The sequence below is a fragment of the Cololabis saira genome, chromosome 22, assembly GCF_033807715.1.
Source record: "Cololabis saira isolate AMF1-May2022 chromosome 22, fColSai1.1, whole genome shotgun sequence".
Taxonomy (NCBI): domain Eukaryota; kingdom Metazoa; phylum Chordata; class Actinopteri; order Beloniformes; family Belonidae; genus Cololabis; species Cololabis saira.
In genome coordinates, this window is record NC_084608.1 from 34,822,098 (window position 1) to 34,894,186 (window position 72,089).

The following is a 72,089-nucleotide window of genomic DNA, read 5'->3' on the forward strand; positions in this document are numbered from 1 at the left end:
TTATCAACCTCGTTTCAATTACAAATGTATTTGTATGGAATGTAGATTTACCATGTTTGTTTTAGAATGAACATTTGACACAAATAAAAGAATTAAGAAAAAAACCCAAACCTGCTGTGAGAAGCAACACAAAACCACAGTTTCACGGTTAAATGAGTCTCTTTTTTCTCTTTTTTAAGGGTCTTCCTCGAGGTGACAGTTCCGGTTTTATTATAATAAAGTTATAGTATAATATAGTTTATTTTTATAGTATATATTATGTAATAAACCGAGTTCTATGGTGTTTTTTCAATAAAGGATTGCAACAGTTCGCCCTCTAGCGGTTATACAAGGTAACTGCAGTCAGTGTAAAGTTAGAAGGTTTAAATGACAAAAGTACTTCCTGTTATTCCTTTCAAAATAAATCCACAATAAACAGTTAAAAAGTCAAAACGAGTTTGTTTCGAGGAGAAATTAGTGCAAGAACAATCTTCATCCGTTTTCTGTCATTAATTAATGTAATTACAGTCGGTAATTTATGAATAGTTCTGTAATTAAAATGAATTACAGACGATAATGTCGTTAAATAGAAGAAAACGGTAGTTTCTAGTGTCACCACCAGAGGGCGGTCTGTTCTCATCATCGCAACAACAGTCATCAAACTTTCTGCAGAAGAATAAAAAAAAAACTACGGATTTACTTTATTTTTTAGCACGTTAACCAAAAACAGCAGACCAAAGTGCAAAACTGCAATAAAAGACAATATTGACAAGACACAAGATATGAAACATAAAACAGATCATGAAACCTAAAATAGAGAAGAATCGAGGACGGACATGTTTTATTTAAATAAATCTTTATTAACAAGGATTACAATATCCAGTATAAATATCTCAGCGTCCAGTGAACAGTAAACAGGTGGAACAGAGAACAGAAGAGCCAGGGGTTACAGTGGATTATATACAAACTTTGGAGAGGCTGCAAATATTCACAGTCTTAATCGCCTTTTGATTAGAACAATCAATAAGTGATTTAAAATACATTTACATTTCCTTCTGAAACACAACAAAACAAGGGTTTTTGTAAATGAATTTACTTTTATGTATAAACATTTTTGCCAAAATTAAAAATAGATTTATTAAAAAGTAACATGTTTCTTCTTCTCTAGGACATAACAGGAAACCAAACACAACATTTTCCCAAAACAAAGAAAAATCTTGGGTGAGATGATCAATAATAATCTACCGAGTTCTGCCCAAAATGTTTTAGTGTAAGAACAAAACCAAAACATGTAAAACAGTTTCTGGATAAACGTCACAAAATGAGCAGTTTGTATTAATGTTGTTTTTATTTCTGCATATAATGATTGGCCGGGTAAAACTTATGGATCATTTTGAAGGAAACTCCTTAACCTTGTTAACAATTAAAGATTTATGAGGGAGCATCCACACTTTCTTCCTGTTAATATTTTTAATAAATTGATTCCAATAAGCAGTAACATAATGTCTCTTTGGAATAGAGCTCGTATTTTCCTGTTAGTATTTCAGGTTTTAATGAGAAACAGATTTTTCCTGTGGAGAGTTAATTGAACTGGGGAGAGAAACGTTTGTAAAAAGACTTACTCATAAATCAGAGTTCAATTCCTTATATCCTTGATCTGGACAAAGGATTGTTATTGTTGATTACCTATGGGTGGATTTGTCCTTTGTTGTCTTTTTAACAGAAATGTGTTCATTTTTTATAAAAAATACAACCTTTTATGAACTTTAAAATGTATCCATCCTGAAACTAAGAGACACCGTTGTTTTTTTCTGGTTTTCTTTTCATCACTAGATATGTATGACGGCCAGCTGGCCTGATGTTGCCTTTTCTAGTTCTAAGATGTTTGGATATCTGGATACATGAACTTTGTATTTTATTTTACAGCAGGTGTTTTGAATTGATGTTTTTCTTTTCTATACCATGTAAACCCTGGGGAGGCTGAAAATGGGGCGTCTTCTGTTTCCACGTTTAGTCTGAAGAGCAAAATGTGCTGGAAACGTCACGTGTGATGTGCTAAATAAATCTGCACTGGGAGCAAAAGTGTGCGTCTCCTCTCTGGTTTTTTCCTGGATCTCTGCTCTGAGACCAGAACCTGTTCAGATATTGGATGTTACACCTATTTTACCCTTTCAACAAACATCCACAATGTCACATTTTTCCATAAACTATTCCAGTTTAGTGTTAGAGGGCGAGGGCTGCCCTGGAGGCATCTATCAATTATATTATCTAAGGTTAAATTACAATAATAATAACATTCTATTTTCTATCCAGTCAAGTAGACGATCATGTTCTGGTTTAGAATTGTATCCATAAATGTTAGCAGTAATAAAGTAATAATGTTATTAAGTGTAACTAGCAGTAAAGTGTAATGACATGGCTGTCCCAGTCTGCATGCAGGAATCTCCAGTAAAGACATTTTTATCTGTGCTGGTTCCAGCAGACGCTCAGAACTGGGAGAAAACCACATGTCATTACCCGTTGTGACCTCCAAACATTTACATCTGCAGATAAGGAATGAGATTCCTGAAAGAAACAAAGATCTGTTGGAAGTTGTTTGGAAAATAAAAACAAGGCTTTACGCTTACAATTCTGTCTTAAGGCTGTGATTTAAATTAATTTGGATTATATTTAAAATCTTTAAAACTAATAACTGAAACAAAAGCACAAAAAATGTATGAAGTGTTAAGACATTTTCCCACTGATTTAGAAGACTGATATCCTTACTTACCCCTTGTATGATGGACTTTGCTGTATTATTTTACTTAAATGTCATGTATTTAATGTATTTATTATTGTTTGTACCTTATTTTCATATTATATTACTGTATAATAGTCATGGGACATTCAATCTCTACACACTTTATTCTCAGGTTTACATACTATATTATATTTATGATAGAGCTTACATCTGGTATTAAACAGGTTATTTTTGTAAAAATGATATATATTTATTTATACAAATTAGTGTATAGTATAAAAAGTAAATACAGACATATAATTTATGTTTAGTTGTGGAAAGGGGGTGGGATTAAATACATTTATACTTCCTCCCACTCCTTTTCGAACATGTAACTGAAATATGTGTTTTGATGTGTTTTTTTTCTTTATGTGGTGGAATGTCCACCTGTATTTGTTTTCTTATCTTTTCTTCTTCTTTTTTTATACATGTTGAAATAAATAAAAACGAACGAACATACAGTGTCCAATCTACTGTTCCCTTTATCAACCTCGTTTCAATTACAAATGTATTTGTATGGAATGTAGATTTACCATGTTTGTTTTAGAATGAACCTTTGACACAAATAAAAGAATTAAGAAAAAAACCCAAACCTGCTGTGAGAAGCAACACAAAACCACAGTTTCACGGTTAAAGGAGTCTCTTTTTTCTCTTTTTTAAGGGTTTTCCTCGAGGTGACAGTTCCGGTTATAGTATAATAAAGTTATAGTATAATATAGTTTATTTTTATAGTATATATTATGTAATAAACCGAGTTCTATGGTGTTTTTTCAATAAAGGATTGCAAAAGTTCGCCCTCTAGCGGTTATACAAGGTAACTGCAGTCAGTGTAAAGTTAGAAGGTTTAAATGACAATAGTACTTCCTGTTATTCCTTTCAAAATAAATCCACAATAAACAGTTAAAAAGTCAAAACGAGTTTCTTTCCAGGAGAAATTAGTGCAAAAACAATCTTCATCTGTCTTCTGTCATTGTTCCGGTTTTTTCAAATCCCCCCGGACAGGGTGTAGGGAGAGTGGACGAGGAATAACTCAGCTTTTTCTCTTTTCTTTGTTTTTATTTTCTTGAAATTAATGTACTGCTTCTGTGGCAACAAGACGTACATTTGGGTTGTAGCAGCAGGTTATAAACCTGTGAAAAAGAAATGAAATCCAAGTACAACGTAGTTAATTACCTCAAACATAATCATATAATCATTAACAACAAAAAGCAATAACCATCGTCATCATCTGTCATAATTAAATACAATTAAATGGGGATTTACAAATACAAAATAAATTGCTTTGCACTTTTGCAAGTAAACACAAAAAGTTAATCTTATCTTTAAGTTTTGAGCCGCGATGTTCATTTATAACTTAAAACGGCGTGCTCCGCCACACCCACAAACAAACGCACACACATCTCCAGGTGCCGACAGCGCGACAGCGCAGCGGCGCATCATCAGCACAGCAACCATGTCACACACAAGTGATCGCAGCCGCGAGATGCGGATCCAGCACAGCAAGTATAAACAAACCCGTCACATTAATAAACGGAGCTCTTACCAGTACCGCATCACTCTCCCGACAATTTTACGTCACCGCACGGATCGCTTCCGCTTATGGCGCAACCGGCGGCACACAGCTGATTAATAATGACATCACACCGTGGACCACCCACCTTACACCCCGCTCCTCCCACTGTGGTTTATTGGAAGTGATTTCTAACTTAACAGTCATTAATTAATGTAATTACAGTCGGTAATTTATGAATAGTTCTGTAATTGAAATGAATTACAGACGAAAATGTCGTTAAGTGGAAGAAAACGGTAGTTTCTAGTGTCACCACCAGAGGGCGGTCTGTTCTCATCATCGCAACAACAGTCATCAAACTTTCTGCAGAAGAATAAAAAAAAAAACTACGGATTTACTTTATTTTTTAGCACTTTAAACAAAAACAGCAGACCAAAGTGCAAAACTGCAATAAAAGACAATATTGACAAGACACAAGATATGAAACATAAAACAGATCATGAAACCTAAAATAGAGAAGAATCGAGGACCGGACATGTTTAACATACCGGCTGTGATTTAAATTAATTTGGATTATATTTAAAATCTTTAAAACTAATAACTGAAACAAAAGCACAAAAAATGTATGAAGTGTTAAGACATTTTCCCACTGATTTAGAAGACTAATATCCTTACTTACCCCTTGTATGATGGACTTTGCTGTATTATTTTACTTAAATGTCATGTATTTAATTTATTTATTATTGTTTGTACCTTATTTTCATGTTATATTACTGTATAATTGTCATGGGACATTCAATCTACACACTTTATTCTCAGGTTTACATACTATATTATATTTATGATAGAGCTTACATCTGGTATTAAACAGGTTATTTTTGTAAAAATGATATATATTTATTTATACAAATTAGTGTATAGTATAAAAAGTAAATAAGACATATCATTTATGTTTAGTTGTGGAAAGGGGGTGGGATTAAATACATTTATACTTCCTCCCACTCCTTTTCCAACATGTAACTGAAATATGTGTTTTGATGTGTTTTTTTTCTTTATGTGGTGGAATGTCCACCTGTATTTGTTTTCTTATCTTTTCTTCTTCTTTTTTTATACATGTTGAAATAAATAAAAACTAACGAACATACAGTGTCCAATCTACTGTTCCCTTTATCAACCTCGTTTCAATTACAAATGTATTTGTATGGAATGTAGATTTACCATGTTTGTTTTAGAATGAACCTTTGACACAAATAAAAGAATTAAGAAAAAAACCCAAACCTGCTGTGAGAAGCAACACAAAACCACAGTTTCACGGTTAAAGGAGTCTCTTTTTTCTCTTTTTTAAGGGTCTTCCTCGAGGTGACAGTTCCGGTTTTATTATAATAAAGTTATAGTATAATATAGTTTATTTTTATAGTATATGTAATAAACCGAGTTCTATGGTGTTTTTTCAATAAAGGATTGCAACAGTTCGCCCTCTAGCGGTTATACAAGGTAACTGCAGTCAGTGTAAAGTTAGAAGGTTTAAATGACAAAAGTACTTCCTGTTATTCCTTTCAAAATAAATCCACAATAAACAGTTAAAAAGTCAAAACGAGTTTGTTTCGAGGAGAAATTAGTGCAAGAACAATCTTCATCCGTTTTCTGTCATTAATTAATGTAATTACAGTCGGTAATTTATGAATAGTTCTGTAATTAAAATGAATTACAGACGATAATGTCGTTAAATAGAAGAAAACGGTAGTTTCTAGTGTCACCACCAGAGGGCGGTCTGTTCTCATCATCGCAACAACAGTCATCAAACTTTCTGCAGAAGAATAAAAAAAAACTACGGATTTACTTTATTTTTTAGCACTTTAACCAAAAACAGCAGACCAAAGTGCAAAACTGCAATAAAAGACAATATTGACAAGACACAAGATATGAAACATAAAACAGATCATGAAACCTAAAATAGAGAAGAATCGAGGACCGGACATGTTTAACATACCGGCTGTGATTTAAATTAATTTGGATTATATTTAAAATCTTTAAAACTAATAACTGAAACAAAAGCACAAAAAATGTATGAAGTGTTAAGACATTTTCCCACTGATTTAGAAGACTGATATCCTTACTTACCCCTTGTATGATGGACTTTGCTTTATTATTTTACTTAAATGTTATGTATTTAATTTATTTATTATTGTTTGTACCTTATTTTCATGTTATATTACTGTATAATTGTCATGGGACATTCAATCTCTACACACTTTATTCTCAGGTTTACATACTATATTATATTTATGATAGGGCTTACATCTGGTATTAAACAGGTTATTTTTGTAAAAATGATATATATTTATTTATACAAATTAGTGTATAGTATAAAAAGTAAATAAGACATATCATTTATGTTTAGTTGTGGAAAGGGGGTGGGATTAAATACATTTATACTTCCTCCCACTCCTTTTCCAACATGTAACTGAAATATGTGTTTTGATGTGTTTTTTTTCTTTATGTGGTGGAATGTCCACCTGTATTTGTTTTCTTATCTTTTCTTCTTCTTTTTTTAATACATGTTGAAATAAATAAAAACTAACGAACATACAGTGTCCAATCTACTGTTCCCTTTATCAACCTCGTTTCAATTACAAATGTATTTGTATGGAATGTAGATTTACCATGTTTGTTTTAGAATGAACCTTTGACACAAATAAAAGAATTAAGAAAAAAACCCAAACCTGCTGTGAGAAGCAACACAAAACCACAGTTTCACGGTTAAAGGAGTCTCTTTTTTCTCTTTTTTAAGGGTCTTCCTCGAGGTGACAGTTCCGGTTATAGTATAATAAAGTTATAGTATAATATAGTTTATTATTATAGTATATATTATGTAATAAACCGAGTTCTATGGTGTTTTTTCAATAAAGGATTGCAACAGTTCGCCCTCTAGCGGTTATACAAGGTAACTGCAGTCAGTGTAAAGTTAGAAGGTTTAAATGACAAAAGTACTTCCTGTTATTCCTTTCAAAATAAATCCACAATAAACAGTTAAAAAGTCAAAACGAGTTTGTTTCGAGGAGAAATTAGTGCAAGAACAATCTTCATCCGTTTTCTGTCATTAATTAATGTAATTACAGTCGGTAATTTATGAATAGTTCTGTAATTAAAATGAATTACAGACGATAATGTCGTTAAATAGAAGAAAACGGTAGTTTCTAGTGTCACCACCAGAGGGCGGTCTGTTCTCATCATCGCAACAACAGTCATCAAACTTTCTGCAGAAGAATAAAAAAAAACTACGGATTTACTTTATTTTTTAGCACTTTAACCAAAAACAGCAGACCAAAGTGCAAAACTGCAATAAAAGACAATATTGACAAGACACAAGATATGAAACATAAAACAGATCATGAAACCTAAAATAGAGAAGAATCGAGAAACATGTTTTATTTAAATAAATCTTTATTAACAAGGATTACAAATACAGTGTAAGATTTTTTTTTTTTTTTTTATTGAACAGAATTTTAAACAAGAAAAACACACTTTATACAAAACTACTAGTAGAGGAAATATAAGAAAAAAGAACATCCAGGGGGTCTTATGAACAAGAGACATATAAACAAAAATAAGAGACAAGTAAAGTCAATACAAAGGAACTGTAAGGCATTTCAAAGCAAATAGCATCAACATTTCGGAAAGAGACTTAAAATAAGATACTTTGATATATCGGTTACTAATTTTTTTGCAGAGTTATTTGACTTAATATTTTTTAAAGAAAGAAAAAAACTTTTGAAATGATTTATAAAAAAATGGAAAGAGGGCTTCATTTTTCTCCACTTACAACAGTGTATGTGGTATTTAGCCAGTAAAAGAATGACATTAACTAAAAAGGACAGTGATTTGTCAATAGTATCTATATAAAAAATAATGTTAACGATTTCTAAATTTGGAATGTCATTCATTTTTAAAGATAGCCAATTTCTAATTTCTTGCCAAAAATTTTTTGAGACAGGACACGATAAAAACATGTGATCAAGTGATTCTTCCGATTCATTGCAAAAAACACAGGGGTCAACTTCAAATTTAAATCTACGTCTCAAAAATTCAGCGGTTGGATACATTTTGCTAATCAATTTAAAATGAGTTTCCTTGACTTTGGGGGGAATGGGCCATTTGATATAGTTTGAGTGGGCTTTTTCTAATGTAGACACACTTAAAGACTGTGAAGTGTCAGAATATAAACCTCTGTGATAGTCGTTAAATGATCTCCACTTAAAGACAGCACTTATAAACTTGTTGTTACATTTCTTATCCAATAACCCATAATCCTCAATAACTAACACGGGAAGGGCTGTCCCAATATCTCCATACATTAGAGCACTTTTAATCAAATGAATAAGTGGCAGGGGAATGGCTTTACAAACCTTCATAAATTCTGCATGACAATTTAAACCATATTTGGTCAAGAAGGAAGCAAAATCAATGACATTCCCAATATCATCTAGTAGATCAGTGACAAAAAATATCCCCTTCTCAAACCAGCTTTGTTTAAACAAAGATCTTCTATTAGATAGTATTACTCTATTGTTCCATAGAGTTGATCTATGGGGTGAAAAATTATGATTGAACAGCATTTTCCATAAATTGAGAATCTGCTTGTGGAAATTTGACAATTTAACAGAAATCTTGCCCACTTCAAAATCACATTTTAGGAGAAACTCTAATCCACCTATTTTACTAAACAAGGACCTGGGGATATGAAACCATAGAGAGTCAGGCTGAGACAGACAAGCCTTGATCCAGTTAATCCTAAATGTACCAACCATTGCCTCAAAGTCCAGCGCTTTCACACCACCTCTTTCATAATCTTTAACAAGTTGTGACCTTCTAAGATAATGGGTTTTATTCCTCCACAAAAATTGGAAAATTACAGAGTTTGCTTTTTTTATATTTTTGGAAGAAACATACAAGGAGTGGCATGGATATATCAATCTAGAGATTCCCTCTGCCTTAGACAGAATAATTCTGCCAAATATTGTAAGGTCTCTTGTTAGCCAACGGCTGAGGGATTTCTTAACATCAGTAATACGGCTGGATACATTTACATCTTCACGTCTAATAAGATTTTTTGATATGGTTATTCCTAAATATTTCACCTCAGATACGACATTAATTTGTTCTATAATGGAGTCAGGACATTCATGAATAGGGAGTAATTCACATTTTTTGATATTTAGAGACAGACCTGAAGCATTAGAGAAAAAAGAGATTTTGTTTAATATTCTTCCCACCATTGATTTGTTTTTTAAGAAAATGGATGTGTCGTCCGCAAATTGACTCAATTTAAACTCTTTGTTAAGAATGGTAATACCTTCTATTTCTGGGGATTGTTGAACTAGGATAGTTAGCAATTGAGTTGCCAAAATGAAAAGCTTTGGGGATATAGGACAGCCTTGTGGAATACCTCGCGATACCATAAACCTAGGCGTCATACCAGGATTAAGAGAAACGCAACTGCTTATATCCGTATAAAACATTTGAACAATATTACAAAAGTTTTTACCAAAGCCCAGAAAGCTTAAAGCTTCCAAAAGAAAGGGATGTTCCACGCTATCAAAAGCCTTATAAAAATCTAGAAAGAGCACTAAGCTTTCAGAATCAATATAATTACTATAATCCAACATATCAAGTATCAACCTCGTGTGATTATGTATATTTCTGCCTTTTATGAAAGCAGACTGGCATTCATCAACAAGTTTAGTTATGCCACAATCCAGGCGGCTTGAGTATACATGAGCTAACATCTTATAATCATTACACAAAAGTGTAATTGGCCTCCAATGTTCAAGTGAGAGTTTATTTTTGTTGGGCTTTGGCAATAGGGTAATGAGTCCCCGTTTCATTGTAGGGGATAAATGACCATTTGCAATACATTCTGTCAGGGCATTAAACAACATCATTCTAATATCAGTCCAAAAAAAAATAAAAAACTCAAAAGTTAACCCATCCAAACCAGGTGATTTTCCCTTTGACATCTGTTTGATCGCATTATCCAATTCTTCAATTTTTAGATCCTCTTCCATAATTTGCATAAAATCATCATCCAACTTCTTTCCATGTGTCTGGATCATTCCAAAAAATAAAGACTTGCTCTCCTCTGAAAATCTTGATGTGTATAAATTTTCATAAAAGGCTTTTATTTCTTCATTTATTGTTTCTTGACTCTCTATATTAACATCATTGATAATTAACTTTTGAATCCTTTTTTTAGTCTGTCTTTGTTTTTCCAGGCTGAAGAAGTAGGAGGAATTTTTTTCACCCTCTTCAATCCAGCGGGCTCTTGAGCGAATATACGCCCCTTTTGCTCTTTCTAAATATAAGTTATCCAATTCAACTTGAAGCTTGTTTAGTTGGAGATGCTCTTCTACAGTTAAGTTGTCATTATTTCCTAATTTATTGATTTCACTAATAATACGATGTTGTCTCTGTTTTTTAATTTGGTTGAGGTGTTTACTTAATCTAACAGCAGACTCTTTGATTTTAAACTTAAACCACTCCCACTTGCTTAAAGGTGATAAATCCAAATCAGAGATCTCTCTAACCATTATTTTCACTTCCTTACAAAACTCAGTATTTTCCAGTAAACTGTTATTAAACTTCCACACGGAGATGGCTCTCGACTCAATCCTTTGATATTGTAAACACAAGGTAACCATACAATGATCAGTCAGAGGTGATGCAGAAATTTCACAATTAGAGACGTCACTGATGAGGTTGTTGGAGATTAACCAGTAATCTAATCTTGAACACTGACCGTTTGAAGCTGAGTTGAACCATGTAAATTGTGAGGTGTACGGGTGCTTTACTCTCCAGTAATCAACTAGATTTAGCTGCGATGTAAATTCAGCTATGGTTTCATCATAATTATGACTTTGCCTTTTAGGTGGAATACGATCTAAACAAAGATCAGGTGCCAAATTGAAATCGCCCCCAATTACAATTTTCTCAGTAGAATATGAAACTTTCCATCTCTCAATCAGCCTTTTCAAAGAGGAAAAGAAACTTTTGTTCAATGTTTTTTGATTATAACCATAAACATTTATCAAAATATATGAGACATCGTTAAGTTCTATCACAACCATTAACCAATGTCCTTTTGTGTCACTCATATGGTCAATTACTGTCCCAGGAAATCTATTTAGCAGAATCATCACACCAGCTGAATGTGACGTCCCATGACTGAAAAAAACAGAGTCCCCCCACTGTTGTTTCCAAAATTTAACGTCAGTCTCTGCAGAATGAGTTTCCTGCAAAAAAACAAGATGTGTCTTTTGCTCTTTACAAAAAAGAAAAGTCGCCTTACGTTTAACACTGTTTTTTAACCCCCTGGAGTTCAAAGAAAGAAAAGATAACATTTGCCAAACTAAGGAAGTCCTTAGAAATGCGCCAGTAACCTGATGGCAGGACTGAATTAAGATTGTCCTTGTAAACATTACAACATTATGCAACTGTGCAACAAATCCCTGCAACGGCATTTAAAAAACAACAAAAAACAACAAACTGAACGTTTGATTTAAAGCTCACTTACAGCATATCTTTCAGCTTTAAGCAGATAAAGACGGACCATCATAATGTCCGTGTTCAATCAGGGTCAATCCGCCTGTTGTCAATCAGAGCGTATCCCTCCTTCAGAAATGCTCTTTTTCCTTTTTTCCGGGCTTCTTGCACCAACGGCCAGAGTTTAGCTCGAGCCACCCGGTCCTCGCTGGAGAAGTCTTCTTTGAAGCGGATGTGCATCTCACTGCAGACTCTCGCATCACGAGACTTTTTCCACACTTCATCCCGAATATTTCTCATGCCAAACTGGATGATGATTGCCCTGGGAGTGTTGTTTGATGTTGCCGGATCATTTCTTTTTCCCAGGCGATGAACGGTGTCGACAGAGTCCCGAAGTCGATCCACTGACAGCGGCACCACCCTCGTCAGGATCCCTATGACGGTTTCTCTCGTATTTTCTCCCTCTTTTTCAGTCAGCCCGGTGAGTCTCAGGTTCCACCTTCTTTTATAGCGAGCGTGCTCATCACATGCATTTCTGAGGGTTTTATTTACCTTCTGTAGATCGTCAACTTGCTTCTGCAGCACGGCAATATTCTGCTTATTCTCATTTATAGCCGCTGCGTTCATCTCAATCTTCTTTTCAATGTTCTTTAGGAGCGCGGTTTGACCATCCACCTTGCAGGTTAAAGCTTGGATTGCGTGCAGGATGGCAGCGCTGTCACTCGGTTCATCATTTTTCTTACCATTACCACGTGGTTTTTTTGGATTTGGACCCTTAATTGGAGTGTGGCTCAGGTTGATTTTACTGCTTTTAGGGCTTGAATCCCTCACCATCTCTTCAATATCGCTTTCGTCACAAACTTCATCCCGCAGGACTTGCAGGCTGTAGCCGTGGTCAGTCATACTTGCAGGTGCACACTTTACAAATCTTTAAATAGACTTCTACAAGAGCCCAAAAACAGACCCAAAGTAGATCGACTACTCAATTAAGTGGCTTATCTCACTAAAAGAAAAGTTGTTGCACTGAAAAGCTAACAATTTAAGGACAACAAAATCTTTTTAAGACGAGCCTGCTAAAGGTGCGACCGCTCAGTCCGCCATTTTTGATCATCCATCTCATTCTGCTCAGCCACATGGATGTATTATATAACTCAGCCAGCGCATAAGCCGAAAAAATCTCTGACTTCCTCCAGTGATCTGTTGCGACAACGATTTGGTATTGATACTAATAACTGTATGTTCTGTGATGGATGTGAAACTACTGATCATTTATTTTTCCATTGTATGTATTCTAAAACCCTTTGGCAGGATGTACATGACTGGCTTCACCCAAAGGTTTTTGACCTGCAGGATTTCTCACGTGAAGCTATTATTTTTGGACTTTCAATGGACAATAACATCGATGATTTCCTTATCAATAATATTATAATTCTGGGTAAATTCCACATCCACAAATCTAAGTATATGAAGGTGAAACCTCGTTTTTGCATATTCCACAACGAATTCCTCCATTTTTTTAAAGCCCTTAAACTCATGTCAAAAAGAAATGCAATACAACTTTTGAACACAATTGAAGAATATAATTTATTGGATAAGCCCTAGCCCCTTAAGTTATTTTCCTTTTTTTATTTTATTTCTTTTCCTTCTGTTCTCTCTTTATGCACCTTTTCCCTGATACAGGTTGAAAAAAAATGTTATTAGTAGTAGATTAGTAATTGGCGGTGATTACAGCTGGAGGTTCCTGTGAACAGTTTTAGAGGCTTCTCTTTTACTATTGCGGTCTATGGGAAAAAAGCTTTCTGGGCCGCATGGGATTTTTGGTTGCAGTACCGCGGTTGGCCACTGGAAAAAATCGGCGCGCCTTCTGACTGCCAGACCCGGGGGCTGCCCCGAACACAGTGCAGCGCCCTCTGCTGGTGAGAGTTGGACACTGCATCACCACGTTGTCAATAAACGAACCTTTTACTATCAAACAGACAATTTTCAACACACTCATGAGCTTTATACTTAATGCAAGTAATATTAAACATATAAATAATAATTGATTGGAATCTTTATTTCGAACATATTAAATAAAAAAGAAAAAAAATTACACAAAACATCAGAAAAGGATACAAATAAACAGTCATTAAACAAATCAAAGGGAAATAAACCTTCATGCCCGAAAAGGAGGAAGTAAAAAACTTATGAGGTCGGACGTCCTAACGCTTGTTTCTTTTTCAATTTGGCTTGAATACAAAATAAAAATAAATATAAATAAATATAACAGCAAGCTTTACATTCTCAAAAAATATACCTGTTATTACATTATAAAAATATTACAGCACTTCATTGCAATATTACACCTGAGCATTCTAAATATTATTATAATAAATGATATACAAGAGCAATTATAAATAATATACATATACAACATATATATAAATATATATATATATATTTTTTTTATTATATATATGTTTTAGAATGAACCTTTGTCACAAATAAAAGAATTGAGAAAAAAAAAACATACCTGCTGTGAGAAGCAACACAAAACCACAGTTTCACGGTTAAAGGAGTCAGTTTGGGGGACAAATGCAAGAGGTTTTAAACAAATGTTCATCAATGCATATGTTTAAATAACTGATTAAAACAATGAAATGGTTTTCTCCCAGAACGACGCGGCCTCTGGGGCTTTTCCATTTACTCGGCTCCTCTCCGCTCTTCTCTTCTCTTTTTTAAGGGTTTTCCTCGAGGTGACAGTTCCGGTTATAGTATTGTAACGAACTGTTAATGTTGCTGTCTGTTCTGTTGAGTTTAGTTGAGTGTTGTTTTTCCCAGAGCGTCAGTGAACGCCTCGGGGCTGGGGGAAGTTTGACTGTTCCGGTAGTTACGGGCTGTGTTGCTGTTGTGCTGGCTCAGTTTAGGTTTGTTTTTGATGTAGGTTACGGCCGACAGTAACCTGTAACCAACGGGGGTTTGTGGCAGTTCAGGGTCCTTCCGTTTGGCCTCTGCAATGCTCCCGCCACATTTGAGAGACTCATGGACAAGGTGCTTGCTGGTATTCCCCGCCAGGAGTGCGTTGTGTATCTGGACGACATTCTTGTTCATGGGGAGTCGTTCGAGTTAGCCCTCGGGGCCCTCAGGCGGGTGTTGGAGAGGGTGGCGGCAGCGGGATTGAAACTGCATCCCCAGAAGTGCCAGTTTATGAGACGGGAGATCTCATTCCTGGGCCACGGACTTGGGGGCGGTGGGGTCAGCACCATGGCGGACAAGGTGCAAGCTGTGAAGGACTGGCCCACCCCCAACTCCGTGCGGGATCTAAAGAGCTTCCTGGGACTGTCTTCCTATTACAGGAGATTTGTGAAGGGGTTCTCCTGCATTGCTGCGCCTCTGTTCCGGCTACTACAGAAGGGGGAGGTCTTCGTCTGGTCAGAGGAGTGCCATGTAGCATTCACCTCACTGCAGAGGGCCCTGGTGGAAGCCCCGGTTCTTGCCCCACCTGACCCTGCCTTACCTTTCATCCTTGACACGGATGCCAGCGGTGTCGGCTCGGGGGCTGTGTTGTCACAGGGGACACCTGAAGGAGAGAGAGTGGTGGCATATCACAGCAGGAAATTCAACAGTGCTGAACGTCGATACTGTGTCACCAGGCGGGAGCTGCTCGCTGTGGTCAGCGCCATCCGTCACTTCAAATATTACCTCGGGGGCCTCCATTTCACAGTCAGGACTGACCACTCGGCCTTGCAGTGGCTCATGACCTTTAAAGAGCCGGAGGGCCAGCTAGCACGCTGGATTGAAGAACTGCAGGCGTATGACTTCACCGTGGTCCACAGACCAGGCACACAGCATGGAAACGCGGACGCACTTTCTCGCCGGCCCTGCATCGTCGATGGCTGCCACTACTGCGAGAAAAGGGAGACCCGGGAGGACGGGCGGCTACAAACCGAGGTCATATGCGCAGCGGGAGGGCCAGAGGGGCTGTCGTCTGAGCGGGGACTGATAACTGTAGAAACAGCTGAGTGGGGACACAAGCAGGAGGAGGACAGCGACATCAGACCAGTGCTTACATGGGTGGCAACACAACACAGACCCTCATGGCAAGAGGTCGGCATGTGCTCTCGTGCCACTAAGGGACTCTGGTCGATGTTTGAAGCCCTGCGGCTGCATGGAGGGGTACTCCAAAGGGGGTGGAAGGAACCAGCTACAGGAGAGACACGGTGGCAGGTGGTGGTGCCAAAGTCCCTACGGGGGGTGGTGCTCCAGGCGGTGCACGGAGGTCCAGGATCCGGCCACTTCGGGGTCGGTAAGACACTCCGCCGCCTCCGTCAGGGGTTTTACTGGGGCCAACATAGACGGGACGTGGAAGATTATTGCCGCCAATGCGACAGCTGCACGGCCAAGAAGGGCCCCACGGACAGATCTCATGCTCAACTCCAGCAGTTTCCAGTGGGGGGTCCCATGGAGAGGGTGGGGATTGACATTCTTGGGCCATTTCCCCGCACAGAGAGAGGGAACCGCTACATCCTGACTGCCATGGACTATTTCACTAAGTGGCCTGAGGCGTACTGTTTGCCGAACCAGGAGGCGGTGACCATAGCGGATTCCCTGGTGGAGGGGATGTTCAGCCGGTTTGGAGCGGCTGAAGTAATTCACACGGATCAAGGCAGGAACTTTGAGTCCCGTGTGTTTGCGGCCATGTGCGAAAAACTTGGCTCCCACAAGACTCGCACCACGCCCCTCCACCCTCAGAGTGATGGACTAGTGGAGAGGTTTAACCGCACACTAGCACAGCAGTTGGCAATAGTGACAGCTAAGCATCAACAGGACTGGGATAACCATGTCCCCCTTGTGCTCATGGCATACCGGTCTGCAGTACAAGACTCCACTTCCTGCTCCCCTGCCCTCCTCATGCTAGGCAGGGAGATCCGGACTCCGGCTGAAATGATGGTGGGCAAGCCACCCGACTCCCCTGCTGATCCCCCGGGACCCGATTATGCCAGGAAACTTCAGGACCGCTTGGAGTCCGCCCATGACTTTGCCAGGGCCCAGCTGCGGAGCGCAGGGGTGAAACAAAAAAGGAACTATGACCTGCAGAGCAAGGGCCGGCATTTCGCAGCCGGGGAGTTGGTCTGGGTGTTCAACCCGCAAAGAAAAAAAGGCAGGTGCCCAAAGTTGGACAGTGACTGGTTGGGACCTTGCAGAGTCCTAGAGAGAATGGGCGAAGTCGTCTACAGAGTCCAGCTGCCACCTAGGGGAAGGAAAGTTGCTCTACATCGGGATAGGCTGGCACCCTACCGGGGGACGGCCGCCTTGTCAGAGCCGGGTCCTGGAGTAGGTGGAGCCCCTACCGTTGTGCTGACCCCATCCCAGGGGCCCCCTACAGACTTGAGTACCCCGTCCACCCTGCCCCAGAATGGACTGTTGCCCCTTGACCCTGTGCCTGCCTCAAACACTAACCTGTCTTCCGTTTTCCCTTCTCCAGGTCGGGGGCGGCCCCGTAGAAACCGCAGACCGCCTGGACATTTGAGAGACTTTGTTTGTCCCCTCGGGGACGAGGGACTTTGAGAAGGGGGGGTAATGTAACGAACTGTTAATGTTGCTGTCTGTTCTGTTGAGTTTAGTTGAGTGTTGTTTTTCCCAGAGCGTCAGTGAACGCCTCGGGGCTGGGGGAAGTTTGACTGTTCCGGTAGTTACGGGCTGTGTTGCTGTTGTGCTGGCTCAGTTTAGGTTTGTTTTTGATGTAGGTTACGGCCGACAGTAACCTGTGTAAAACCCACAATAAACCGACGTTAACTTGGCTAACGCCTCCGTGTCAGTCAATGAGGGACATTACAGTATAATAAAGTTATAGTATAATATAGTTTATTTTTATAGTATATATTATGTAATAAACCGAGTTCTATGGTGTTTTTTCGATAAAGGATTGCAACAGTTCGCCCTCTGGCGGTTGTACAAGGTAACTGCAGTCAGTGTAAAGTTAGAAGAATTAAATGGCAAAAGTACTTCCTGTTATTCCTTTCAAAATAAATCCACAATAAATAGTTAAAAAGTCAAAACGAGTCTGTTTCAAGGAGAAATTAGTGCAAAAACAATCTTCATCCGTCTTCTGTCATTAATTAATGTAATTACAGTCGGTAATTTATGAATAGTTCTGTAATTAAAATGACTTTAAACAAAAACAGCGGACCAAAGTGCAAAACTGCAATAAAAGACAATATTGACAAGACACAAGATATGAAACATAAAACAGATCATGAAACCTAAAATAGAGAAGAATCGAGGACCGGACATGTTTAACATATCGGCTGTGATTTAAATTAATTTGGATTATAATTAAAATCTTTAAAACTAATAACTGAAACAAAAGCACAAAAAATGTATGAAGTGTTAAGACATTTTCCCACTGATTTAGAAGACTGATATCCTTACTTACCCCTTGCATGATGGACTTTGCTGTATTATTTTACTTAAATGTCATGGATTTAATCTATTTATTATTGTTTGTACCTTATTTTCATATTATATTACTGTATAATTGTCATGGGACATTCAATCTCTACACACTTTATTCTCAGGTTTACATACTATATTATATTTATGATAGAGCTTACATCTGGTATTAAACAGGTAATTTTTGTAAAAATGATATATATTTATTGATACAAATTAGTGTATAGTATAAAAAGTAAATACAGACATATAATTTATGTTTAGTTGTTGAAAGGGGGTGGGATTAAATACATTTATAATTCCTCCCACTCCTTTTCGAACATGTAACGAAAGTTACGCCTGTAACTACGGTTCTATGAGTCCCGGATGACCGCCAGGCGGTGCTGTAAGCACTGGATATCTCCCCTCGCGCATGCGCATGTCGAGTACAATACCAACAATGTCACGTCACCCGTGACCCCTGCATGACCCCCGGAAGGGGTATATCTTTCGGGGTCAAGCATGGGATCGGCTCCTAGAATCTTCTCGCGAGAGCACGAGGATTCGGAGTGACCGGCAGGCCTGGCGGTCATCCGGGACTCATAGAACCGTAGTTACAGGCGTAACTTTCGTTCTATTTCGTCCCTACTGACCGCCAGGCGGTGCTGTAAGCACTGGATGACGAATACCAACAATGTCACATAGAATCCCGGTCACATACCTCACTGATCAGGGGCAGAAGGACCCGGGAGTAGAACCACGCCCAATGGTTGGGGAGTGGCGACATTGATCCGGTAAAACCTGGAGAACGTGTCCGGCGACGTCCACGAAGCTGCTGCGCAGATGTCCTCCAGAGGCACCCCCTTCAGGGCAGCCCAAGAAGCTGCGACGCTTCTGGTCGAGTGGCACCTCACCCCCACTGGTAAGGGGCGGCCACTGGCCCTGTAGGCGTGCTCGATGGTGTCCACCACCCAGTGGGACAGGCGCAGTCTAGAAATAGCGCGCCCCCTGTTAGGGCCACCATGACAGATAAAAAGCTGCTCCGACCGTCGCACAGGCGCGGTGGCAGCAACATAAGCAGTAAGGGCCCGTACGGGGCACAAAGGGCTTGGCCCACCCTCCGCAGGCTCGGGGTCGAACCGGGCAAGCTGGATAGGCCGATTAGCATGATCGCGTGGCAGGACCTTGGGCAGGAACGCCACGTTTGGCCACAACGTAACCCCTGAGCCATCCGGGTTCCACCTCAGGCAGTACCCGCTGACTGACAGGGCATGTAACTCACTGACTCGCTTTGCTGACGTCATAGCGAGGAGAAAAGCCGTCTTCATAGAAAGACACTTCAGGTCCACCTGGGCCAAGGGCTCAAAAGGTGGAGAAGAGAGGGCACCTAGTACCATAGACAGGTCCCACACCGGGGCCCTTGGGGTCCTCGGGGGGCGCAGCCTCAGAGCCCCCCTAAGAAAGAGAGAAACCAGCCGGTGGCACCCCACGGTGGCATTCTCGACCAGGGCATGTCGTGATGAAATGGCCGCCACGTACACCCGTAAGGTGGACTGAGCACGGCCATCATCCAGGAGGGACTGAAGGAACTCCAGGATCGTGGCCACAGGGCAAAGCATAGGGTCCTCTGCCCTGTCCGCACACCAGGCAGAGAATCTCCTCCACTTGCACTCATACTGGAGGCGGGTGGAGGGCGCACGAGCGTTCAAGATGGTAGCCCTGACGGGCTCAGTACAGCTTGACACTAACGGGTCGGGCCCTGCAGAGGCCAGACCCAGAGTTGAAGGCGACGGGGGTCGGGATGCCAAATCCGACCCCCCAGCTGGGACAGAAGGTCCCTCCGGTCGGGTAGGCGCCATGGCGTGCCGCAGCAGAGCCTCCGGAGTAGTGGGAACCACGGTCTCCCCGGCCAGAAGGGGGCCACCAAGAGGAGCCTGTGACCTCTCTGGAGGACCCTCTGCAACGTCGGCAGGATTAAAGGTAGTGGGGGGAACGCGTACAGGAGCCCGTCGGGCCACTCGTGCCCTAGGGCATCCTGACCCAGAGGACTGGTCTCCTCTGTCCAGGAGAACCAGAGGGGGCAGTGAGCCGAGACGCCCGAGGCAAAGAGGTCCACCACCGCTCTGCCGAAGAGGACCCAAATCATCCCCACTACCTCCGGATGAAGCCGCCACTCTCCTGGGGGAGGCTTGTGTCGGGACAGGAAGTCTGCCACCTGATTCCTGACCCCTGGCAGGTATATCGCCCGCAGGCTGAGGAGGCGAGGAGCGGCCCACGTCAGAAGGCCCCGAGACACCCGCAGCAGCCGTGCAGACCCGGTGCCCCCCTGGTGATTGATCTGGGAGACAGTGGACACATTGTCCGACCGAACCAGTACGTGCCTCCCCCATAGGTGAGGTAAAAAGTGCTCGAGTGCTCGGTGTACAGCACGGAGCTCCAGCACATTGATGTGGCGTGTGCGGTCCCGCGCAGACCACTGCCCTTGGGCAGGCCTGCCGCGCCAAACAGCACCCCACCCCGAGAGGGAGGCATCTGCGGTGACAGTCTCCCGGAAGGAGGTGATAGTGCCCAAGGGCACACCCCCCAGCAGGAATGCCCCGTCTTTCCAGGGTGCCAGGGCATGGACACACACCCGCGACACCCTGACTAGCCTGTGCCTGTGCCTTTCGGCATCCAGGCGAAGGCTGTTCAGCCACATCTGCAGGGGGCGTAGCCTCAGCAGGCCCAAAGGCACAACAGCCGAGGCGGCTGTTAATCTGCCCAAAAGCTGCAGGAACTGGAGGTAAGGCAGCCGTCTGCCCCTCCTGAATCGGGGGAGGAGCCGCAGGATGTCGCTCACACGCCGCGGTGAGAGACAGGCCCTCATGGTCACCGAGTCGAGTACCAATCCTAAGTAGGCGACTCGCTGGGAGGGAGCCAGACAGCTCTTCCCTCTGTTCACTGTGAGCCCTAGTTTGGCCACATGCAACAAAAGGAGGGCCGTGTCTGCCACCACTTGTTCTGGGGACGGCGCGCATATCAGCCAGTCGTCCAGGTACGGCAGAACCTTCATACCCTGTGCCTGCAGGGGAGCGAGGGCTGCCGCCACGCACCTGGTGAAAACTCTTGGGGACAGGAAGAGCCCGAACGGGAGCACCCTGAACTGGTAATGGCGGTCCTGATAGGCGAACCTCAGGAACCGCTGGTGCTGTGCCGCAATCGGCACGTGAAAGTAAGCGTCCTGTAGATCTACCGTCGTAAACCACTCCCCCTGACCGACCGCATGCAGAACATCTGCTGTGGTCAGCATCCGGAAGGGCAGGGCCTTCATGTACCCGTTGAGGCCTCTCAGGTCCAAGATGGGACGAAGGCCGCCGTCTTTCTTGCTGACGAGAAAGTAGGTTGAGTAGAACCCCTGGGGCTGCAGCAGGGGGTCTACCGGCACAATGGCGCCCTTGGCCAGCAGGACGGACAACTCCTGAGTCAGAGCCAGAATGTTCGCCGGGTCTCTGATGACGGTCATCTTGACCCGGCCGGAGGTAGGGGGCCGGTGTCGGAACTGCAGTACGTACCCGTGGGTTAAGGTGGAAATTACCCAGGGGTCCGACGAGCAGGCAGCCCAGTGACTGAGCTGCTGCCGGGAAAAGCAGCCGACGACCGGCCCCGTGGCCCTAGCGCCGTCTCCCCCGGCCTCTGGACGTGCCGGGGGGGCGATGGTCGAGGCCAACACCCCGACGCTGCTGGGGCGGTCCGCGCACAGGGGGGCGAAACCCCCCGGCAGGCTGTCCAACGGGCCGTTGGGAGCTGCGCTGGCTCCTGCGGGCAGGAGGCTGGGGGCGACGTCCAGGGGCGGACGAAGGGCCCCTCGGTGTACTGGAAGCGGGCGCCCTCCTGTGAAGGTGCACCAGTCGCTGCCTGGTCTCATCGGCCAGGGCGGTGCGGTTCAGAGCTTCCAGGGCAGTTGCCCCAAACAGCTCCCCCGGTTCTGCCGGTGCCTGACGAAGAACCCTACGAGCAGTCTCTGTCAGGGGTGACTGCGCCAGCCAGACATGACGGCGCGTGTGCACCAGGGTGGACATCAGCCGCCCCAGTTCCCTCGTCTGGAAGGCAAAAGCCTGTAGGGACACATCACACAAGTCCCGTGTGGAATCATCCACCTGTGCATCCTGCAGGGAGGTGGAGAGGGCCAGTAGCAGATGAGAAAGGGTGTTCCCCAGCCGGCCGATGCGCGCCGCTGTTTCATAAGCCCTACAAATATGCCCATCAGTAACCCTACACTGGGTAGAGGGGCACTTGGGATCTGGCTTCAGAGCCTCATCAGGAGCCACTATCAGTGCTGCAATGGAGGGCTCGATGGGGGGCATGTGGTGGAGACCAGCCACTGCAGCGTCCTCCATCGCCGTCAGAGCACGGTCATCAGCTGTTAGCCTGGAGAGGGCTGTGACATCTCTCCAGCATGAGTGCAGCTCCCTCAAAAAATCCGACGAAGGCGGAATGGTGAATTCCACCGGAAAAGGATTGCGCCTGTGGAAGGCGCTAGAGGCCACCTCCGCACGCGGTGCATCCAGCTGCAAGTGTGCCAGGGCAGTGCGGATAATGCTCTGCACGGAGTAACAAACCGTCCCCTCCCGAGAGCTCTGGGCAGATGAGTGCGAGGAGAACCCCGAGCGCTGTGAGGCCGGGTCCCCTGATGACACGTTGAAGTGGCTCGCCGAGGCTGCAATGGAGATTGCGTCCTCTGGCAGCGGCGGTGGCGACCCCAGAGCAAACTCTGGCACGGCAGGTTCCACCTGGCCAGTACCAGGTTGCAGATTGATGAGGAGCGCCTTCATCTGCTCCATGTCGGCAGCCAAGCGATCTACCTTCGAGGAGAGCTGGCTCGTCATCCGCCGTCGTTTGGGGGCCCCCACCACTCTCTTCGCCGATCGCTTCAGCGAAGACCCCGGCTGGGATGAGGGGAGGCTGGCCGACGGCCCCGGCTGCTCAGGGCCCAGGCATGACACGCAGAGGTCCTGGTCAACCGCAGGATCCAGGGAGGCCATGCACCCTGGGCATGAACGCTCCATCACAGGGACCGGTGGGAGAGGGAGCGGACACGCTGCCGTCACCGAGGATGTGCTGGCAGGAGAGAGGAGCGGACACGCTGCCGTCCACACGAATGTGTCGGTGGGAGCGGTCACGCTGCCGTCACCACGGATGTGCCGGTGGGAGAGGGGAGCGGACGCGCTGCAGTCACCACGTAGGTGTCGGTGGGAGAGGGGAGCGGAAACGCTGCCGTCACCACAGCGAGCACGCTGCCGTCACCACCAATATGAAGGCGGGAGAGGGGAGGGCCACGCTACCGTCAGCACGGATGTGTCAGTGGGAGAGGGGAGCGGAAACGCTGCCGTCACCACAGCGAGCACGCTGCCGTCACCACCGATATGCAGGTGGGAGAGGGGAGCAACCACGCTACCGTCAATACGGGTGTGTCAGTGGGAGAGGGGAGCGGAAATGCTGCCGTCACCACAGCGAGCACGCTGCCGTCACCACCGATATGCAGGTGGGAGAGGGGAGCAGCCACGCTACCGTCAACACGGCTATGAGAAAAGGCAAAAAAGGCGTCTTTACTCAAAAAGAAGAGAACAATCCTCTCTTGTTTCTTTTCCTTTTTTTTTTTTTCAAGAAAAAAATAAAAAATAACTGCAAGGAAAAATAACAATATCACATCAGTAAGTGGGAGAGGGAGCAAATGCTGCCGTCACCCTGAACGAGCCGGTGGGAGAGGGAGCGGAAACGCTGCCGTCACCACGGCCGCAAAACAGGCAAAAAGGCGCTGTTCTTTTCCTTTCTTATATTATTTTTTTTAAAGAAAAAATAATCTGCAAGGAAAAAAAAATAATGTTGTCACTTTAATAAAGTGGGAGAGGGAGCGAAACGCTGCCGTCACCACAAGTGTGCCGGTGGGAGAGGGGCGTGCCCTTCACCACGGCTGTAAGAAGGACAAAAAAAGGTGTTGTTTTTTTTTTTTTTTTAGAAAAAAAAAAAAAAATCCCTTTCTGTCTTTTTTTTTTTTTTTTTTGCAGAAAAAATAACTGCACAGAATATTCAGGTGTCGGGCGCAGCCAACAGCTTACCTTCTGCCAGCTGGCCCAGGGGGGCGGGGCGGGGAGACGCCGCCGCCGCCGCAACGAACACCAATAAATACCGCGTGGCCACAGCCTCTCGGAGGACGACAGAGATCGTTACTCCTACCATTACGGCACGAAGCTGCACAGAGGCCGGCGGTTTTAGGGAGGAAAGGAAGAAGCTTTCAACCAGCCTTCTATTTCCGTCCTGTACTTCAGCGCGATGCGAGAAGAATGAGGAGCCGATCCCATGCTTGACCCCGGAAGATATACCCCTTCCGGGGGTCATGCAGGGGTCACGGGTGACGTGACATTGTTGGTATTGTACTCGACATGCGCATGCGCGAGGGGAGATATCCAGTGCTTACAGCACCGCCTGGCGGTCAGTAGGGACGAAATAGAACTGAAATATGTGTTTTGATGTGTTTTTTTTCTTTATGTGGTGGAATGTCCACCTGTATTTGTTTTCTTATCTTTTCTTCTTCTTTTTTTTTATACATATTGAAATAAATAAAAACGAACGAACATACAGTGTCCAATCTACTGTTCCCTTTATCAACCTCGTTTCAATTACAAATGTATTTGTATGGAATGTATATTTACCATGTTTGTTTTAGAATTAACCTTTGACACAAATAAAAGATTTAAGAAAAAAACCCAAACCTGCTGTGAGAAGCAACACAAAACCACAGTTTCACGGTTAAAGGAGTCTCTTTTTTCTCTTTTTTGAGGGTTTTCCTCAAGGTGACAGTTCCGGTTATAGTATAATAAAGTTATAGTATAATATAGTTTATTTTTATAGTATATATTATGTAATAAACCGAGTTCTATGGTGTTTTTTCAATAAAGGATTGCAACAGTTCGCCCTCTAGCGGTTATACAAGGTAACTGCAGTCAGTGTAAAGTTAGAAGGTTTAAATGACAAAAGTACTTCCTGTTATTCCTTTCAAAATAAATCCACGATAAACAGTTAAAAAGGCAAAACGAGTCTGTTTCGAGGAGAAATTAGTGCAAAAACAATCTTCATCTGTCTTCTGTCATTAATTAATGTAATTACAGTCGGTAATTTATGAATATTTCTGTAATTAAAATGAATTACAGACGATAATGTCGTTAAATGGAACAAAACTGTAGTTTCTACTGTCACCACCAGAGGGCGGTCGTAACACCGTAACACCAGTCATGAAACTGTAGAAAAATAAAGAAAAGCTACAAATGTTTTTTATTTTGTTGTATTTCATTTTATTTGTGTTGTTATTAATACTGCTGCCTCAGTAAGGTTGTAGATTGTATAACTGTATAAACTTTATACAAAATAGTGTTAAAAGCTATGTATTTACTTTATTTTTTAGCACTTTAAACAAAAACAGCAGACCAAAGTGCAAAACTGCAATAAAAGACAATATTGACATGACACAAGATATGAAACATAAAACAGATCATGAAACCTAAAATAGAGAAGAATCGAGGACCGGACATGTTTAACATATCGGCTGTGATTTAAATTAATTTGGATTATATTTAAAATCTTTAAAACTAATAACTGAAACAAAAGCACAAAAAATGTATGAAGTGTTAAGACATTTTCCCACTGATTTAGAAGACTGATATCCTTACTTACCCCTTGTATGATGGACTTTGCTGTATTATTTTACTTAAATGTCATGTATTTAATTTATTTATTATTGTTTGTACCTTATTTTCATATTATATTACTGTATAATAGTCATGGGACATTCAATCTCTACACACTTTATTCTCAGGTTTACATACTATATTATATTTATGATAGAGCTTACATCTGGTATTAAACAGGTTATTTTTGTAAAAATGATATATATTTATTTACACAAATTAGTGTATAGTATAAAAAGTAAATACAGACATATAATTTATGTTTAGTTGTGGAAAGGGGGTGGGATTAAATACATTTATACTTCCTCCCACTCCTTTTACAACATGTAACTGAAATATGTGTTTCGATGTGTTTTTTTTATTTATGTGGTGGAATGTCCACCTGTATTGGTTTTCTTATCTTTTCTTCTTCTTTTTTTTATACATGTTGGAATAAATAAAAACGAACAAACATACAGTGTCCAATCTACTGTTCACTTTATCAACCTCGTTTCAATTACAAATGTATTTGTATGGAATGTAGATTTACCATGTTTGTTTTAGAATGAACCTTTGACACAAATAAAAGAATTAAGAAAAAAAACCCAAACCTGCTGTGAGAAGCAACACAAAACCACAGTTTCACGGTTAAAGGAGTCTCTTTTTTCTCTTTTTTGAGGGTTTTCCTCGAGGTGACAGTTCCGGTTATAGTATAATAAAGTTATAGTATAATATAGTTTATTTTTATAGTATATATTATGTAATAAACCGAGTTCTATGGTGTTTTTTCAATAAAGGATTGCAACAGTTTGCCCTCTAGCGGTTATACAAGGTAACTGCAGTCAGTGTAAAGTTAGAAGGTTTAAATGACAAAAGTACTTCCTGTTATCCCTTTCAAAATAAATACACAATAAAGAGTTATAAAGGCAAAACGAGTCTGTTTCGAGGAGAAATTAGTGCAAAAACAATGTTAATCTGTCTTCTGTCATTAATTAATGTAATTACAGTCAGTAATCTATGAATAGTTCTGTAATTAACAAAAGTGCAAAAATGGAATAAAAGACAATATTGACAAGACACAAGATATGAAACATAAAACAGATCATGAACCTAAAATAGAGAAGAATCGAGGACCGGACATGTTTAACATACCGGCTGTGATTTAAATTAATTTGGATTATATTTCAAATCTTTAAAACTAATAACTGAAACAAAAGCACAAAAAATGTATGAAGTGTTAAGACATTTTCCCACTGATTTAGAAGACTGATATCCTTACTTACCCCTTGTATGATGGACTTTGCTGTATTATTTTACTTAAATGTCATGCATTTAATTTATTTATAATTGTTTGTACCTTATTTTCATATTATATTACTGTATAATTGTCATGGGATATTCAATCTACACACTATCCGCTCGTGTCTTTTTTTTAAGGGTTTTCCTCGAGGTGACAGTTCCGGTTAGAGTATAATAAAGTTATAGTATAATATAGTTTATTTTTATAGTATATATTATGTAATAAACCGAGTTCTATGGTGTTTTTTAAATAAAGGATTGCAACAGTTCGCCCTCTAGCGGTTATACAAGGTAACTGCAGTCTGTGTAAAGTTAGAAGATTTAAATGACAAAAGTACTTCCTGTTATTCCTTTCAAAATAAATCGACAATAAACAGTTAAAAAGGCAAAACGAGTCTGTTTCGAGGAGAAATTAGTGCAAAAACAATCTTCATCCGTCTTCTGTCATTAATTAATGTAATTACAGTCGGTAATGTATGAATAGTTCTGAAATTAAAATGAATTACAGACGATAATGTCGTTGAATGGAACAAAACTGTAGTTTCTAGTGTCACCACCAGAGGGCGGTCGTAACACCGTAACACCAGTCATGAATCTGTAGAAAAATAAAGAAAAGCTACAAATGTTTTTTATTTTGTTGTATTTCATTTTATTTGTGTTGTTATTAATACTGCTGCCTCGGTAAAGTTGCAGATTGTATAACTGTATAAACTTCATACAAAATAATGTTAAAAGCTATGTATTTACTTTATTTTTTAGCACTTTAAACAAAAACAGCGGACCAAAGTGCAAAAATGCAAAAAAAGACAATATTGACAAAACACAAGATATGAAACATAAAACAGATCATGAAACCTAAAATAGAGAAGAATCGAGGGGCGGACATGTTTAACATACCGGCTGTGATTTAAATTAATTTGGATTATATTTAAAATCATTAAAACTAATAACTGAAACAAAAGCACACAAAAAATGTATGAAGTGTTAAGACATTTTCCCACTGATTTAGAAGACTGATATCCTTACTTACCCCTTGTATGATGGACTTTGTTGTATTATTTTACTTAAATGTCATGTATTTAATTTATTTATTATTGTTTGTACCTTATTTTCATATTATATTACTGTATAATTGTCATGGGACATTCAATCTACACACTCTCCGCTCGTGTCTTTTTTTTAAGGGTTTTCCTCGAAGTGACAGTTCCGGTTATAGTATAATAAAGTTATAGTATAATATAGTTTATTTTTATAGTATATATTATGTAATAAACCGAGTTCTATGGTGTTTTTTCAATAAAGGATTGCAACAGTTCGCCCTCTAGCGGTTATACAAGTTAACTGCAGTCTGTGTACAGTTAGAAGGTTCAAATGACAAAAGTACTTCCTGTTATTCCTTTCAAAATAAATCCACAATAAACAGTTAAAAAGGCAAAACGAGTCTGTTTCGAGGAGAAATTAGTGCAAAAACAATCTTCATCCGTCTTCTGTCATTAATTAATGTAATTACAGTCGGTAACTTATGAATATTTCTGTAATTAAAATTAATTACAGACGATAATGTCGTTAAATGGAACAAAACTGTAGTTTCTAGTGTCACCACCAGAGGGCGGTCGTAACACCGTAACACCAGTCATGAAACTGTAGAAAAATAAAGAAAAGCTACAAATGTTTTTTATTTTGTTGTATTTCATTTCATTTGTGTTGTTATTAATACTGCTGCCTCAGTAAAGTTGTAGATTGTATAACTGTATAAACTTTATACAAAATAGTGTTGAAAAGCTGAACGCAGGTGGCAGAAAACTAAACTACAGGTTAATTCTGACATTTATAGAGAGACTGAGCATTTAAAATATTATATATATGTATATATATATATATATATATATATATATATATATATATATATATATATATATATATATATATATATATATATATATATATAATGTAGTAATAATATAATACAGAACCGAGGAATGCAAAACAATCCTATTTTTCTGATATCATTAATAAAAACAACAATGTATTCTGTTCACTATTGTTGACAGAATAAGTAGTTCATGTAGTATTCATGTAGTATTCATGTAGTAGTTCATGTAGTATTCATGTAGTATTCATGTAGTATTCATGTACTAGTTCATGTAGTGTAGTATTCATGTAGTAGTTCATGTAGTATTCATGTAGTAGTTCATGTAGTATTCATGTATTATTTATGTAGTAATCATGTAGTATTCATGTAGTATTCATGCAGTAGTTCATGTAGTATTCATGTAGTATTCATGTAGTATTCATGTAGTATTCATGTAGTAATCATGTAGTATTCATGTAGTATTCATGTAGTAATCATGTAGTATTCATGTAGTATTCATGCAGTAGTTCATGTAGTAGTTCATGTAGTAATCATGTAGTATTCATGTAGTAGTTCATGTAGTATTCATGTAGTATTCATGTAGTAGTTCATGTAGTATTCATGTAGTAATCATGTAGTATTCATGTAGTATTCATGTAGTATTCATGTAGTAATCATGTAGTATTCATGTAGTAGTTCATGTAGTATTCATGTAGTATTCATGCAGTAGTTCATGTAGTATTCATGTAGTAATCATGTTTCCAGCACAGAAATGAGAAATAAAAGGAATGTGAATGTGAGTCTTGTCGGCTGCTGGTTTAGTTTTCAACATCTGCAGCATCTGGAACAGAACTGATCCATTTAGAGAAAGAAAAGTGCACAGATGTGGAGAGACGTCTGCAACATCACACAGAACTGGTGTCCATAGCAACGCTGTCTGGATGCCGTTACCATGACAACCGTCTCCAACCTGTGATGGAGTGGAAATGATGAGTTGGAGTTTCTGTCCCGTTTTCATTCTGGTTAACTTCCTGCTCTCAGTTGAGCTCAGATATTCCCCCGGTGGTCCAAATATCACCCAGAACTATTAATAGTTGGTTCCACAACAAGTCAACTACATATTTACTCAGGTTCCTGTAAAACAAGGAGCATTTTAAAATGTTTATCAGTAAATAAAGTAGTGCAGGTCTCTGGTGGTCCTGTGTGGTCGTGGTGCTGGATTTAAATGATTCCAGTGGAGATCGTCTCTGTGCTGCAGTTTCCTGGTACCTACTATGTCATACATTCACTGGTTTCTCACCGTTGTACAATTATCTCCACCAGCATGTAAACCAGAAGCCTTACATCAAGTTTCACTTGCAGTAAAAATATCCAGGTTCAAATCCTTTCATGAAAAAGAAACAAGCGATTGATCAGTTACAGACTCTGAGTCTGAATTTATTTAGATTCTTGAGAAACAAAAAGAAAACGGACGTCATTCTCTGAGGAGTGTTTGTGTGTTTTCTTTATAAATGTAACATCAAGATAAAAATTCATTTTGGTTTCTCCTTTTTTTGTGTCACTAAATGTAAAAATAAAGACCATTAATGTGAAAAAGACACCAGTAACTACAGTATTTATTACTAAAAATGCAGAAGATTAAAGTCATAATGTTTTTCTCAAAGGGTAAAATAAAATGATTAAAGGAGACATATTATAATCGTTGACAGTTTCCTGAAATTGTTCTGAAATATTGTTTCTATTGATCACATAGTTACAGAGCAACAGCGATCTTTTCAACCAAACTTTACAGCTGGGTTTAGGGGGCGGAGTCAGACACTTGACTCCACCCCCTTCTCCATGGGATAAACCTTATTTGAGTTCAGAGATAAAACTTTATGCTACAAACTTCTGAAACACAACAAACACAGCATGAAATGAAGTTTGAAGATGAAGAAGGATCTGGATGGATCTCACAGAGTTCAGGGTTTTAAAACCTTCCCAGCGCTAATCTCAAGGGTTTTGGGGATCTTTTCTTTTAGTTGAGCTGTGACACCTAAGACACCTGATATAAGTTCTGAAATACAGAAAAAATCTAACTTTTTCATATTGTGTCCTGTTTAAATCCTACATTTACAATGTTTTCATATCTGAAGTCCATTTATATGAATATGGAAGATAAATGTACATACGGTAGTTATACCAAAACATAAGAGTCATAAAAATGGCGATACTTTTAAAGCCGATCCATGTAGGAATTCCACCTCTGACCAGCGGGGGCAGCATGTGACAAGAAAGTTCATGTGTCGCCCACTGGTGACGACAGCAACGTGGAACAAAGTGTCACATCATTTCCGGCTCCTCCCACCAAACGCCAGCGTTCAAACTTCCGACTTGTGGAAACACTGCAGCAGAAGAAGAGGGAATGTTTTTGTTCCCCTGCTGGATCTGGTCAGTAGCACTAAATATTGGGATTTAAAAACTCACTACTTTTAAATCCACACATCATTTCTACACATGCCCAGATTGAGTGGTCAGTTCCTCTTCAGATCAAGTCCAGATCTCCACAGAGGAACGGGTCGAGGTCTTTGAGAATTTCAATCATCTCTGAACTGGCATTTTCACCTTTTCTCCTCACCGTATCAATAACACAACGATTTTTGTCTGTTTTGGTTCTCTTCGCCTCTACTGACTCCATTTCAGAATCAGTGATCACATGTTTCTCCAGGAGTTTGTCCAGCAGTCTCAGGAGGTTAGATTCTGAGATCCTCTCAACGAGGCTGCTCCGGACTTCCAGCAGACGTTCGGCTGTAGGGAGACGCAGACGGGCTGATCCAACAGACCGTTGTAATCCAGAGGAAGGAAGAGAAACTTGTCTTTCCCAGACGCTGTGGGAGGTGTTGGCCTTTAGAAACAGTCGGATACGTTTCAACATGTTTTCATAAGTCACATAGAATGCTGGGAAGTAATTGCCATCGTACTTTTCATGAAATTCAGCATCTGTAGGCTGGACTTCAACGGAGTCTCCTCCAGGACTGGTGGTCAGAGAGTAAACCTGCTGGGGCTGCAGATTACAGTGAGGGGGGGTCTCTATGTACGTCTCATCTCCAAATAATTTCTTCCTGGTATTTTGCACGTGCTCAAGACAAACATTTTCCGGAAGCAACAGTACAGCAATGCGGTATTCGGTGTCTGGATCCTGTGGAGGCTTGTAGAACGGTAGAACCCACGCTCGGATCGGAACAGGGGGAGAGGCTTCATCTTTGACGATACAGAAACAAGAAAACCCCGTAACGTTGATGACAACATGAGTTTCTGTTATCTTCTGAGGCCTGATGAACTCGATGCCATCATCGTTCACGTGAGCGACCGACAAGAAGCGACATCCCCCTGTGGAGCGGATCTCACAGTGAGGGAGGTGAAGCTGACACATGGACCCCTCCTTCACACACCTGATGTCAAACAGGGGTCCTGCAGGCTTCTTGTGATGTGGGCTCAGCTGGCTCCTGCTCCAAGGAAGGATCCTGTACAGAACCTGGCCTCCGTCCTTCATGTGGAACACCAGAGCCGTCTCTCTGCACTGGTACTGACCTGGACGGGAGCACTGGAACCTGTAGCTTTCACCAGCAGACTCATCAGTGCAGGCAGGTGTGAACTCCTCAAAGCTGCTGCTCAGGTTCCCGGCAGGGAAACTTCCACATCTTTTTAGGGCTCTGCTTTCTGCAGAAGGTTGATGAGTGGGCGAGGGAAAGCTGCTTGAACGGGACCTGCTGCAGGACTTTTCCTTCCTCTCACAGGAACCTGTGGTGGAGAGTTTTAGAGGACCAGAGGAAGGCGGAGCGTTGCTCGCTGGGATCGCCTTCATTCTGATAAAAGGCTCACATCCTTCTCCCAGGTTGGAGTCTTCTTCTTCACGCTGTTGTGTCTCTTCACTGCTGCTTTCAGCAGATTTAGGAGCAGGGACAGAAGGAATGTTAGTCTGAGAGCAGGAAGGAGCGGTGGGAGCAGACCAGGGTGTTTGATGAGGGGAGAGGTGGAGGTTGGTGGAGACACAAGCTTCACCAACCTTTACTGGTGTTGAGAGATTATAGGAGGACGTCTCCTCTGAGAACAATCCACCTGCTCCACCGTCGTCTGTTTGGTGCCACTTTGTTCTGCAGATAAAAACAGATGAGACGGTTGTTTTATTTGACACTAAACTCACGACATCTGGAAATAATTTTAAAGTTACACCTGAAATCACAACAAGACTGTAAAAACATGAGAGTTTATAGAAACTGACATGTAAAACCATGGTGGCTCTAATGAATGTGAGCAGGTAAATAATGATGAGTGAGGCAGAGGTGCGTGCAGCGTCCCAGCATGCACCTCTGCTCACACTGAACTGGCTGCTCTGTCTGATGCTGAAGCTGCTTCTGGGTCTGGTATCAAACCCGTCCTTCCTGATGAGGAACCTGGGTTTCTTCCTGAAGCTCATGTTCAATCCAGAGCCAACGCTTTAGCTGCCATGGTTGAGGATGCTGGAAACCAGCCTGGAGTTCAACACCTTCCTCCAGAGATCTGATCAAGAATGACTGAATCTCCTCCTGAACAAGATCAGTCAATACTTGGAACATTCAGTCAAGTCTCTCTGTCATTCTGGGAACTGTGGGCACCATTCAACCCCAAACGTCTGGATGAGAGAAGAACTAGCAGAGAACCCAGAACTGGACCAGGAAGACTGTTCTACTTTTCTGAAGCTCTACGAGGCTGCTGGACCACAGAGATCTCAGCTGGTAATGAAACACTTATTGGTCCAGGACGGCTGATGGATGAAAGCCTGGATTCTTCTCAGTCACGGAGCTTTTGGACAGTTTGACGTTAAGGACATTTATTGGAGGAAGTCAGGTCCATTTAATGTTGATGTTCTCCCCTCAGTTCTGTCCCGGTTTGGAGTTCATGTCCCAGTTTTGGTGTTTAGGTTCCTGTTTTATTTTGAAACTCTGTGTCCTCGTGTTTCAGTTTTGTCTTGACTTCCCTTGTTCAGAGACTCACATGAAATGATAAGTAACCTGGATGAACCAATACGACGACTATCCATCAACTGAACCTATTTATGATGAAATAACTGCGCAAACATTTCATTTTTATGAAAATACAGTCTTGTTTGTATATTAATATATTATCACTGCAGTTATTAGATTTTAAAATACTTGATTTATTCTACTAGACCAGCGGTCGGCAACCCAAAATGTTTTGGATCCATATTGGACCAAAAACACAAAAACTAATATGTCTGGAGCCGCAAAAAATGAAGTCTTGTATCAGAATTAGAATGAAGAAACACATGCTGCATGTTTCTATATTAGTTAGAACTGGGGGAGATTTATTTATTCATTATGCACTTATTTACTCATTATGCACAAAAGTCAAAATATCGAGAAAAGTCAAAATTTCAAGAAAAAAGTAAAAATTTCGAGAAAAAAGTCGAAATTAAAAAGGAAAGGAAAAAGGGAGAAGAAAAGAGAAGGAAAAAAAGAGAAAAAAAAGTAAAAAAGAAGAAAAAAAAGGAAAATAAATAAATAAATAAATAAAAAAATAAAAGGTGAAACATTTTACAAAAAGCTCCAGGGGCCTCTAGGGCGGCGCTAAAGAGCCACATGCAGCTCTAGAGCCGCGGGTTGCCGACCCCTGTACTAGACCAATAATGTGTTAACTTATTATATTATTGGTTCAAAAACGTAATTCCATTCTTGTTTGTTCCTGTTTGTGTTCCGTGTGAAACGGCCACATGGACGAGGTTATTGGTGGATTTTCCATTCTGGGTTCCTTCAGAGTTCAGAGCTGCAGTGGAGCAGCTGTGTGTCTGAACATCCTGGAAGGCCGTCAGCTGGAATACTCCTTTATTTGTGGACACGTGAACACCAGCACAACACTGGTCTACAACACACATCTGGATCCTCTGATCCTGCAGCCTGTCATCATCCTCCTCTCACAGCTTTACTGGGGAAAGCAGCCGCTGAGAAGCTGCAGCTTCACTGGAAACACTGGATCTTTGATAGACACTGGTTTTAGTAGAAAACTGCTGGAAGCAGCAGGACCGACTCCAACCTCCACTGACCTGAGAGTCTGCAGCTGGTAGTGTGGACTCTGCAGCAGACCAGACAGCTGCTCCACATCTGCAGCCTTCAGCAGATGGTTCCTGCTCAGGTCCAGATGTTTCAGGTGGGAGGGGTTGGACTTCAGAGCTGAGACCAGAGAAGAACAGCTGATCTTTGACAACCAGCAGTTCTCCAACCTGAACAAAGACACCAGAGAAGAAGAACCAGAGCAGCCTGATGGTCAGTGTGGATCAGCAGGAGATCAGTCTGATGGTCAGTGTGGATCAGCAGGAGATCAGTCTGATGGTCAGTGTGGATCAGCAGGAGATCAGTCTGATGGTCAGTGTGGATCAGCAGGAGATCAGTCTGATGGTCAGTGTGGATCAGCAGGAGATCAGTCTGATGGTCAGTGTGGATCAGCAGGAGATCAGCCTGATGGTCAGTGTGGATCAGCAGGAGATCAGCCTGATCTGCAGGTTAGTGTCAACACAACTTTCACATCAGATTCATCTGAACACAAAACTAAAACATGTCTGACCTCAGAGTCTCCAGTCTGCAGTCTGGACTCTCCAGGAAACCACACAGATGTTTCACTCCTGAATCCCACAGGGAGTTGTCACTCAGGTCCAGATGTTTCAGATGTTTCAGGTGGGAGGGGTTGGACTTCAGAACTGAGACCAGAGAAGAACAGCTGATCTCTGACATCCTGCATGTCTCCAACCTGCATGAAGAATAAAAGATGTGAGCTGAACCACCAGGGTGCAGGTTCCAACAGTCCAACAGAACCAGTGAAAAAGATCTTCATCAATATTCATGACATCATGCTGCTGCTCCAATAAAGACGTAGTGACTTCAGCTCTGCAGCTCTGCAGCTCTGCAGCTCCACCAGTGGATCATCCATACAAACTCATGTTGTGTTGGAATATCTCAGTCGGTACAAACGTTAGAATCTCAGTGTTTGGATCAGATGAAACATGTTGGACAGATGAAGATGAAGATGTTTGTAGACGATGCTGCATGATCTCTGCACAAACAAACATTCTGCTGCTCAGGTTCAGTTCATGTTGGGATGGAATGAAAACGTCTTTGTTGAGGGAACATCGTTCACCACTCTGTACTGCACACTTGTGCTCCACGGAGAGGAAAGCAGCCTGCAGACACTTCAGCTGGTTTCTAATGATGTCGGGAGCAGATGAGTCCAGAGACCAGGATGGTTCAGAGCAGCTCAGGTGTTTGTGGCTGCAGAACTCACAACTGTTACAACTTCAGTCAAAGAACAAACCTCAGAGTCTCCAGTCTGCAGTCTGGACCACCCAGGAAACCACACAGCTGCTTCACATCTGAATCCTGCAGCTGGTTCTTACTCAGGTCCAGATGTTCCAGATCAGACGGGTTGGACTCCAGAACTGAGACCAGATCATCACATCTGATCTCTGACAAACTGCAGCGCTCCCACCTGGAGAAAGAATAAAACACAGATAAACATCTAGATGAGTGTTTTCTCCTCCTCCGTTCAGGGTGGTGTGGTGGGCAACACTGGAGCTTCACAGTCACAAGGTTCCTGGTCCAAATCTTGGCCCGGTTCTTTCTGCCTGGCGTTTCCAGGATCTTCCCTCACGTTCACTCAGAAACTCCACAGTTCAGAAACACGTCTGTCAGGATTCTTGAAGCTTCCACATTAAACGCAGGACGGAGATACCGGAGATATGGCGGTACGGACAAACCCCGACCTCACAGCGACTACAGCGGTCCATGAAGAACCTTCTGGAGGGAGATGAAGAGTTTCCTGCCAGCTGGTCCCCCTCATCATCCTCACCTCTTCCTCTTCTATTTAAAGCGTCTGCAGCTCTCACTCTCACCAGAGTGGGTTTGTGGTCTCCCTGCAGATACCGGTCTCCAGCAGTTCTCCTGGGACTGCTATGCTGGACCGGATCTGTGTCCTTGGACCTGTTTCAGGTCCAGCCCTGATCGCTACGTCTGTCTGAGCTTATCTGTCTGTCTTGGGTTCTGACCCTGGCCCGCTGTTCCTGGATCTGTCTTCTGCCTCATACTAACCGAACTACAGACCGTCCTGGTCTCTGGACCGGTGGCCCGTCCCTGCACGGTCCCCATCTCCCTCTCCTGGTCCCTCTGATTCCTATTTGGATCAATAATTATTTAGATGAGGGTTCTTTACTCCTGGTCAGCCGTCATTCCAGCCCAGTCCCTGAAACCTAAACAACATGTTAGTTTGTTAGCCGTCAGCAGAAACCCGTCTTCCTTCAGGACGTGTGTGGTCTGTGTCTTCAGGGGGGTCTGTCTCCGTCAGAGATGAGCTTTCATAGAGGATTTAAACATGAATATGTAACTCACTTCTGTCTGGTTCTGTCAGGTTCTGTCTGGACCTGGAGCTGCTTCATGACAGCAGGAACACACATGTGTGACGGTGAGGTGTGTGTGGTTCTAACACACATGTGTGACGGTGAGGTGTGTGTGGTTCTAACACACATGTGTAACGGTGAGGTGTGTGTGGTTCTAACAGAACAAACATGTGTGACGGTGAGGTGTGTGTGGTTCTAACAGAACACACATGTGTGATGGTGAGGTGTGTGTGGTTCTAACAGAACACACATGTGTGACGGTGAGGTGTGTGTGGTTCTAACAGAACACACATGTGTGACGGTGAGGTGTGTGTGGTTCTAACAGAACACACATGTGTGACGGTGAGGTGTGTGTGGTTCTAACAGAACACACATGTGTGACGGTGAGGTGTGTGTGGTTCTAACACACATGTGTGACGGTGAGGTGTGTGTGGTTCTAACAGAACACACACGTGTGACGGTGAGGTGTGTGTGGTTCTAACAGAACACACATGTGTGACGGTGAGGTGTGTGTGGTTTTAACAGAACACACATGTGTGACGGTGAGGTGTGTGTGGTTCTAACAAAACACACATGTGTGACGGTGAGGTGTGTGTGGTTCTAACAGAACACACATGTGTGACGGTGAGGTGTGTGTGGTTCTAACAGAACACACATGTGTGACGGTGAGGTGTGTGTGGTTCTAACAGAACACACATGTGTGACGGTGAGGTGTGTGTGGTTCTAACACACGTGTGTGACGGTGAGGTGTGTGTGGTTCTAACACACGTGTGTGACGGTGAGGTGTGTGTGGTTCTAACACACATGTGTGACGGTGAGGTGTGTGTGGTTCTAACAGAACACACATGTGTGACGGTGAGGTGTGTGTGGTTCTAACAGAACACACATGTGTGACGGTGAGGTGTGTGTGGTTCTAACACAACACACATGGATCACAGCAGGTTTCACATGAAATGTGACTGAATGATGAAGAAGCAGCAGGAGGTTCAGACGATCAACACCTGAAACTCCAAAAGCTCCAGTCAGAACCGACCTGAGAGTCTGCAGCTGGTAGTGTGGACTCTGCACCAGACCAGACAGCTGCTCCACATCTGCATCCTGCAGCTTGTAGTTGAATCTCAGGTCCAGATGTTTCAGATGGGAGGGGTTGGACTTCAGAGCTGAGACCAGAGAAGAACAGCTGATCCCTGACAGACCGCAGCACTGCAAGCTGCACAAAGACACCAGAGAAGAAGAAACCAGAGCAGTCAGATGGTCAGTGTGGATCAGCAGGAGATCAGCCTGATCTGCAGGTTAGTGTCAACTAGGCTCGCCACCCGTCCCTGGAAATACAGAATTGTTACGTAATTGGGAATTAAAAGTTGCGTTCCGTATTGAACCGATACGGAACGCAGTTGATTCCGTACGGTCCTGCAGACGGCCCTGCAGACGGTCCTGCAGACGGCCCTGCAGACGGTCCTGCAGACGGCCCTGCAGACGACCCTGCAGACGGCCCTGCAGACGGCCCTGCAGACGGACCTGCAGACGGACCTGCAGACGGTCCTGCAGACGGCCCTGCAGACGGTCCTGCAGACGGTCCTGCAGACGGTCCTGCAGACGGTCCTGCCCTGCAGACGGACCTGCAGACGGTCCTGCCCTGCATACGGCCCTGCAGACAGCCCTGCAGACGGTCCTGCAGACGGTCCTGCCCTGCAGACGGCCCTGCAGACGGCCGTCCCTTTGCGCTCCGTTGCCTAGTTACCTCTCACTGCACGGCCACGCGGGCCTTTTAAAAACAGGTCCAGTCCAGATGTCTCCGGAGGATCCAGACACCCCACCTGGTCGTGGCGTGCAGAAGAACGTTTTCAGTCTCCCGGAGGTGTCAGACAGCAGCTGCAGGAACCTCCACAAACGTAATATAACATCCCAGAGGAGCCACAGTTCCTCATACCTGAATCATCCCCTGAGCTTGTTATGCTGTGATACGGGACATTTATTATGCTCTTATTTATTGGTCATAATATACAGGTGAAGGTCAGAAAATTAGAATATATTGCTAAACTTAATTTGTTTCAGTAAATTCAACTTAAGGTGAAACAAATATATTATTTCCCACTACATGCAAAGTGAGATATTTCAAGCCTTTATTTTTTATAATTTTGATGATTATGGCTCACAGCTTATGAAAACCCCAAATAAAAAATCTCAAAAAATTTGAATATTTTATGAAATCAAGAAAGAATTCAATCGTCAAAATTATAACAAATAAAGGCTTAAAATATGGTGCTTTGCTGAGTGGAGCTCATGAAGAGTGAGCAGACTGTTCGGAGTTCCACAGTTCTGCAAGACAAGGAGCCGCTCAGCTGCAAGAAGTAACAACAATCCTGGAAGAAGAAGTGAGAGTGAACTGTTTAAACCTGGCCTGAATAAAAAAGGACATAAAAGGAGTTGAATGAAGCTATGCACTTCATTTATTTTTTATGTTTATTGGTTTTATTTAGTTTTCTAAGCAAAAGATTCTAAGGCAGGCTTTGTTACTTTATTATTTAAATAAATAAAGTAATTATTTAATTGTTTTCCCTCTTGAAAGTGTTTATACATGTTACATTTACAGAATATTCTAGTGTTGTATTGTCATTTAATTTAGGTTTAACTGTTTAACTGCCCAATGCAGGCAGACTGTGTTTCATTTACTATGACCATGCTCAGGTTCAGACTGTCTGTACAGTCATGAAAGTTCAATGCTATTAAAGCACTTTAAACTTTAAATCAAAGCATTTTGTTTTTTCATATAAAATATATACATTTCTATGCATTTTAGACGTTTTGGGGATGCCCCCTTTTTTGGGCGCTTGCGCGGCTGAAATCGGGACGTCCCTTATTTCTATTTCTGAAAGGTGGCGACCCTAGTGTCAACACAACTTTCACATCAGATTGATCTGAACACAAAACTAAAACATGTCTGACCTCAGAGTCTCCAGTCTGCAGTCTGGACTCTCCAGGAAACCACACAGATGTTTCACTCCTGAATCCTGCAGCTGGTTCCAGCTCGGGTCCAGATGTTTCAGATGCTTCAGGTGGGAGGGGTTGGACTTCAGAGCTGAGACCAGAGAAGAACAGTTGATCTCGGACAACCAGCAGTTCTCCAACCTGAATGAAGAAGAAACAGCTGATGACTTCTGTAACCATGTTGAAATAAATGTTTCAGAAAACATATTTGTGTAAATAAGTTCATAGTTAAACAGCTCTGAAGTTGAAATGTTAAGTCCTTGACCAGCAATAATGTTTTGGTATTGTTCACTAAGTGATGTTATTAAGTTAATGTCACTGAAAATGCTGAAATGCTGAAACAAAAAGTGTGTAAAATGGAAAGGAAGTGGTTCTCTTGTAAGTCTGTAGACTCTTATCGTGCATGGAAAAGTCTAGTCTATAAAAAAGCCCTTCACACAGCTAGAACAGCTCATTACTCATGGTGGATAGAGGATAATAAAAATAACCCACGTTTCTGTGTTCAGCGCTGTAGCCAGGCTGACAAAGAGACAACTGTGTTGAGCCGAGTTTCCTGCAGCTCTCAGTAGTGACGACTTTATGAGCTTCTTTAGCAGTAAAATATCAGGATCAGAGTAGAAATCAACCAGGACGACCCTGTAGCTGCTGTGGGCGTTTCTTCAGCTTTAGTAGTTAGTTAGTGTTAGTAAACTACTAGTTAGTGTTTAGTAAACCTCTAGTTAGTTAGTTAGTTAGTTAGTTAGTTAGTGTTTAGTAAACCTGTAGTTAGTGTTTAGTAAACCTCTAGTTAGTGTTCAGTAAACCTCTAGTTAGTGTTCAGTAAACCTCTAGTTAGTGTTAGTAAACCTCTAGTTAGTGTTTAGTAAACATCTAGTTAGTGTTTAGTAAACCTCTAGTTGTGTGGGCCGCGGCCCTATGGTTAAGAATCACTGATCTAGTTGGTCTTCGCCTTGTATTTTGGTGCCGAAGCATGATGGCACACCTCGATTTTGTACAGACTTCCGCAAAGTAAATGCTGTTACAAAGTCTGATTCATTTCCATTGCCACGAATAGACGATTGTATTGACCAGGTAGGCTCGGCCAAATTTGTCAGCAAGTTCGATCTGCTTAAGGGTTATTGGCAGGTGCCTCTGTCTGAGCGTGCGCAAGAGGTCTGTGCATTCATCACTCCGTCTGGCCTGTACAGTTATAAGGTTATGCCTTTTGGGCTTAAGAATGCCTCTGCGACGTTCCAACGACTAATGAACCGGATAGTGTCGGGTTTGCAGGGTTGCTCAGTCTATCTCGATGATCTGGTTGTTTATAGCGATACGTGGCACTCGCATCTTCAGCGTATTCGGGCGCTGTTTGACCGGTTGGCTGAAGCGCGCCTTACTGTCAACCTTGCCAAGTGCGTCTTTGCGCGAGCTACAGTGACGTACCTCGGCCGGGTGGTGGGACAGGGCTGTGTGGCCCCAGTCCAGGCCAAGGTCGTGGCTGTGGCCAAATATCCACAACCCGCTACGAAAAAAGAACTGCAAAGGTTCCTGGGTTTAGTGGGTTATTATAGGTGTTTTTGCAAAAATTTCTCCACTGTTGTGTTCCCATTGACTGAATTGTTAAAGGCCAAGGCTAAATTTGTCTGGTCAGCTGAATGCCAACAAGCTTTTGATAGTGTGAAATCTTTACTGTGTTCTTCTCCTGTATTAGCGGCTCCATGTTTTGACCAGGTATTTATGCTCCAAGTGGACGCCAGCCAGGTGGGAGCAGGTGCCGTCCTGCTGCAGGGGGGAAACCAGGGTGTGGTAAGACCAGTCAGCTTCTTCTCTAGGAAGTTTAATAGTTATCAGTCAAACTATTCTGTAATAGAGAAGGAAGCGTTGGCACTTGTTTGGGCCTTACAACATTTTGAAGTTTATGTTGGAGGAGCTCGAGCACCCCTGGTGGTTTTCATTGACCACAACCCTCTGACATTTCTTCGGTCTCTTAGATGTCCCAATCAGAGGCTTGTAAGATGGTCTCTATTTTTGCAGGCCTATGACCTGGACATCAGACATATAAAAGGAACAGACAATGTTATTGCAGATGCATTATCACGTGCACCTTTGTGTTAGTTTGGTCTTGTGTTATTCAAGTCAAATAACTGTCTGTTCTGCCTGTTAAACTGCTCTGTGCTCTCATCCTCTTAATTTGCTTCTCAGGTACCAGGGTTGCTGAGGTGGGGCACAGTGGTGGGCTGCAGGCAGGAGGACGGTGATAGGCTTATGTTTTGTCATTAGTATGATTTGTTCTTTGGTTGTTGTGGGGGCCAATATTTCCATGGGAAACATTGACTTTATGGGGGGGGGGGTGTGATGGCCTGTTATATTGTGTCTCAGTCCCTCTCTCTCTGTTTTCCTCTTCGAGGTGGAGCCAGCTGATTGCTAGATCTGGAGCACCTGGGCTGGGTGCTCCTCAGGAAGAGAAAAGGCTGGGGCTTCAGTCTCTCTCTCTCTCTCTCTCTCTTTTCATCCTGGCAGCACTCCTTTTTGGTTTTGTTGAGCCTTTTGCACACACAACACCTTACAGCACATTTACACACATCCACATGCATACTACTGATTTTACTGACTTTACACATCCCATTCCTTATCTTATTTGTGATTATTTGATTTACCTTAATAAATATCTTAATTTACTAGTACGTTGTGTCCTTTCCCCTTCTTTTGTCATGGCCTTTGAGCCAGGGTTATGACAAAACCTCTAGTTAGTGTTTAGTAAACCTCTAGTTAGTATTTAGTAAACCTCTAGTTAGTGTTTAGTAAACCTATAGTTAGTTAGTGTTTAGTAAACCTCTAGTTAGTGTTTAGTAAACCTCTAGTTAGTGTTTAATAAACCTCTAGTTAGTGTTAGTAAACCTCTAGTTAGTGTTTAGTAAACCTCTAGTTAGTTAGTGTTTAGTTAATCTCTAGTTAGTGTTTAGTAAACCTCTAGTTAGTGTTTAGTAAACATCTAGTTAGTGTTTAGTAAACCTCTAGTTAGTTAGTTAGTCAGTGTTTCTTCTACATTCATTCAGCAGTGGCGGCCCGCCACTGCTAAATCATAGCCGCCACGCCTGAAAATATGTTTTTATTATAAATTTTTTTTTGTCGCAAATGCACCGCCTGTGTGATGATGAGCGCAACGGCGAGGGGAGGGGAGGGGGGAGTGGGGTGTTTGGGGGATCCTATTGGAGTTAACTACTCGCGAGAGCGCAGACTTTTTTTTGATTGGGCATGATTTTGACCCAATCGTTGCTCGTGCCTCGTGCAGTGTACGCGGGGTAACGACGAGAGATTAACACCTCACGACGAGCTCCCGATCACAAATCGTGAGGTCGCAAGAAAATCAAGCGTGTTTGAAATCCTTGTCGCTCCTCCTGAAGGAGTCGCACAGTTGAAGCAGCTGCGACCCGATTTGCCTCATCCTTTCGCAGAGAGCATGCGCAATATCTGATGTCACGTCAAAAAAACATTATTTGTAGTAAGTGTTGCAAATTCACATTAACAAATCATGTTTTAATAGCAAACAAAAGACCGCGTTTCCACGTACGGTGCGGGTCGCCGCGTACCCTCTGCGTTGGTGTAACGCGGAACCATAAATCAGCATTTAGTGTGTGCGCTGTCTGCTGTTCGGAACACTTCTCTTTTTTCTCTTCTCATTTTGCTGGGACGCCGGGTTCCTCCGCCGAGACACAACTTTTGCGGTATGCGTTCTTTGTTGTGTCTAAAAATGATGCGCAGTGCCGACCCAATCAGAAACGGTACAGATATTTTGGGATTTTACTTTTTTTTTTTTTAATTTTAATTCAATTTTAAATGATTAGGGTGTAGGAAATTGAGAGAAACAATCTCATTATTGTTTCTGTTTGTAGGTGAAGACTGACTTGAGAAACAGGCTGCAGGGGGATCATCTTGCAGCATGTATGCTGCTAAGCATCAATGGGCCACCTCTGGGAGAATTTCCCTACAACAGAGCCTTAGAGCTCTTCTTTAAAAAGCCAAGGAAAATTAAGTGCTCTGAGCCTGGGTGCAAACTTTGTCATTGAGTCTACACAGCCTCATCTAGCTGATGTTTACATGTTATTTATTTAATGTTATTGTTTTTATTTATTTTTTACATTTTCAACTGGTTAGAGTTGAAGTTGAAGTAACATTTATTTATTGTTCAGGGATTGTTCTTCAAAAGTTCAGGGATAAAAGCCAATAAATAGGTTTTGAAAGTTACATTTGCTGTCAAGTGGTCATTTGTGTACGCCGTACATTTACGCCGCCACCGCCCCGGGAAGCATGCCCCCACTGCTGAAAAAATTCCTAGAGGAAACACTGAGTTAGTGTTTAGTAAACCTCTAGTTAGTGTTTAGTAAACCTCTAGTTAGTGTTACTAAACCTCTAGTTAGTGTTTAGTAAACCTCTAGTTAGTGTTAGTAAACCTCTAGTTAGTGTTTAGTAAACCTCTAGTTCAGTGATTCTTAACCTTGTTGGAGGCACCGAACCCAACCAGTTTCATATGCTCATTCACCGAACCCTTCTTTAGTAAAAATAAAATATGATTTTTTTTTACTGGTGCACGAAATGAATTGTGCATTAACATCACCTTGTTCAAATAACAAAACCAACACAGTGCATGAACTCGCCATCTTTAACGCAGCTGGTTTTACGAGTGTTTCGCCAATGGTGTGCGGTTTGCCCTGCTCTATGATCAGATAAGCAACTTCGTACGATGCTGTGAGGATCGGTTTGTTGATGGGTACAAATCCAAGAGCGGGCAGAGTGGCCTTTTCGTCGAATCTGGCTCTCTTCACCTTGAATTCAGCAAGCGTTGTGTTCTTGTATTCCCCATCTCCATGCAGCTTTAAAAGGAACCCTGGCTATTAAGACATGTAGGTCTTAAAAGATAAATGTTGGTATCAATTATAACAATGTGATATAAAAAACCTTTTTGATGTCTTCGTTTTTATAAAATATGAAAATATAATTTAACATGTAGGTCGCCATTGTTTTTTACATTCTGGGTAGTGACGTCAGACGGTGGCTCCTGCTAACCCCCGTCCACTGTTTTGACACCCAGAAACAGATGAAAACACAGCTAAACAGGTGACGGCGCACCAGAAACACAGATCAAAACACAGCTAAACATTAAGGTGACGGCGCACCTACAAAAAAGTAAAAAAAAAAAAAAAAAGAAAAAGTGCCGCACCATAAAGCATGAACTATAAAAACACCATAAAACTCAGATAGACTAACAGACCACACGTTTCAACTAGCAGATAGCCGATGCTACAATAAAAACCCCAGCCAGATCTGGCGTCATTAAATTAAATAAAGATGTTCTTGCCTATTTGAAGCGAAGTCTGCGCCTCCCGTTTCGTCAAAGTCCCGGGCCAGTCCCCTCAGCCTCTGGTCTGTCATCAAACCATCAAAACCCAGCACCGAAGCCGGTTTTAGGGGGGAGAGGGGTGGGCTATGCCCACCCAAACGTGCATCCCACCGGCGTCTTCATCCCGGCGGTGGCGAGAGCGGAGAGCGGGTGGCGGTGCGCCGCAGGCTCTAAAGCCCCGGCTACGCCGTCTACGGCGTAGGCTACGCCGTCTACGCAGGAGCCTAATGCACTGGTAAGATGCGCACGACATTGATCATTTTTGCAGATCTCCCGTGCATCGCAGAACTTTGATCCAGTTTGCCTGAACCGAGACGTCTTATGGGCTCCCTCGTCAGCCTCCACGGCCGGGAGATGCTGCTCATCTATGTTTTAGATACCTGTCCCAGTTAAACTAACGGGGCTTATCTTCCCAGAGCCACCGCTCTACGTCATCGCCCCCAGAATGCATTGCGCAGGTAAAACATGGCGCCTCCCGCAGGTCAAAATATGTGATAAACATTGTAGATTTTTAGATCAATTAGATTATTTTATGTGTTTCTAACAACATATTTTAGTATAAGAGAACAATTGTGGCTAATTAGGGACTACATGTCTTAATAGCCAGGGTTCCTTTTAAGAAGTGTTCCTTCAGTTTTGCAGGTGCGAGACTAGAGTTGCTCAACTTGGCATTGCAAATCATTCAGATGGGACGCTGACTCCCGTCACGTTCCGTGATACATGTAAATCCATGTTTTATATATTCGTCCGACCACTTTCTTTTTTTGCCCGACATAGTTAGCATGGATTAAAATATTCCGTAAGAAATCACACGACACACCGACAGTCACACGTTGTGGTGGTTGGAGGTGTCCGTGGGGTCGGCGTCACTAACACTAACCCAACGTCACACCATTCCGGTGCGACTGAGAAGGAGGTCTCACTCTGCTGCTTATCCACCGCTCTCAAAGCGGACCGGTAGGAAATCCCAGAGCAGGACGCTTTCAATGACTGTGCCCACTAACTGCAGACTAGACTGAGGGGTGGACCTCTGCGGCGGAGGCTCCACCGAACCCCTGAGACCGACTCACCGAACCCCTAGGGTTCGATCGAACCCAGGTTAAGAACCACTGCTCTAGTTAGTGTTAGTAAACTACTAGTTAGTTAGTGTTTAGTAAACCTCTAGTTAGTGTCAGGCCCGGATTAAGAGGGCAGGGGCCCCTGGGCAGAAATTATTGGTGGGCCCCCCCGAAAACACACACAAACATGCAAACAAACATGGTTTTGAATTCTGGACTGTTATTTGTTGGAAACACCTGTAGCTTATACAGGATTTACACTGATAGGGTACTGTCTGTATGATTACAATTGTTGTGCGTCGCCCATGTGAAATCTGGACTTATAAATGTATGAATATTTTGTGATTTTGAGGACCTGTAAAACCAGACTTTGCCCCTTCTTCCTGAAGTCCTGCGACCCCCTGCTGCTAACTCCTGGTTATCTCGGCCTGGGTCGAGATAGTCCGTTTACGACCCCACTGCATGGCCGGAGATCAAAACAAGGACCCAGCAGGGTTTCTGTCAGGGAAAACAGACTTCCTTGGGGTTTTTATGACACCTAAGCAGGGGTCGGGACCAGCGGAGCCCTAAAACCAGACCTCAAAATGGTACTGCTTCTTTGAACCCCCCCCTTTTCCGCTTTAATGTGCCTCATAAAATGGCGCCGTTGCCTGAACTACAACCCCCAGCATGCCTTGCGGGGGGGGGGGTGGCGCCTACAAGCAGCGCACATCCAATCGCAATGAGGCACCGATGACGTCACCGCAGCGCGCGTAGGATCAAAACCCCTGCCGCTGCTCCTCTTCTCTCTTCCGACCACCCTCTCATCCGAGCTGGATCGTTTGGCTCTGGGCCAAGATCCCATCTCCCTTTCTCCCCCCGGCTGGGGGGAGGTGTAAGGCCCCATCGGGCCGCTCCGTTGGACCTGCAGCCCGTTGAAGCCGCGGTGCACGGAGCCGCCCCCATCTTCTCTTCTCAACTTCATCTCATCGGCGCAGGCCAAAGCATCACATCTCCTCTCTCTCCCCCCGGGCTGGGGGGAGGCAGGAGGCCCGCACCGGACCGGGCCCTGCGGGGTACGGCCGTTGAAGCCGCGGTCCCCCGGGAGGCTCCGATTTCTCACTAAACTCTGTTCCTCTTTAAGTTCACAGATCCAAGCTTCCGACGCCCACGCGCTCCCGGCAACCAGATCGGGACACAGCTGCGATTGAGTTCTCTGACTGAACCCCCCCTCCCCGCTCCGAGCCCCTGTCTGCGAACCGGCGCAGGGATCGGGGACGGACGGCCGGCGTCTCGCCCGGCGTGAGCTCTCCCGGGGCCCGGACGGCCGCGCGTCGGCGACCGGCGCAGAGAGGGAAGCACGGCAGGAGAAGACCGGTCCCCCCGCCGCGCCTAGGAATGCGTGTGAGCCTCCGTTTGGTCCGGAACCACGGCCCGGCACGAGGCGGCCCCGCCGCTGTCTAATCCGTTTCAGGGGAAGGGACGGGACGCGATAGCCTGACTGCGAAACCCCAGCAGGACCGCGAACCCAGTCAACAAGCCCGCATGCACCCGATTCAGGATCCCAGAGGAGACGTGAGCCCGCGTAGCAGTGATCAGTAGGATTTAAGAGTGTTCAGAACTGTGTGTGAGATTGTGAGACCTGGGTTATCAGTAACTTAAGAGTGTTACAGAGCTAAATCTGTGTTCAGAGCTGAGATTACATCATCATTGTTATCATTATCATGTTTGATTATTTGGTAGTCGTTGTTTTCTGCCGTAGGCGCGTTTTAAATGCTGCGTTCGCCATCCGGTCCGATTGCACGTGGCCCAGAGGGCGCGTCCATCTTTAAAAGACCACAGAAGCCCCGTTTGAACTGTAGATGTTCTGTATCTTCGTTATTATTGCTTGATTTCTTTTTTGTTTTCATTCCATGCATTTAACGTTTATGTTTCATTTTATTGGTTGTTGTTTTTCTTGTTAGTTAATGGTTTTATAATAATGTCGTGTGCCATCAGATTTATTCGGGTATATATTTACATCTCTTTTGATACCCGTATGTAAATAAATTCTGATTGATTTCTTTATGAGTGGTTGTGTTATTTCATGCAAGATTTGGTCACAAATTGATTTGGTTAAGCAGAGCCTAGTGTTCGGATATCACGCCTTCACTGTTATTCTGTAAGATTTGCTGTTCTGCAGGATAATTCAAATCATAATGAGACTGATTTTCTGCTGTTAGTTATCGAATCCCACCGGAAGTAAGGCCCCGGCGGTGGTGCCCCTACGAGAATTATCATTTTTGATAATACAATTTGATAAATAGTCAACTTTATTAATTATTAATAATTCTTTAATAGAATTATCATTAGCCTTGATAACTGGACAGCCAAGCTACCTATGAGTTGCACAACACAATGGACAAAATCGGCACCTGCAGATATCCTCCATCATACAGGATTTACACATACTTGCAACTATGATTTCCTCAGCAAGCAGCTACAATATCAAGACTATCAACATATTGTTACTCATTAGCATTTGCAAACAAAAGCTAATTCTTCTCCACAAGTTCAGATTGCGGATTCAGAGTCAGACTCCTACATAATTCACACACAAACCCACATACACACACTCACACACACACACACACGCACACACACACGCACACACACACACACACACACACACACACACACACACACACACACACACACACACACACACACACACACACACACACACACACACACACACACACACACACACACACACACAAAATACCTGTGGCTGTCTCTCTCCTCCTCATTTCTGTGGAGTGAGGAGTCCTCATCCCTGCTTCTTTTGGAAAAAAAGTTGTGGATTGATTGGATTTTTAGTGGAGCAGGGATCCCAGCCTAGGGTGGGTGAAGCATTCTAGATGGGCCCTTGTGGCCTAAACATCCTCGTTAAAACATAATCGCTTAAAATGCCATAGATCAGCCCTCTGACACACAACCACAGCACGCAGGCGACACGGTCAGAACCATTCACCTGAGGTTTCAGCACCATGGATTTACCAGTCATTATGTCAAACCTAATTATAACCCTAATGCAGACTTTAAGATATAAGTATACAACTGGAGATAAAAATCAAATGACATCCAGTGATGTCTATGGAAGCTCATTTCTGCCAGTAAAAGAAAAAAATAAGATGAAATCTTAGCCTTAAAAATAAAAATATCCCCACGGTAAGTCAGAATTATGACATAAAAAGTCATAATTTCGACTTTCTCTCATTATGACTTTCTATCTCATAATTTCAACTTTCTATTTCATAATTTTGACTTTCTCTCATAATTATGACTTTCTATCTCATAATTTCGACTTTCTATCTCATAATTATGACTTTCTATCTCATAATTATGACTTTTCTATCTCATAATTTTGACTTTCTATCTCATAATTTCGACTTTCTATCTCATAATTATGACTTTCTATCTCATAATTATGACTTTCTATCTCATAATTATGACTTATCGCGGGGATATTTTTATTTTTAAGGCTATGTTTTCAACTTAGCCATAGATGTCGGAACCGAGTAGCACAATTCAGACACACGTGTTCAACCTACACGACAACAGTTTACAACAACGACATGTATTTAACACAATGACCGAGCGACACGGCGGTCAAACAGCAACAAACAAGATAGGAAAGTTCATACATTCAGCGTCATGACAACGTTATCAGAAATAATTAATATTATGACAGCTTACCAATGATGGTTTGGTTTCACCCAGCGGTGAGCAGAGAACCACAACAAAACATATTTCCATCCAAGGAGGGGGGGGGCATTTAACGATCAGCCGGTTCTTCATCACTGCAAACCTTTCAATCACTTTGCTCTCATCAATGGCGATTTCCCTCTTGATTGAGAGCAAGGTGAGGTTTGAGGCTTCATCCATGCAGCTTGGAGATAGTTTTTAATAATTTCAGCTGCTGAAACTCAGCATGACTTTCCTGCTTTAAGGCTAATTCTGATGCGGTAACTGGCTAAAGGCTGATTTATGGTTCCGCGTTACACCAACGCAGAGCCTACGGCGTAGGGTACGCGGCGGTGCTGCGTGTATAAGGACAGGGACGTCCGACTTTGTTTGACCAATCAAAACATTGTATTTAGGTAAAAAAAAAAAAAAATCTACGTGATTTTTATTGGTTATACAGTCTACGGGTTTCTCCAATTCTAACTGCCCGAATCCCTCAAAAAAAACAAAAACAAAGAGGCTCGGCCATGGGCCCCCAGATGGGACCCTGGGCGCCCGCCCATAATGCCCATTGGGTAATCCGGGCTTGGTTAGTGTTAGTAAACCTCTAGTTAGTGTTAGTAAACCTCTAGTTAGTTAGTGTTTAGTAAACCTCTAGTTATTTAGTAAACATGTAGTTAGTCTTTAGTAAACCTCTAGATATTTTAAATCTGTAAACATGTGATCATGTCTGACCTCAGAGTCTCCAGTCTGCAGTCTGGACTCTCCAGGAAACCAAACAGATGTTTCACTCCTGAATCCTGCAGGGGGTTCAGACTCAGGTCCAGATGTTTCAGATGGGAGGGGTTGGACTTCAGAGCTGAGCCCAGAGAAGAACAGCTGATCCCTGACAGACCGCAGTCCTGCAATCTGAACAAAAAGTAAGTTCTTCAAATATCAACTTTGTCATCAGGTTCATGTGGGTCATCACTGGTATCTGGACTTTATAAAACAGGTTTTAAATTCTATTATATCCATGATGTTGGTTCCTGGTTGTTCCTCTGACACAATCACCTTTTAATGAACATCCTGGAGTTTTCTGCTAGAACAGAACAAAACAGAACAGAACAGAACAGAATAGAATAGAATAGAATAGAATAGAATAGAATAGAATAGAATAGAATAGAGAGCTCCAGGTTCCTGGGCCTTCAGATCAGTGAAGCCTCAGCTGGAACAGCAGAACACACTGCAGCTCTGGTGGAGAAAGCTCAACCCCCTCACAACGTACAATACAATACTTACAAAAGCAGAAGTAAAATGTGCAATAAATCTCTCATCTACCTGGTAAATGTCCTGTATTTAACGGTGATGCAACTCAGGGTCCTCAGCTATACAAGGACATTGTATACGGTGTATATATTTTTTTATTATATGTACATTGTTGTTATTGCAATATATGTTGATTGTCGTTATATAGTTATTTATCCTTTTGTTATTTATGTGTATTTCTGACTTGCCTGACTTTGGGAGAACGCAAAAGAATTCCAATGTACCGGTACCGTCTGGTGTAAATGCTAATAAACCTCTATTCTATTCTATTCTATTCTATTCTATTCTATTCTATTCTATTCTATTCTATTCTATTCTATTCTATTCTATCACTTTAGTATTTTATTTATATTTTACTTTATAGCACGGTCTGTGTGAATACTGGATTCTGATTGGCTGACAGGTGGAGGTTAAAAGGGATAATCTACACCTAGAAAACAAGTTTGGTCAAATTGCCTGATAACTTTAATATCATTACTGGATCAACTGCCAGGTGGTAACCACGACAACGGAGATTCAGGTGGTAACCACGGCAACAGAGATTCAGAGAAGAAGAGCCGGCTACCGCAGGACAGAGACATGAGTGATTTTCTAATTTCTTTTAATTTATTTGGTGAATTTAACAATTTTGATGACTGGGATGCAGAAGAGGAGAGAAAAGAAAATAGCTGAGCGGACTAGAATATCTCCCGTTACCAAGGAAACGGACTAGAATATCTCCCGTTACCAAGGAAATGGACTAGAATATCTCCCGTTACCGGGGAAACTTACTAGAATATCTCCCGTTACCAAGGAAACGGACTAGAATATCTTCCGTTACCAACGAAACTGAGTTATGGCTTGTTAAATAACTTCCAACGGCTGGTTGAGAGATTAAACAGTCGCTCAGCCGCTCCGCTGTGGCTTGTTATAAAACTAATGATTTACACTGAAAACACAGTAAAGCATGAATAACTGATTTAATATTTATGTTTTTTGGTAAGTAACCGTGGTATAAGCGGATAATGTCCTTCCAGGTGACATTAACATAAATATATGGACTTCGTGGAGGCAAACCGCCCCGCGTCGTCCATATATTTCTGATAATGTTCAGCTCGTCGGGCATTATCCCTTACATATTCTATTCTATTCTATTAGAGACAGAACTTTGAGACAGTTCCATCTTTGGAGGATGATAAGTGGATAAATGTGGAAACATCTCCAGTGGACTGACCTCAGAGTCTCCAGTCTACAGTTTGGACTCTCCAGTCCACCAGACAGAACCTTCACTCCTGAATCCCGCAGGTACTGGTTCTGACTCAGGTCCAGTTCTGTCAGATGGGAGGGGTTGGAATTCAGAGCGGACGCAACAACTTCACAGTGAGTCTCAGAGAGTTCACAATCAACAAATCTGTGATGAGAGAAAACATGATGTCAGTTGTAATAAAGTCTGATTTAAAGCCAGACTGACCCACAGGAGTTACAGGACGGTGCAGGAGATCACAGAACCAGAGTTACTAGAATTAAAGTCACGTACCAAGTACAACCATGTCCACATAAAACTATTGTAGGTTTACAACTCTGAGCCGTTTAAACTTGTAAACTTCTTCAATAGGGGAGAAACAATATATCTGCCACGAAATTTCACGATACACAAACGTCAGGATACGTGTGGTGGAGGTGACCACTGTAGCTGATATTGGGTTAATAATATTAATCTATTGTGTTTACTAGTAACATCCTATTGGTGCAGCGGGATCACGTGACGACCTCGACCCGCCGACCAAAATCTGACTACGCTCTAGAAATTAGTACCGTTTTACCAAAATCTGACTACGCTCTAGAAACTAGTACCGTTTTACCAAAATCTGACTACGCTCTAGAAACTAGTACCGTTTTACCAAAATCTGACTACGCTCTAGAAACTAGTACCGTTTTACCGTGTAGAGTTAAAGGAGCTTGAGGCAGGATTGAGGCAGGATTTATGAAAAAAATTCGTATACGTTTTAAGTTTTCTAGTAATAATGTCAGATGAAGCGTTCCAAACCCAAAATAATGAGCCCTCTAGTGTATCTCTCCGTTGCCTTGAACAGGCTGTGTGCTGCAAAATGTGCTGCAATTCGGGCCCAAATTTCCTGCGCTGGGCTGCGGATGTGACGTCACATGACGCTGCATGTGCGTTCTCCCCGTTCTCCCGTGCTGGCTTCGCTGGTGGCTGCAGTACCCCCAACGGCCGTTGTGGTGAAGGGTGGCGATAGAGAGTCTCATTTCTTAAAAGGAGCCTCATGCTCAGGCTGTTCCACTATGCTCCAAAACTGTGGAACAGCCTGCCGGAGGATCTGAGAGGAGCTGGAAATGTGGACATTTTTAAACGTAGATTAAAAACTCATCTCTTTGGTCTGGCTTTTATGTAGCATCACATTTTATAGTTTTAGTTTTATTCCGTTTAAAATTTTTTAAAGGTATCTGTTTTATTTATTTATCTATCTCTTATAATGTTTTTACTATTTTTATTGTTGTGGACTGATTTTTTTTTTTTTAGCCTTAATCCTTGAACCTTTATCTTTTTATAAATTTTATATATTTTATATTGTATGTCAGGGTGCATTGGTCTCCCAGTTTTTATCTTTTTGGTCTCCCAGTTTTTATTTGTTTATTATGCTTATTTTTCAATCAAAATGTCAAAGCACCTTGTATTTCATGTACTTGGACGAAAGGTGCTATATAAATAAAATTTGATTGATGATTGATTGATTTAAGCCTTACCTTATTAAATTAAACCTTTTACTGATGTAAGGCTGGTGTAGAGTTAAGCCTTACCTTATTAAATTAAACCTTACTCGGGTCGTGAGTAGGATAAACACGGGGAAACTTCTGCTGAGTTCCAGTGTACTTTAATGTCCCTCAACAGTGTAGGATTTTAGAACATCAACACAGCACCTAGTGCCGTACTGTGGCGTATCACTCCGCCCAATCTAAAACACACTAATCACTACAGATAAACTGACTAGTGTCATTATAGTCCCTGATTTACATCAGAATATAAAGAATATATTTATACAATAATGAAATAACCTTCTTAACAAAAATAAATCTCATCTAACACTTATAAGGCGAGCATGAATCAATGTTTTTTCTGATGTAAAGATTGTGTCGTCCCCGACGGTGTGAGGATGAAACGATACCGGGGTTCAACCTTACGGCCTCAGGCTGGAGCAGGTGAAGCTCTGAGCTCTGGCACAAGATCAATAACTGTCATGTGGGACTTTTCATAGTTTATTTATTTACTTTTATTTATTTATTTAATTTTAGTTGTTACATTTCTGGAAAAGAAAAAAGTCAAGTCATACATGAGAGAAACTATTCAGTTTGTGACTAAATATTTGTACTTGTCTGAAACTGAAGATGCATAATGCAAACCTGACATTTACTTTTATTTCAGATTGTGGAAAATGGTTGGCCTGGCTTTCTCTTTAAAACCTAAACAGTTATAAAGCATTACAAACTGTAACAATAGGGCAAACGGACAGTATTGTTTTGTATTTTGTGTCTTTCAAATAAAAGACAAATTTTTCCAGTCATATGTTCCTCATTCAAGGTTTTTAAAATACTGCTATAATATCGTATCGTTATCGTGACCTCAATATGGTGTATCGTACCGTATCGTGAGATTAGTGTATCGTTACACGCCTATTCTTCAATAATCTCAATGAAAATGTCTGATCTGATGAGTTCTCTGTAAAAGTGTCTGTAAGTTCACATCAACAAAACTCCCCGGTGGTTCTGATGTTTCATCTTTCTCCGTTACATAGATTCATCTCTGAGCAGCAGAAACATCAACTAGATCAAATGTTTGAAACATGAACCTCTGGTTGACGTGACTTGAGGTGAACCAGAATAAAACAAACACATCCGACTTCAAAAGTTTTCATTTTCAGGATCAAAACCAGATTTGAAGAAGTGAACTGCTAACTGATGGTGTTATTGATCCATCTGGACTCACCGAGCCTTTCTGCAGTTCCTCACAGCTGGAATCAGTCTCAGTCGACCAAATGGTGCTGTCTTGTACTTGTTCAGGTCCAACTCATCCAGAACCTCCTCCGACATCTGCAGCATGTAGGCCAGAGCTGAACACTGGATCAGTGAGAGTACCTGCTCTGATCTGTTCTCTGACTTCAGGAACTCTTGGATCTGCTGATGAACTGAGAGGTCGTTCATCTCCACCAGACACTGGAACATGTTGATGTTTCTGTCAGGAAAGAATCTGTCAGTGCTCATCTTCTTCAGGTTTTTGATGACTCTCTGGATGGTTTCTGGATCGTTCTCCGTCTGGTTCAGCAGACCTCCTAACAGTCTCTGGTTGGACTCCACAGAAAGACCATGAAGGAAGCGGACAAACAGGTCCAGGTGGCCATTTTTACTCTGCAGGGATTTCTCCATGACTCTCTTTAGGAACTTATCCAGAGATGAGTAACTGTAGTTTCCTCCCAGGAAGTTCTCCAGCACATCTGTGTTCCTGGTGGAGCAACAGTGGAGCACGTAGACTGCAGCCAGGAACTCCTGGATGCTCAGATGAACAAAGCAGTAGACGGGTTTCTGGAAGACTTCACACTCTCTCCTGAAGATCTGGGTACAAACTCCTGAGTACACCGAGGCCTCTGGGACATCAAGACCACACTGCTCCAGGTCTTCTTGGTAGAACATGATGTTTCCTTTCTCCAGATGTTGAAACGCCAGCCTCCCCAGCTTCAGGAGAAGGTCCCTGTCAGCCTCCGTCAGCTCCTGTGGACTCGTCTCATGTCCCTCCTGGTACTTGTTCTTCTTCCTCTTGGTCTGGACCAGCAGGAAGTGGGAGAACATGTCAGTCAGGGTCTTGGGCAGCTCTCCTCTCTGCTCTGTGGTCAACATGTGGTCCAGAACTGTAGCAGTGATCCAGCAGAAGACCGGGAGTTGACACATGATGTGGAGGGTTCTGGATGTCTTCATGTGGGAGACGATGCTGCTGGACCGCTCTTCATCCCTGAACCTCTTCCTGAAGTATTCCTCCTTCTGGCCGTCGGTGAAGCCTCGTACTTCTGTCACCCTGTCCACGTGTTTCTGAGGGATCTGATTGGCTGCTGCAGGTCTGGAAGTGATCCAGATGAGAGCTGAGGGAAGCAGGTTCCCCTGGATGAGGTTGGTCAGCAGCACGTTGACCGATGAGCTCTGTGTGACGTCAGACACCACCGGACCGTTGTTGAAGTCCAGGGAACGTCTGCTTTCATCCAGGCCGTCAAAGATGAACAACGGTTTCCCGGCAGCCAGCTGCTCTGCTGTGAGCTTCTGTAACGATGGATGGAAAACCTGGATCAGCCTGAGAAGACTGAGCTGCTCATCTCCGATCAGGTGCAGCTCCCTGAACGAGAGCAGAATCACCACGGTGACGTCTTGGTTCTCCGAGCCCTCGCCCCAGTCCAGAGAGAACTTCTGAACCGAGAAGGTTTTCCCAGCGCCAGCGACGCCGTTGGTCAGAACCACTCTGATGGCTCCACGTTGGTCAGGTAGGGCTTTAAAGATGTCCTGGCACCTGATTGGAGCGTCATGGTGTCTCTTCATCCTGGAAGCTGTCTCCAGCTGCCTCACCTCATGTTGGGTATCAACCTCTTCACTCAGTCCCTCTGTGATGAAGAGCTCCGTGTAGATCCTGTTGAGGGGGGTTCTACTTCCTGGTTCATCAGTTCCTTCAGTCACATGTTCACATCTGCTCCTCAGACTGGTCTTGTGTTCATCTAGGACCTCCTGCAGACCAGCATCTGCTGAAAGACAAGAAGAACTCTGAAACTACAGAACAAAAGTCTTTCCAGTTGTCAGAAATGATTCCATCAGCAGACAGAAGTTCAGTCTTACCTGGTACAGTTCTGCTCTGACTGGACGGCTGCTCCTCCACACCAACTCCTCTCCTCTTCCTCCCTCTGTGAACACATGTCTTCATCACTAAACTCATTTCTGACTGTTGTAGAAAAACATCCAGATGAGTCAACAGTGTCCAGAAGCTCAGATGGTCTCAGAGAGTAAAAGTGCGGCTGCTTTTCTGTTTGAATTCAGCCTCCAGACGGGAATAAAACTGATGCTTCTGGAAGAGCACATTCATTTATTTATGTGTATATGTTTTACATTCATACGTTTATGTGTATGCCAGTAGTGGAAGAAAGAAAAACCCCAGAAAAAACGAGGAAAACCAGTTTGCCCGGGCGAGATATTAGGATCCAGGATCGGTTTCCCTTTTCTTCTTCCACTTATTCTTTAAGTGTTTTTTCATCCGTTAATGCGGCCCGGACCGTAAAGTGCTCCCAGGCATGGCAGACATCAACACGTGCGTCTCCATCCTGCCTTCCATGGCTGTTACTTTTCTCCGTCAATAGTGTTACCGTGGCAATGCTAGACGGCAGAAAGTGGAGAAAATGGCAAAGATTCCTTCCTAATTTGCTCGGCCGTACTTAATCGCAGAGGCATCATTCAAACGTTCAAAGACTCTTTAGATATTATTTTTGAGTTTGTACATTCCTCCCCTTTAATCAATAAAGAAGAAACAGCAGTTTTTCCTTGTCTTTTTTTTTTTTTTTTTATTTAATTTAATTTGCACAACATGAATGTATACATAAACATGACATGATAAATCATTTCCAGAGGAAAGATAACAGGTAGTGGTTGTGCACGTGAGGACAGAAACCCTAGGGGGGCTTATGCAAGGTCCTCGCCGTTTACAGGACATTACATGACTTGTTTATTATTAGAAAGTAAAACTAGAACAGAAACAAAAACAAAATAAACAGCAAAAGAAGACAAACAAGAAAAAAAACAATCAACAAGCAGAGTAAATAAAAATAACTGCAGAATGTTAAAATACTAATACAATAAAAGTGAATACTAAAACAGAGAGAACGAGACAAAAGATTGGCAAAGCAACACAGGTAGGGCATAATCATCATATCAATGGTATCTTCCTTTAGTTTCTTACTTGGGTAATTAATTTATTAATTACACTTCTTTTGTAGGTGGACAGAGAGGATGAGTTGGTCATTAGATGGGAATGGGCATTCCATAGGGAGACACCTTTGTATTTTAAGGAGAACTGACCCCTGGTGGTACTATATAGTGGGACATGCAGCTGGTTGGATTGTCTAGTCTGGTATGAATGAAGACTAGAGTTAGACTGGAAGTATTGCTGGAAATGTTCAGGTAGTTCAGAATTCTGGTATTTTGTTTTATAGGTGAAAATACAAGTTTGAAGGATGTTTATATTGAAAATGGTTAGTATATTGAGGGTTGCGAATAGAGGTGCAGAGGGATCCAATGGGGCAGATTTTGTTGCCAATCTGACAAACCTTTTTTGTAGTACATGTAGTTTTTGGAGGTAGGAAGGATAGGTACTAGCCCACACAATATTACAATAGGTTAGATATGGATATATTAAACTGTAATATAAGGTTTTTAAGCAGGCTCTACTTAGAAGTCTACTAATTTTCATGATGATGCCCACTGATTTCGCAACCTTTTTTGTTATCGTGTCATTGTGTTCTTTCCAGCAATACTTCTCGTCAACCATTACTCCCAGGAATGGTGTGGAAGCAACTTTACTGATTTCATTACCCTCAATGGAGATCCTAGCTTCCCCAGGGTTGTATTTCTTCTTTCCTGCAAATATTATGAACTTAGTTTTTTTAATATTTAACGATAATTTATTAAGTTGGAACCACTTGCTCAATAAAATAAGACCTTGATTGGCTTCATTAACGAGGGTTTTGAAGTTTTTATGTGAAAGAATGACATTTGTGTCGTCAGCGAACAGAATGGAAAACATGGTACGTGATACTGCAGGTAAATCATTAATATAAATTAGGAATAACAAGGGCCCAAGTATTGATCCTTGTGCCACTCCACAAGATAATGTTGCTCTGGAGGATTCAGTGTTCTTAACAGTGACATATTGCTGTCTATCAGTAATGTAGTTTTGTAACCAATCAAAGACGGTGCCTTGAAAACCATATCTTTTCAGCTTTGACAGTAGTACAGTGTAATTTACAGTATCGAAAGCCTTGGAAAGATCTAGGAAAATTCCCAGTGCAAATTCCTTATTTTCCAATGCAGTGGATATTTTGTCAGTGAGGTCAAGTAAAGCCATATAGGCAGAGTGTTTTTTACGGAAGCCATATTGGTGATTGTAGAGTATGTTGTTATTGTTTATATGTTGAAGCATTCTTTTGTATACAAGTTTTTCTAGAATCTTTGAAAACGATGGTAATATTGATATTGGACGATAGTTTGTAAAATAAATTGGATCCTCAGATTTAAAGATGGGGACGACTTTGGCTATTTTAAGGTCATTTGGTACATTACCAGTTGCCAGTGAGATGGAGCATATATAAGTTAGTGGATCAATGATTGTTGTTTTTACCTCTTTTATGAGTGTTGTTCGGATCTCATCATGTCCTGCTGCAGTTGGCTTCAATTTTCCTATGATGTCTAGTACTTCCTGAGAATCAGGGCAGTCAAAATTATCAAAAACAGGGTAAGACCCATCAATGTAGTCCAGTGGACTTCCATCTCTTTTTGCTATTTTTTTACTGAGGGAGGGACCAACATTAACAAAAAAATGGTTGAACTTACAGGCTATTTCGTGAGAATCGGTGATGGTTTTCCCTCCATCATAGAAGTGATGTGGGAACTTGGCTCTGGCTTTCTTTCGACAGAGTAGCTGGTTAATGACTGACCATGTTTCCTTGATATTGTTTGCAGAGGCCTTGAATTTATCACTGTAATGTTTCTTCTTGACCGCTCGGAGGAGATGGTTGAATTTATTTCTATATCGTTTGTATTTTGTTTGATTCTCCGATGTGGGATCAGAAATAAACATTTTATACAGTTTGTTTTTCTTCCTGGAGGATTTTTGCAATCCAGGGGTAAACCATGGTTTGCAATATTCCTGCCTTTCACTGTTCTTGGCAGTAATTAATGGAAAACATTTGTGGAAAACGGAATTAAAGGACTGGATAAAGACCTGATATGCTCTGTTTGCATCAGTTTGCATGTAGACAGTCTCCCATGATATAGTTTCAAGTTGAGTTTTGAATTTTGCCATATTCTTTGGATTGTATTTCCGGTAAGTCATTTTGTCCTCATCCTGTTTGCTTTGTTCATCAAGGAGGGTAAATTGGAAAATGGGGAAATGGTCAGAGATATCTGTACAAACAATACCTGCATGGATCACTTTATTCACTTCATTTGTTAGGATGTTGTCTATTAAAGTGGCAGACTTGTCAGTCACCCTGGTTGGTTTGTGAATCACTGGATAAAAGTAGTTGACATATAAGGTGTTTAGGAAATTCTGAGTAGGAGGATGTACTTCATTCTTAAAGAGATTAATATTATAATCTCCAAGAATGTAGCACATCTTACCCTCTTTATTTATTTGATCTAGAGTAGTCGTCAGGCTCTCATTAAAGTTATCTATGTCTGTGTCGGGTGGTCTGTAGACACAGCCGACAACAATTTTCCTCCCTCCATTTGGCAATATAATTTCCAAAAAGTAAGATTCAACACCGCCAGAGCTCAGTGAGAGGTCCGCTCTATTTATATAATCATAATCCTTTCGAATATACATTACTATCCCACCACCAGCTCTCATTTCTCTGGTCAAATGGACAGAGTTGTAGAGCGGGAGCTCATATAGACCTTTTGTGTCTTCAGTAGCCCATGTCTCTGTTAAAGCAATGATTGAGAAATTGTGCTTTAGGAATGATAAAAACAATGAGAGGGTCTCATGGTTAGCATTGAGGCTGCGTATATTTAGGTGAAGGGTTGTAAACATTTGTTTTTCATGCGGTAAAGATTCAGTAAGTTCCTCAAGTTGTTTTTCAGTATAATATGTGCAGGGCTCCTTCATTTGTGAGTTTGAGTTTATATCCGGGTCTACTCCATATAGTCCTGTATTGGACACCTGATTGTTTAGTTCGAAAGGGTTGAAAATCATATTTTCGAAATTTGTACCATGATTATTTATATTGCTATTGGACAAGAAAACAGGGTCATCATCATCAACTTCATAAAATGGAAGGTCTCTTGCACATAAATGACAGGTCCAAGATTCCCATAACTTGGAATTTAACTTTGAGGCAGGTGAACACTTTAGGTGAAACTTGTTTCTACATAATCCACAAGTGATGCTTTGCGCTTTCACAGGTTTGATACAATTAGGACAGATGTTTGTTACCTTCATTGTTAACAGAAAATAAAATTAATATGGTAATAAAAACTAAATAGTAAAAAATATAAAATATTGGTTTTTCCAGCCTCATAAAGGATGGATTTTCCATCTTCTGCCACTTGGACCGTGATCTGACAAAAGCACCCGGGGCTTTGTTAAGGTCCAACTGCTCTGATTGAGTATTTGAGATTCCTACTTTATCTTCTTCCCCCCGATTCTGACTAGAGTAATAATGGAGCAATGTTTTCATCCGTTTACCAAAAGCAACAGAGAGTTTTCTTATTGCAAATTGTAGATATTCCCATGTTTGTATTTGGGAAAGGTTGGTACTATTATTAATGTCTAACATCAATTCTTTGATTTTCATTCTTTAAGAGGGATGATTGAACTTCCAAAGATCTTTCCTTTTCCTGGAGAGTCTGATTTGAAAGTGTCTTATTACCCAGTATAGAAACAGTGGAAGTGACTTTAAACTGCATCATGAACCAGAAACTAACCAGTCAATTGTCCCTTTAGCATTCCCATCAGGTTGTAACGTGTAAACTGTGTTGTGTGAGGATTGCTGGCTCTCCACACGTCCAACAACCATCCTCATTCTTAAAATGATCAATAATAGGGTTGGGTAGCACTGTGAATACTTAGAGGTCCATCTATCTAACCATTCACCTGGACCCACATTAGATATATAAAATAAAAGGTTTATTCATATAGTAATAAAGGATCAATTTTAGTTCATAAAGAAATATAAAAACCAGATCACACGTAATTATATGAAAGTTGATTTCTGTTGTTTAATAATCTTATTGATTTATTTAATCTATATATTTATAACTATCAAAACATCTTTAACTGATAGTTTTTAAAGTCATCAACGAGTCACCATGGTTTGTCCAGTAGAGGGAGCGAGTTTCTTGCTGGCGGCTCATAATACATGAGAGCAGGAAGCAGCAGCTTCTGTCTGTTTTACTTGTGTCAAACCTTTACATGAATTAATGCCTTACATTTGTAACGGGAAATAAAAGGTTTATTAATATAGAAAGAGAACAATAGGAAGTGTGATAGGATTGATTCTAGTTTATAAAGGAAAAATGTATTAAAACTAAATCACATGCAATTATATAGAGGTTTATGTTGTTTTATATTTTTATCTAATCCATCTATTTATTACTAACAAAACATGTGTGAGTGATTAGTTTTTAATGTGATGAAGGAGAACTAGAGTCCTAAAACTGCTGCAGACTCTCCTGGACCGATCTGGAGAGCTGGTTTTATCCTGAACCAGTGTAGTAGTAGTAGTAGTAGTAGTAGTAGTAGCTGTAGTAGTAGCTGTAGTATTAGTAGTATTCAGGGTTGCAAAATTCCGGGAATTTTCAAAGTTGGAAACTTTCCATGGGAATTAACGGGAATATATGGGAATTAACGGGAATTAACGGGAATAAATAAGAAATTTACAGAATTGAAGGTTGGCCCTTAACAGGGAACTTAAATATAGTTGGGGGAAATATATTGTAGCATAGTCTTGGCTAAAACAACCAGATTTAATGCAAGTACACTCCTCAATCACATGCACACAGCACATTGCTTACTGCGGGGCTATTGAGGCCATGCCCCCTACAGGCACTGTGCATTCCTCAATCACATGCACACAGCTTACTGCAGGGCTATTGAGGCCACACCCCCTACATGCACTGTGCATTCCTCCATCACATGCACCGGTGATTTCTTGAAGCCTGGAGGCCACACATTTGAGCTCAAAGCACAAGACTATTGAAGCCACACATTTGAGCCCACGGACTATATAAAGTCAAGTAAGTTTTGATAATATTATGGGGTAAATATATTTGATCTATAATGGTATTAATGTTTAACTTGCAAATATTGAATAAAAATGTATTAACACAGTAGCTAGCTAGCTGGTAAGTTAGGTGCTAAATGAAAGCTATTTTTCATTTCATTGACCATTTAAGAGGCTAGCTTATTATGGTGGTAGCTACCTCAAATTTGATGCTGTTTTTTCTGACTCCAGCAAGACGGTTTTCTGTAACCATTGGACCATGGATATCTGCTTATGCCAAAATAAATATTTACATTTATGTTTGGATATGATACAGTTTGTTTAAATTACCCCCAATTTCCAGTTAATTCCCATAAATCCCCATATATTCCCAATAATTCCTGTAGCGACGAGGCCACAAATCAACAATAACTCAGTTACTTGCTCTTAACTTAAACTTAAACAAGGACTTAAACCTTAAACTAAATAGCTGCTGCTGCCTGGCGTCCTCTATGGACTTAAGGAATATTAATAAGTGGATACCCAGTTAAAGGAACTAAAGTGAATGGGGAGGGCAAGGGTTAAACAATAATCACTAATTTAATCTCACACAAAATATATACAAATTCCAAATAGATAATTTCTTATTATTAGCGCAACAGAAACAACACACAAATGGATTTATCTAATCTAAACCTTATGGAAATATACAATGCCTAATTAACCCTATTTAATCCTATTCTAATGTCGACATGTTGCCCGGGGGTGGAGCTCTGTGTGATGGAGGTGACAGGGATGCAGAGTCCTGAACACAGACGGGAGGGGTGAGCAGGGGGAGGGGCGTCCGAGCCCCGCTGCTGTTCAGTCGAAGGGGAGGGGGGGAGGTCCGCGGTCCGTGCGGGATGAGAAGGGGGCGTGGCGGGCTGATGAAGGCGGTCGGCAGGCAGGTGGTCCGGTCCTCAGGACAGGAGGACCCTCTCAGGTTGTCCGACGTCGGGGTTTCAGCCGTGAGCAGGAAGGATGCGTTAGCATGAGCTAACGCAGCTAACTGGCTGACTAGTCCGACTTAACTAGCCAGCAAACTCCGACCAAACTACTGTACATGAGACAGTACAATCTTTAGGAAGTGTCTTCCTCTTTATGTCGATAAGCAACGTTACTTATCGACATTAAACCACAACTTAAAGGACCAACAGTTCTCTGCTCGACACGACGTCAACTTCTCATCAGCTGTTCTCACTCTCAGCTGTTCTTGCTCTTAACCGCCGATGCGCGCTCCCGCGGGCTCCCGTTGGAACCAAACGGACCGTTAACGCTCTTCCCGCGTGCACGCACACACACACACAATAAAGTTCATGCTGTCACGTTCTCTATCACACAACACAGTACCGCAGCATAACATAAAATGCAACATAAAACATATGTAAGGCATTAATATAACTTTTCCATGCAGAAATCATAAACCAAATATAACAAATAAACTAATAATATAAAAATAAGATGGTACAGGGGCTGACTCTGACTGGGCTTCAATACAGCCGCCCCATAATTCGCTCTCTGCGTAATTATAATAACTTAAACTAGAAGCCAGTTAGAGTCAAGTCCGGGTGAGAAACAGTCAAGGTTCTCTGGCCGCCCCATAAGTCAGGGAGGGGGTCAAGGTCAGCACTAGAGTCAGGGAAGGCAGGGAGCTCAATAAGCTTGGCTACAGGTCGGGTGTAGGTTCGGCCCTGGACGGTGACGTTGGCAGCACGAACTCTCCCATCCACCCCCGTGATGACTTTCTTTACCCTACACCAGTGGCGTGGAAGGCTCTTTCACCGATCTTCAAACGGCATGGCGGCAAGTCGGCCATCCTCGGAATGGTGGGCTGCGCTCTCCACCTCTGACATTCCGTGATGATCAACTCTGTGACCCGATGCTTGGCGCCCAGAACGATGGGGTGCTTCGGATCCTCTGCCAGGTCCCAGGCTCGCTGTAGGCGGCCTCCAACTCGGATGAGACCCTTCTCGTCGAGTTCTGGGGTGAGGGTCAGGAGTCGGCTGTCCGCGGGGTGAGGCTTTCTGGTTTGGAGGCACTCCAAATCTTCGAGGAAAGAGTCCCGTTGAGCTCGCTTCAAGACCAGAAGCTCGGCTTCAGTGAAGTTCTCGGCGCTGAGGCCCAACGAGTCGGGGTGCTCAGGGTGGTGCCAAAGGAACGTCCTTTTCTGCACTTCCTCAATTGTCTTACAGTCATCCATCTTGGGACCCTCGGTGGGTTTATCCTCACACAATCCGCAGAAGAGTGACTTCTTCAGCTCAGTCTCAGTCTTCTTGCTGATCTTGAAGGAGCCGGAGGTCCCGGTCCCCTTGGTCTGGACCAGGGTCCCCTTGGTCACCAGGCTCTTGATGGCGGTGTTGACGCAGGCTTTGTCCTTGTCCACGTCGTATCCTCCGCCGGCCAGAGCTTTCTTGACGGCGGCGGCGGACTCGCCACTGCGCTCCTTGGACGCGGCCACGGCCTTCACGATGAGGTCCGTCACGCTGGGGCCAGCCTTCTTCGGCTTGAACACCTTCTTCTTGGCAGCTTTGGCCGGAGCCGGGGCTGGAGCTACTTCGGCTATGTTGCTTCTCCTCGTCTGTTCGAGGAGGGAAATGGCGTACTTTTCTTCCTTTGATTTGACCACCTGTCTCTCATTTTTGAAAGGCATCATGTCGAGTTGCCAGGGCCGCTCCACATGGCTTAGGAGGGCGTCGTTGCTGGTGGTCATTTTACTGTAAAAGCAGCTGCTCTGAGTTAGCCCATTGACCTGGGAAGGGATGGGCCCTTGAAGTGTCCAGCCAAGTCTCGTCTCGATCGCTGCTGGGCTGCCTCTGGGCCCCCGGTAGATTGCACCGATCGGGGTGATGAGATCGGCGTTGTCTGAGCCGATCAGGAGGGTCGGGGTCACTCCGCTGACTGGTGGCAGGGGTAGGTTCTTAAGATGAGCGAACCTTTCCCGTAGCTGCTGGACAGGGTAGTCGTACTGGCCGAGCCCGATGTGCTTGCTGGTGAAGACGCTCTTGACGGAGTAGCGCTTGTCGGGCTGGTGCGCGGGCGTGATCTGGAACGTGACTCGCTGGCCATCGATGGTTTTCAAGTCTCTCCTGATGGTGCGGAGCATGAGCGTCTCCTCTTCACCCTGAAGGCCAAGCTGGTTTGCGGCAGAGGCAAGGAGCAAAGTTCTCTCCGAACCATCGTCCAGTACAGCGTATGTGTCCAGCATCTTGTTACCGCAGCGAAGGTGGACCCTGACTATTTTCAACATCACTTTGGCGCTTCCACTATTCGCCGGGTCTATGTAGTAGTTGCCGGTCGTTGATGATGCGGCAGAGTTAGCTGCTGGTTCGGATGCGGTCTGCGCTTTAAATGCAGCCGTCCCGCCATTGTCTCTGAGGTTGACCTCGTGTAGGACTCGCAGGTGAGTAGACCCACACTCGTCACACCTCTTCTTGAGAGTGCAGTCTGCAGCTTTGTGTGTGTCACGCGCACACCTCCAACACCTGCGGTTAGTCTGTATCCAATCCTTCTTCTCCTGAAGGTTCATCCTTTTAAAGCTCTCACAGCTGTGGAGCCAGTGCTCCTCTTCACAGTAGGGGCACCCGGGCTTCCCTTTGCCGTTGACAGGGGCGGTGCCTTTCTGCTTACTGGACTTGGACTCGCTCCTGGAGTCGTCCATCTGGAGCATTACTGTAGTGGCCCGTGCTTTGCCCCAACCCCTCTTGCCTCCATCTTTCAGGTTGTGCTCGCCCTTGAAGGTGGGGTCTAGCCCCAGGCACCGGACCTCCTGTCTGAGAAAGTTCGATAGGTCGATGAGGGAGAGGTCCGGTTGGTGAAGGGAGCTACGGAGGTGTCGGAAGCGCTCCTGGCGGAACTTAGGGAGCTTTGCCAGGATGCGCTCCACATTGGAACCAGAGTGGAGTTCATGGAGCCCTCTCTCGTGCTGGGCCTGCAGCATTCCCACCAGAGACTGCACCCTGACCGACAGACTGTCTAGGGCCCAGTCGTCCTTAACTGGGGGGAGCTTTTCTATTTCGCGCAGCTCATGCAAGATGAAGTCCCACGGCCGCCCGTAACGATCGTCCAGGGCGGCCAGTGCTGCGGTGTAAGGCAGAGTGGAGTGGGCGTATGCCAGCACCATGCTGTGAGCACAGGGGGCCTTAATGTGTTTGAGCAGCAGGGCGTACTTAAACTTCTCGTCATGTGCCTCGGTTAGGAGGATCTCCAGGCACATCCTTAGCTCCAGATACTGGGCTCGGTCCTCCTTTATGAAATCAGGAAATGTGACCTCCTCCACATAGAGGTTGGTTCGTCGGTGGAGGATGGTCGGCTGTGTTTCTGAGGGTGGGTGAATCGGTGGGGCCCGGTTCTCTTGTTGAGTGGGAGCTGGAGAGGCTCGCTGGATCTTGGGCTGCAGTAGAGAAGCTGGTAGGGGCTCCCTTGCTCTCTGGCTGGGTGGTGGGGGGAGCTGATATGAGTAGGAGGGGGCCTGATAGTTCAGATGATCCACCACTGGATGACTGGGAACATCAGGGAGAGAGACCATTTTCGGAGCCGCCTCTTTATCAGCTAACTCGGCCAGTCTATCATGCAGGAGGACGGCCATTTCTCTTGGCTCCTCCTCGATGGCGGACCGTCGATCTCTGCCGTCCGAACGTATTACGCTCTGGCGATCTGGAGAGTGCTGTCTTGAACTGCGACATGATGATCTCCGGGAGGATCTGGCGGAAGATCTAGGGGTATGGTTCTGTATCACGTTGGCTAACACCGCCATGGTCTGGGCCTGTTGCTCCATGAGCCTTGATTGTTGCTCAACTTGCCTCTTGAGCAGGTCCATCACCTCACTTTTCTCTGATGCGTTGGAACACATGGAGGTGCAGCTGGTAGCTGGAGACAGCGGCCTGTGTTTCCTGCCCTGTCTGTCAGGCTGTCCAGTCTCAGGGAGGTCGGCTTCAGCTGGGTTGGTCAGCAGCGTCAGGTTGGTAGTCATAGCCTGATCTAAATTATGGCTAGGCTCGGTAGGTGCTGGACCGCCTGAACTACAGTCAGGTGGGGGCGCTATGTCACCCTTAGGGGGCCAGTCAGTTACATAGTCAGCTAAGTAACCAGGGGGGCCTACACTTCTCTTTGAACGTACGACTGGGGGAGGGGAGCTATCTGCTGAAGGGTATCCACCGCTAGCCATGGCAGTAGTAGCAGCGCTATTCATCCGGCTCGAAGGACCAAATTGTAGCGACGAGGCCACAAATCAACAATAACTCAGTTACTTGCTCTTAACTTAAACTTAAACAAGGACTTAAACCTTAAACTAAATAGCTGCTGCTGCCTGGCGTCCTCTATGGACTTAAGGAATATTAATAAGTGGATACCCAGTTAAAGGAACTAAAGTGAATGGGGAGGGCAAGGGTTAAACAATAATCACTAATTTAATCTCACACAAAATATATACAAATTCCAAATAGATAATTTCTTATTATTAGCGCAACAGAAACAACACACAAATGGATTTATCTAATCTAAACCTTATGGAAATATACAATGCCTAATTAACCCTATTTAATCCTATTCTAATGTCGACATGTTGCCCGGGGGTGGAGCTCTGTGTGATGGAGGTGACAGGGATGCAGAGTCCTGAACACAGACGGGAGGGGTGAGCAGGGGGAGGGGCGTCCGAGCCCCGCTGCTGTTCAGTCGAAGGGGAGGGGGGGAGGTCCGCGGTCCGTGCGGGATGAGAAGGGGGCGTGGCGGGCTGATGAAGGCGGTCGGCAGGCAGGTGGTCCGGTCCTCAGGACAGGAGGACCCTCTCAGGTTGTCCGACGTCGGGGTTTCAGCCGTGAGCAGGAAGGATGCGTTAGCATGAGCTAACGCAGCTAACTGGCTGACTAGTCCGACTTAACTAGCCAGCAAACTCCGACCAAACTACTGTACATGAGACAGTACAATCTTTAGGAAGTGTCTTCCTCTTTATGTCGATAAGCAACGTTACTTATCGACATTAAACCACAACTTAAAGGACCAACAGTTCTCTGCTCGACACGACGTCAACTTCTCATCAGCTGTTCTCACTCTCAGCTGTTCTTGCTCTTAACCGCCGATGCGCGCTCCCGCGGTCTCCCGTTGGAACCAAACGGACCGTTAACGCTCTTCCCGCGTGCACGCACACACACACACAATAAAGTTCATGCTGTCACGTTCTCTATCACACAACACAGTACCGCAGCATAACATAAAATGCAACATAAAACATATGTAAGGCATTAATATAACTTTTCCATGCAGAAATCATAAACCAAATATAACAAATAAACTAATAATATAAAAATAAGATGGTACAGGGGCTGACTCTGACTGGGCTTCAATACAATTCCCATAATTCCCATAATTCCCATGGAAATTTCCAATTTGGAATATTTCCAAAATTCCCCAGCTTAACTTCCCATGGAAAGTTTCCGGAAAGTTTCCGGAAATTTACTGGAAATGTTCCACCCCTTTGCAACCCTAGTAGTATTAGTAGTAGTAGTACTAGTATCAGTAGGATCTGGAGAGCTGGTTTCATCCTGAACCAAACTCTGGTCTCTGAACCAGCAGGATCACATGGTTGAGGAACACAGAAGACTCCGTGGTGGAAAAACAGGAACGAGAAGGAAAAAGTGATGTTTGAAGAAACTAAATCATCAAATAAACCACCATGGACAGAAAATATAAAGTCATGATGAGTCCTAGAATCAGTTAACAGCAGTTTTCTTACTCTGTGTCTGAGGGTCCAGGTTCTTTACTGAAGTCTGGAGGGTTTCCTTTGGACCAGTCACTCTTCATAGACGGACAGATGGATCCTGGAGACTCTGGTCTCTGACTGCGGTACCGACCTCTGCAAACACAAATTCCCATCAGTCACTGATAATATTGCTGATGAGCACTGAAGAAGATCTACAGCAGGGTCTCCAACTCTGGTCCTGACAGCCACAGTCCTGCATGTGTTAGATGTTTCCTGCTTCAGGATTGTCCACCCCTGATCTGGTCTGTATCCAGTCCTGGAGCAGATTACTGCTTTCCTCTCCTCCTGACATCAGAGCTCATGTTTATGTTCCTCTGCAGGAACCTTCCACAGGGATGAGGGATCTGAGGACATTCCTGCTTCCTGACCCTCTGAACATCCATTTACAGTTTTTGTGCAGCGATTTAACATCAAACTGTCCTCCCTCCAAAACCTGTAAAATGTTGAAATAAAACTTGTTTTGATCAAAAACAACATTTACGGAGTCACGTGGGTACGCCGAGCAAGATGGCGGCGCGATAGACGAGCTCCGCTCTCCCACCGATATTTACGATATTTTACTGTATGAAAACCCACAACTTTTAAAAAAATAACAACCCTTGGTGTTCACGACTTATATTTAAGTAAGCCAGAGTGTTTTTTTTTTTTTTTTCCCTCGGACCTCTATGGCAACCACATCAAAATACTTCAAAGACTCAGCCCGCATGGCTACCAGAAAAAATCCTTCCCCGCCGGCTGAAGGAAAGAGAACTTCAAACTCGCCGCAGCCAGCGCAGCTGGAAAAGCAACCTGCCGAAAAAACTGCAGACATGGAGAATTTGTTTGCCGAAATTTCCAAGATGAGTACCACGTTGCAGGGAGTGGCGGCAGACATACTAACCATTAAAGAAACAACAAATGAGTTAAAAAATACGGTGAACAACATTCAAGACAGGCTGGGGGAGGCGGAGGAGCGGATCTCCCACCTGGAGGACACGACTGACCGGCTGGTGGGCGACGGAGAACACGCTGAAAAAAGGATGGAAGTGATGTGGGATCGCATCCAAATGCTTGAAAACCACAGCAAGAGGAATAACGTGAGAGTATTGGGGCTGAAAGAAACCTATGGAACGAACGGCACGATGGAGGAATGTGTGAAGAAAATGCTGAGCGACGGGCTCGGAGTTGATGTTGAAGGTGAATTTGAAATAGAGCGGGCGCACCGAGCGCTCGCCCCCATCCCCAACGAGGACCAGCCTCCGCGGCCCGTGCTCATCAGATTCCTGCGGCAGTCAGCGAGGGAGAAAGTTTTGAAAGCTGTCAGAGTAAAACGGGGGCTTGAGTGGGAAGGACTGAGACTCTCCGTGTTTCCAGACATGTCGAGAGAGCTGGCTGAG

General features: G+C 43.1%; 2 protein-coding genes across 2 annotated transcripts; both read right to left on the bottom strand.

Annotated features, from left to right (window-relative positions):
• Positions 1-30,475: 30,475 nt before the first annotated feature.
• Positions 30,476-33,248, bottom strand: LOC133423136 (caspase recruitment domain-containing protein 8-like). Its single transcript, XM_061713280.1, has one exon. It carries the CDS (start codon positions 32,911-32,913, stop codon positions 31,594-31,596), a length of 1,320 nt encoding a protein of 439 aa, XP_061569264.1. The 5' UTR covers positions 32,914-33,248; the 3' UTR covers positions 30,476-31,593.
• Positions 33,117-57,886, bottom strand: LOC133423415 (NACHT, LRR and PYD domains-containing protein 12-like). Its single transcript, XM_061713590.1, has 11 exons — positions 57,790-57,886; positions 55,973-57,698; positions 53,138-53,314; positions 51,352-51,525; positions 40,435-40,617; positions 38,522-38,698; positions 36,411-36,584; positions 35,667-35,849; positions 35,149-35,325; positions 33,253-33,281; positions 33,117-33,202 (listed from the first exon to the last, which is right to left on the bottom strand). Exons 1-11 carry the CDS (start codon positions 57,884-57,886, stop codon positions 33,117-33,119), a joined length of 3,183 nt encoding a protein of 1,060 aa, XP_061569574.1.
• Positions 57,887-72,089: the final 14,203 nt, after the last annotated feature.

Bases quoted from the DNA above. Each gene is read 5' to 3' on its own strand.
- LOC133423136 (XM_061713280.1), bottom strand. From the start codon at position 32,913: ATGAAGGCGATCCCAGCGAGCAACGCTCCGCCTTCCTCTGGTCCTCTA.
- LOC133423415 (XM_061713590.1), bottom strand. From the start codon at position 57,886: ATGAGTTTAGTGATGAAGACATGTGTTCACAGAGGGAGGAAGAGGAGA. The intron at 57,699-57,789 runs GTAAGACTGAAC...CTTGTCTTTCAG, and splicing joins TCAGAGCAGAACTGTACCAG to CAGATGCTGGTCTGCAGGAG. The intron at 51,526-53,137 runs GTCAGTCCACTG...CTTTTTGTTCAG, and splicing joins TGTAGACTGGAGACTCTGAG to ATTGCAGGACTGCGGTCTGT.